This window comes from Sitophilus oryzae, unplaced genomic scaffold (assembly GCF_002938485.1).
Source record: "Sitophilus oryzae breed Bouriz unplaced genomic scaffold, Soryzae_2.0 scaffold_574_pilon_pilon, whole genome shotgun sequence".
Taxonomy (NCBI): domain Eukaryota; kingdom Metazoa; phylum Arthropoda; class Insecta; order Coleoptera; family Curculionidae; genus Sitophilus; species Sitophilus oryzae.
In genome coordinates this window covers 465,449-530,579 of record NW_022147167.1, presented here as the reverse complement: position 1 = coordinate 530,579, position 65,131 = coordinate 465,449, and the positions used below count along the sequence as shown (strand labels likewise).

At 33.3% G+C, this 65,131-nt stretch overlaps 1 protein-coding gene and 1 long non-coding RNA gene across 5 annotated transcripts; one reads left to right on the top strand and one right to left on the bottom strand.

The window, feature by feature from the left end:
* The first annotated feature begins 9,482 nt into the window (after positions 1 to 9,482).
* On the top strand, positions 9,483 to 14,534 carry LOC115887400. 2 transcript variants are annotated; one of them, XR_004051076.1, is made up of 6 exons: positions 9,483 to 10,339; positions 10,440 to 10,592; positions 11,278 to 11,518; positions 11,584 to 11,717; positions 11,782 to 14,275; positions 14,426 to 14,534. XR_004051076.1 is itself a non-coding variant. In XM_030906813.1 (5 exons), exons 1-5 carry the CDS (start codon positions 10,087 to 10,089, stop codon positions 13,389 to 13,391), a joined length of 2,391 nt encoding a protein of 796 aa, XP_030762673.1. In that variant the 5' UTR covers positions 9,483 to 10,086; the 3' UTR covers positions 13,392 to 14,534. The 2 variants fall into 2 exon arrangements, 1 of the variants encoding a protein (XP_030762673.1); XM_030906813.1 differs by having other exon boundaries at positions 11,782 to 14,534.
* Positions 14,535 to 16,021: 1,487 nt separating this feature from the next.
* On the bottom strand, positions 16,022 to 17,284 carry LOC115887401. 3 transcript variants are annotated; one of them, XR_004051077.1, is made up of 4 exons: positions 17,121 to 17,284; positions 16,891 to 17,069; positions 16,332 to 16,712; positions 16,022 to 16,274 (listed from the first exon to the last, which is right to left on the bottom strand). It is a non-coding gene; the product is annotated as an uncharacterized LOC115887401 (long non-coding RNA). The 3 variants fall into 3 exon arrangements; XR_004051078.1 differs by having other exon boundaries at positions 17,130 to 17,284; XR_004051079.1 differs by having other exon boundaries at positions 17,181 to 17,284.
* Between the last annotated feature and the right edge of the window lie 47,847 nt (positions 17,285 to 65,131).

Below are 65,131 nucleotides of genomic sequence, written 5' to 3'. Positions count from 1 at the left end.
ACTTTATTAGGGCTATCTGAAAGTATTTTTAAATTTTCATATTAGCTGATAATTTGTGAGATACTGAGGCCAACTTAATTTTTTTAAATACGGATCTGCATTTTTTATTTTAGGTTTTGAAAGAACTCGGTCTCCTGAGTACAATGATATCCCACACTTTATATTTTTTTTTGTTTTTAGTAGCTTAGCAACAACAAAACTATTTAATTATATTATTTAAAATAATTTCAAGTCCGACTCTGGTTTTTTAAATTATCTAATCTGATTATATATTCATCGCAACAATATTGATCAGCGCTAATTAACATTCAATAAGGAAAATTGAACCAAGTAAAAAATTAGAAAAAAAAACAATATCCAGGTCAGCAATTTAAAAATATTATTTATAACTTTTTTATTGTGAATTTGAAAACTTATTGTACGATCTAGTAATATGCATAATATTAATCGTAGTTATTATAAATAAATCAACTTCTACAAACTAGTTTTTAATGCCCTACATGTTCGAAACGGTTCCCACCCTCCCTATTGCACAAATTTATTCTTCGTTCAATTTTATTTATAGTTTCTTGAAGATATCTTCTTCTTATAAATCCGAATGCATTTTGTACTCTTAATTGTAAATGTTGAAATGTATTGATTTCACTTTTACAAGTGACGTCAAGTAATGCCCCCCTCCCCCAACGCCCCTTGGCTACTAGTCCAGGAACCTCGCTGGCCATTATACTGCTCTACCATTTCCAATTCATCTTTCGGGCAAATTATGTGATTGTTTATATTATTTATTTTATATTATTTTTTATTATTTTATTGCATTTGATTTTCCGTATTTAATGTTTTACGCCACGTCATTGGTAAGTTTGAAATCTTATCAATATAGTAACAAAGAATAGATTAAATATTTAAAAAAATAGAGGCCGGACTTGAAATTAGTTTAAATAAATTGTGTTCAAATGTCCGAAACAAAAAAGTGTGGCATATCATTGTGCTCAGGAGACCAAGTTCATTCAAAACCGAAAATAAAAAATGCGGGTCCGTATTTAAAAAAAATAAGTTGACCTCTGTATCTCACAAAATATTAGCTAATTTGAAAATCTAAAAATACTATCAGATATCCCTAATAAAGAGGCTATGAGAATTGCTAGTTAGTTTTTTGATTTTCTCAAAAGTAAGGATAGGAAAAAATAGAAGTTGTTACAGTTACTGAGATACCAATGCTCGTACGTCTCGAATTTGTAGCAGCCTGTATAAATCCATCATGTGTCGTCTCTTGTTGTTTTTAACAAGAACATTTTAACAGTTTTATAGTAAGTGTGGTTTATTATACAGGGTGGCCCATCGAAAACGTTCCGCAAGGCATAACGGCCAGGGTAATTTTTTTTTCAGAAAATTCAAAAACACGTCAATTTTGTTTGTGAGGGGGACAACTTTTGCCCCAAAAATGATTGCTAAATCTTCAACTCTCTAAGCGGGGGTGTCATCCCCCAATTTTTTTCAAATGGGAAGGGGTCAAGTGGTACTGCAACAGAAAGGGCTTTCTATTCTATACTTTCCCACTTCGTTTTTGAAAATCGGTTGAGTCATTGAAAATATGAAGGATTAGATTGGGAATTTGAAAATTTATTAAACATTTATCAGAGTAAATGATAAGGATAAATTCCTTCGACTAATTTGCTGTTTTTCTTATTATTTCTAGATGCTTACGCATCTTTTCACTTGCCACAAGGTTGAACGATCAGGTGCGGCAGTTGCTAGATAGCTGTTCTTTGACTTGTGCGTTGAAGTTCTTCTCAATATCGTTAAACTTTTTAACAATTATGGTGTACTCACTTGCAGAAAAAGTAGAAATAATCGAACTTTATTTTAAAAATAATGAATGTAGCAATCGGGTTCCGCAGATATTCAATGAATGCCATCCTGAAAAACATTTTTATGACAAAATTGTTCGCGAGTTAGTAGCAAAATTTCGCGAAACTGGTTCAGTTATGAATAAAAAGAGGCAGAGGAAAAATCCTGTAGTAAATGAAGCTATGGAGGTATTCGTATTGGGTCAAATTGCCATAGATAGTACGCTGAGTACAAGAAAATTAGCCAATGAGACCGGCGTGAATCGTACAAGCGTCCAACGGATATTAAAAAAAACACAAGTTCCACCCGTTCAAAATTCTGTTGGTACAAGACCTCAACGAAGACGTTTTAAAATAAAGTAAAATAAAGTTTATTTTTAAAATAGAGTTCGATTATTTCCACTTTTTCTGCAAGTTGAAAAGAACTTCAACGCAAAAGTCACAGAACAGCTATCTAGCAACTACCGCACCTGATCGTTCAACCTTGTGGCAAGTGAAAAAATGCCTAAACATCTAGAAATAATAAGAAAAAACAGCAAATTGGTCGAAGAATTTATCCTGTTTACTCTGATAAATGTTTAAATAAATTTTTCAAATTTCAATCCTTCATATTTTTTCAATGACTCAACCGATTTTCAAAAACGAAGCGGGAAAGTATAGAGAATAGAAAGCCCTTTTCATTGCGGTACCACTTGACCCCCCTTCCCATTTGAAAAAAATTGGGGGATGACACCCCCGCTTAGAGAGTTGAAGATTTAGCAATCATTTTTGGGGCAAAAGTTGTCACCGTCACAAACAAAATTGACGTGTTTTTGGATTTTTTGAAAAAAAAAATACTCTGGCCGTTATGCCTTGCGGAACGTTTTCGATGGGCCACCCTGTATTTTTATTATTCTATGTACCTACACCTAATTGTAGTTAATATGCGAAACTTAATAAAAATAACGTACTGCATTTTATCCTATTTTACTTTAGTAATAGCGTGAAATACGAAGTGTGGCAAAAATAACAATATTGACTTGACTACAATGTCTTTCTAGTGTTTATTACTTTACATTATAGTTATTATTGTTTTATTGTGTATTTAAAACTGTTAACAGTAGGCATTTTTATAGATTTTGTCGTTAACATTAAACATTAATACATTTTTGTACAATCATGTTTTGTTTTTATTTTATGATTTCTGTGAATGTCTATATGAATACCAATTGTACGTAATTTTAAGAATTTCCTATGTCGACTGAAACAAAAAAAAATATAATAAAATACTTAAAAGTACCACATACATTAAAATAATGAATATTTACATAATCTTAATTATTAAAATTGTACTTTGAATGGTTTCAACCAGGTACGCCAATAATATGAAAATTGATTTTCCAGCAAATTGATAAAAAATTATATGGGTTTGTTAAAAAACCTTACTCTAACCCTAAATACCCTAAAAAGAATAAAATTATACATGGTATCATAATTTCTATTGTAGCTGTTAAAACAACGAACTCCACAAGGTGGAGTAACCCCTACTCTGGAGCTTGGTAATGGATGAACTAACAAAACAAATTAACTTTAACGGGAATACACTGATGCATGCAATAGATGACATAGTTATGCTCGCTCGGGAGAAACATGAAGGCACCCTGTGTGATATTATCCAAAGAGGACCGCGTATCACTGAGAGATGGTGCAGGAAAACCGCGGTAGTGCCATTCACCAGGTAGTGAAGTCTGAAAAACTTGAAAGGAATCCATATAGATGGAAAAGAATACTGCGATCACAGGAAGTCAAATAATATCTTGTAATAACCCTGGACAGTAAACTTTCATGGAACAGGCATATTAAGAACATTATCAGCAAAGCCACAAATGCTCTCATGATATGCAGAAGATTGACGGGAAATAGATGGGGTTAAGCTTCTAACATTTTGCGCTGGATGTATGCCATGATAGTAAGACCCATGAGTACCTATGAAGCAGTTGCTAATAAAATACTTAAAAGTACCACATACATTAAAATAATGAATATTTACATAATCTTAATTATTAAAATTGTAATTTGAATGGTTTGAACCAGGTACGCCAATAATATGAAAATTGATTTTCCAGCAAATTGATAAAAAATTATATGGGTTTGTTAAAAAACCTTACCCTAACCCTAAATACCCTAAAAAGAATAAAATTATACATGGTATCATAATATCTATTGTAGCTGTTAAAACAACGAACTTCACAAGGTGGAGTAACCCCTACTCTGGAGCTTGGTAATGGATGAACTAACAAAACAAATTAACTCTAACGGGAATACACTGATGCATGCAATAGATGACATAGTTATGCTCGCTCCGGAGAAACATGAAGGCACCCTGTGTGATATTATCCAAAGAGGACCGCGTATCACTGAGAGATGGTGCAGGAAAACCGCGGTAGTGCCATTCACCAGATAGTGAAGTCTGAAAAACTTGAAAGGAATCCATCTAGATGGAAAAGAATACTGCCATCACAGGAAGTCAAATAATATCTTGTAATAACCCTGGACAGTAAACTTTCATGGAACAGGCATATTAAGAACATTATCAGCAAAGCCACAAAGGCTCTCATGATATGCAGAAGATTGACGGGAAATAGATGGGGCTGCGCTTCTAACATTTTGCGTTGGATGTATGCCATGATAGTCAGACCCATGATTAGCTATGGAGCAGCTGCTTGGCACACAAAACTAGAACAATGTACTTTGCAAAACCTGTGCAAAGGACAGAGACTGGCATGCATTTGCATCACAGGTGCCATAAGCACATGCCCAACAGCAGCAATGGAGGTCATTCTAGACCTAACACCAATGAACATTGTCGTCGGTAAATATACCATTGCGACAATGATGGTCAAGAATGGTCATTGACGGAAATAGTATTGGGAGAATTGTCAGGTCAGGGGCTTGGAACACCCTCAAAAGGAAAATTCCACTTCTCCAACTCCCAGTGGATGACATACCAAGAATTTACAACTTTGAGAAACACCTCACTGTAGTATTGAGTAACAAAAAGGAATGGAAGGAAGAAACGCTTCCTCAGCATGTAAAAGACCATACCATAATGTGGTATACTGATGCTTCCACAACCAAAGCAGGGACAGGGATAGGAGTATTTGGGCCGAAAACTAAATACTCCGATTTGAGAGACAGCATATATCTTATCTGGAGTGCTAGCAGAGAACATATCCCGGCTAGCAGCTTGTGAGTCATTCTAGGGCCTAACACCCGCACACATTGTGTTCGTGAGATTGCTGGGCCGACAATTCTTAGAATGTTACTGACGGAAGCAATTTTCAGATCAGGCTTCCAGCACCATAAAATTCTATTTATTTGAAACTTCCTCTGTAAAGTCCTCCTACTCTGGTGCTCGCTCACCAAGGGTTAGAAGGCAATGAAAAAAGCAAATGATCTGGCCAGAAAAGGAGCAGACACTCCACTAACTGGACCAGAACCGTTCTGTTCTCCAAACGGGAACCAGCTGAAAGCGAACTGAATAATCTGGAAGACTCCATCCGTAACTGAAATGGGTGTCCTCCAACGGTCTAGACACACGAAAAGGTTCCTTAGAACTTATGACCGAGAAAAAATCAAAGGTTTTCCTTGATTTAAGTAAAAACAATCTTCAGTTGATTGTCACGGGGTTTCTAAGGACACTGTCTCCTCAACGAACACCTCAGTAAACTGAAACTGAGAAACAACGGCGAATGCAGATTTTGTGGGGAAAATGGGGAAACACCAGAACACCTTATCACTGAGTGCGCCGAGACGACGACCATTCGTGCCATGAATCTTGGTACGTCTGATGTCGAGGATGGAGAGCTGGCCTCTGTGGAGCCGTCTCAGATACTGGCTTTTCTTAAAGCCCTGAGACTGTATGATGAGTTATAACTCGTTATAACTCAAGAAAGGGGAACACACAATAGATCTATAAGGTCGCGGTGATTAACTTCCCTCCTAAACATTCTACATTCTATAACAAAACCGAAAGGTAAATTTTAACCAAGTCGACTTAGAACATATTCAAACTAAATATAATTTTAAAACTGATCTAATATATCACGTCGACTAAAGAGGGTGCTCTACAACCCCAAATGAAGTCAGAGACTACCAAAATGTACGAAACAATTTGAAACTATTTATTCTTGGGAACGTGGAAAAAAATCGCCGTTATTTGTGCTGTGAGAACTCAAGGTTTTGTGCCGCTTCTATTCATTTATCCGAAACTAAGAAATATCACTCAGTTAAAAAGGAATATTCTACGTTGCTTATTGTTGGGCATCGCACAGGTTCCAAGCGATGCTAGATTTTTGCCTGCTGGATTTCCACTCGAAGTTTCAAATGCAGCACCAGATACACTTCCTCGCGCAAACGTCCGAAATGTAAGCCGATTTTGGGCACTAAATTCCGTCTTTTTGCACTAATCAAGTCCGGTTCCGAAACTTTACAGAGGGTTGATTCGACTGCTAGATTTTTAGCACTTTGTCTAATCCTACCGACTGCGCCAGTTAAGTCAGTTAAGTAAAAAATAAAACTAAATTTATTCTCGGCGAAAGTATATTGCGAATTTACTACAAACTATTTGGTCTTAAATCTACGAAGGATTAACAATTATTATCCTGTCATTCTCTGGAACAATGCTTAAATAAAAAGAACAGTTGTTGCTTATTACGCGGATAGTACAAAGCCATGATTATGGCATTAAGAGGGTACATAACTCACAATATATCAAATCTATTTTAATTTTAAAATAAGGGTGCATCCACATCATCCTAGAAAAAGCGGAACTGCGGATCGGCGTATCGATATTCGGCAATTCTATTGGCTGAAATTTTTCGAAAATTCATCTGTCCAAAAATTCAGCCAATAGAATTGCTGGAGATCGTTACGCCGGTCCAGCGTTCCGCTTTACCTACGATGGTATGAATGCACCCTAAAGTAAAATCGTTTTTAATTTTGTTAATTCATTTTTTTGTTATTTAAAAAAATGCAATACATTGCGTGTGGAGTACACACAATACCACAAGGAGATGGTAGAGGTAGAACATTTTGAATTCCAACCACATTATTTTAACCACCTTATTAATGACTTAAATCATTTGATTTTAAGCCATTTTTTGAAAGCTGACTTAAGACTTAACATTTAAGTCTTTTTCAAAATGATTTGTGATTTAAATCTTTATTCCGAGGGCGGCAGCCAAGCAGTCAAATAATCTTAGACTTATAGGCGGCAGTCAAACAGCAGAATAAAAAAAATGCTCAATACCACTAGCAAATAAAATGTTACTTCTTCGGAACCGGTTTTAATTATTTGTCATGTTACGCGTGCGTAGTGAGGGTTGTAGGCCACATCATCCACATCCACATTGTAATGATGTGGATGCACCCTCAGGATGCATATCATCCTAGAAAATGCGGAACGGCGTATCGGCTAACGACCTTGAATCGATTTCCAGAAATTCTATTGGCTGAAATTTGTCGAAAATTCATCTGTAAAAAATTTCGACCAATAGAATTACTGGAAATCTATTCAAGGTCGTTGCGCTGATACGCCGTTCCGCTTTTTCTAGGATGGTACGGATTTACCCTGAGTCTGTTACCATGTTGTCTTTCAAGTGAATCCCCGACTTCGTTATGTAGCCAGAAAGACGAACTCTTTAGTTTTAGTTTCTACTATTTCTTTAAATAGTCCTTAGCTTATGCCATCGACATATTGATCAAAACACATCACCACTTTTTAATAGACATTATTCGATGACATCTAAACTGTAATGGTAATAATAGGTCAAATTTTATAAAAAAAAATATTTTTGTGTTTGTAGTTATTTTATGTGATTTAAATCATTTTACCGACTTAACTCAAAGATCATCATGATTTAAATAAAAAATATAGACTTAAGTCATAAAAAGGATTTAAATTAGATTATATTGGTTTAAGTCTTCACGAAAATGACTCGACTTGAAATAAATTGATGTAAGTCAAAAACTTAAGACTTAAATCATTTGAACTTTATGTTGAATTTGACTTAAAACTTAAATCATTTTGATTTCAGAAATGACTTAAGACTTATGTCTTTTTAAAACTGACTTGTTGCAGCTCTGATTGTTCGCTGCTTTAAAGCTATCCACAAGCTTGTCCACAAGGATTGTGTGGATTTGCAGTGACTGCTTGATGTGCTCTATGATTTTGTTCCAACTAAGCCTGTATATGCGGTTGATTTTCTTTAAACCAGTCTGGTTGTTTCTTTTTCTTGGATTTTCCCAGTACTGCTTCACTGGTATTATAAATTGCATCCCTCAATTGTGTCCAATCTTGTTCAGCTTCCGAGATTGACGTTATCGGTGGAAGTGCTTCTTTGATGACCCCCCGAAGGGCGTTGGCGGTATTGTTGTTCGCTAGACTCCATACGTTATCATTTTTGAAATTACAAGTCGGTCGTCAGTACTATATTCGGCATCCATTCTGCCTTTTATGAGTCTGACATCTTTTAGATGCGCCCTTCGAACGATTACGTTTGGTTTGAATCCAATTGATGCCAGTGGCGTTATCTGGGATGTTTCCAGGTTCCGTTGACATTGTACTCTGTGCATATTGTTAGTAAGCGTTCACCATTGCTATTTACATTTCCCATTCCATGTTTTCCCAATACGTCAGGCCATATTTCTTGCTGATTGACGACGCGGGCATTAAACTCACCTAGCAAGAGATTCGCTCCTGCTTTGGAATGTGTTGGAGAGCATTTTGTAGAGCTTGGTAAAATGTATCCTTATCCTCAATTTTAGCGTCCAGGGTAAGAGCGTAGGCACTAATGATGTTGACGTAAGTTTTATCTGATATGAGGTACCTTAAGGTTATAAGACGTTCGGAGACTCCTATGGGTACTTCTGTTATACTGGTGGCAATTCGTTTTTGATTGCAATGCCTACGTCATGAATTCTACTGTGTGTTGCAGGTTGACCCTTCCAAAAGAAGGTGTAATGCTCCTCAGTGAAGCTACCTTCATCCCCAAAGAGGGTTCGCTTATTTAGCCGGTGGAGTTACTGTGAGACCAGTGCCATACTTCTCTCTGGTCGATTGGGGTTTGTCCTGTCCAGTAGAGTGCGGACGTTCGACGCCGCAAACGTGACACATTGATGATGCTTAGTTCTCTGATGATACGTTCGAGTAGGCACTCCCTCCCGGAGATCTGATCGAGGGAGTATTTTACCTCATGACGATGATTTTGTCCTACTTAAATGTTCCATCTTTGGAGTGTGAGCTGCGTAAAAAGGTTCAAATGAGGCGGTTACGCAACCGTACAGTTTGGCTGCAACTGTAGTATGGGATGACTATGGCACAGTGAGGACTGAGACGATAGTTCACTTGTGCTACATTCTTGATCGGCTAGGAATAGTCTACTACTCCACTTCCCTAGAAAGATAACAGGTCTGGGGTTGTATAAGGTCAAACCGCCTAACTCGGAAGTCTCACAGCCTCGTTTGTGTAAACAGGGTGCACCACGTGAAGGTGAGGTTGACTTTTGGGTAAGCTAGGCTATATACAGGGTATCCCAGGCTGAGCGTTCATTAGAAGTTTCTAGAGAATACAATATTTAGATTGGAGATTTTTTGCACATTACTGTTTTACAATGAGATCTATCGATTAAAAATATTTTCAATATGGCGGCACTTCCGGTAATACCGGAAGTTGTCAGCAACTCTCTTATTTTAAATTGGTATCCTCATTTTTTATTACATATTTAAATTCTCTGTAAAATTTAATGAATTTTGATACCAAACACTCTATACCTAACATTAACCGTTTTTTAGAAAAAAAAATATTTAAAATTTTTGGGAGAAAAAAACTGCCTGTCAAAAAAATCTGTATAACCTAAACGACTAATTTATATAGTTGTCGTAGTCACATAGTGTATTCTGTTTTTTCGTGAAGATCCTAGTAACTTCATGAAGCGTCGCGTCGGTTGGGTTAGCACAAGCATCTCAAAACAGAAGAGATTCCATCGATGTTGCCATATTGCAATATTACATGTCAATCTGCGTCAATTGTCATTACTGTCATTAGTTTTGGAGGTTATATTTTAGAAGATTTGCCGCCTATTTTGATTCGTTGAAGACCGATAAAGGACGATTTGTCTATGAGGGCGATTATTTACTTTATCAGCTTTGACAATTAAAATTTTAATTTCTCTTTGATTTAGATTGTTGTTACTTATTGATGAATTGTAAAATCATGAATACTTGCAACAAGTGTTTGAAAACATTTTCCAATATAGGAAATTTGAATAAACATTTAAAGATGGTGCATAAAGATAATGCTATTTTAGTATATGAAAAGGATGAAAAATCCTTTCAGTGCTTAGAAGGGTGTAATATTTCTTTTAGGTCTAATAAGGATTTAATAACTCATTTATGTACAGTACATAATTTAAAAATGGAAACTGAAGAGTTACATTTCCCTAATATTGAAGGTACGTAGTACGTATTTTAGTAGATACCTATTTGGTAATATTAAAATTAAGATGGATATGTAATTTTCAATTTTACTAATTTTATCCTATTTATTTTTAGAATTCCATATATTTTTAAATAACCTTCATATTTCCCAGAACGTTGAATATGTCCAAACTTGTGGAAAGCAAGAGAAAAAAATTATTGTTATGAATGAGAATGGGTTGTGTGAAGAGGTTATTGAAATTATATATTTGAAATGTAATCGTAGTGGTAAGATATCTTTCTTCGCAGCATAGCAACTGCTATAATTAAAGTTTCAAAGCAAAGTTATATAATTTTCATACAAGCTGTTTGGCAATACCACAAAATTGGTCAGCCGAAATTTACTTATAATTAAAGATCATTTATAATAAGGACATATACAATATTTTGCTGATAAGTCAGTCATAACTTTATGTACCATTTCTTGTTACATAAGTCTATATGGATGAGGACACAACCAAGAAATCTACAGTTTACATTATAGTATGTATTAAAAAAAAATATGAATGGGTGGTGCAAGCAGAGATAAATCTATATCGCTTATATTGGGTACCTGTTGTGGTTTAAGGTTGATAGGTTACAGGAATATACGTCTATATCTACAGTCTCTTCAATGAGTCAGTATTGCTTACGTTGGGTGCTTATTGTGGCTTAAGGTTGATATATTATGAGAATATATGTGTATCTAAAGTCTGTCCAATGAGTCAGGGTAGATTTCGACAGCTGACATTAAGGACACACTAGATATAAATATAAACATAAATTCATATGTATTTTTAATTACTGGTGTTTGGAAATCAGATTATGTACTTTATATGTAGTATTGGTGTGGTGTGGAGTCTATTTAGCTTTTACTGAAATATATTAATCTAATCAAAAATTATGTCAGATAATTGATATAAAATATTTATAGGAAATTATATAAAACCATCAGTGCCTCGTCAAAGAGCAATTAAGCTAACAGGGTCATGTAAACTGAATAGAAGTTGCACAAGTGAAATCAAGGTTGTTTCTAATAAGAGCACATTGAAGGTTTCTGCTACGTTTTTAAAATCACATTATGGACATGATTCTGAAATACAACATTTAAGATTACCCAAGACTGAAAAGGCTGATATTGCTCAGAAACTTGCAAGTGGCATTAGTATAAGTCAGTAAGTACACAGAAATGCCTACGATATAATAAGGTTTCTATTAATCACATTATTATGTTTTTTAGAATTCTTAGTATGAATAGGGATAACTTTAATCCTGAAAACCTTAACAGAACTAATTTATTAAGACGTAGTGATATACATAATATTAAACGTTCATTCAATATTGAAATATATGAGGGTGTAAGACATACAGAAGGTTTGTATATATTTTCCAAAGCCTACCTATATAAAAATAGCTAATTATTATTATTTATTATTAGATGCTGTTAGTGTAGATATGTTTGTTCAGGAATGTTCAAACCTGGAAAGCAATCCTATAATATTTTATAAACCACAGGGAGTTGAAAATGAAGGTGTTTTAAAAAAGGAGGATTTTTGCATCATTATAATGAACAGAGTGCAACAAGACATATTGAAAATGTTTGCGGAAAACATAGTTGCAATAGACAGTACTCATGGAATGAATGCTTACGATTTTGAACTAACAACACTTTTAGTGGTGGATGAGTGGGGTGAAGGATTTCCTGGAGCATGTATGTTAACAAACCGTAAAGATACATTAGTTTTTCAATTGCTGTTTAAAAATATTAGAGATAATATTGGTATTTTAAAACCAAAGGTTTTTATGTCTGATATTACACATGTCTTTTATAATGCTTGGAAACAAGAAATGGGTGAAGTGCCATCACAACTATATTGTGCATGGCACGTAGATCGTGCATGGCGTTCTAATTTAAGTAAAGTAAATTCACCAGAACTTAAAACTTTAGTCTATCAGTCGTTAAAAGTATTACAGACAACAAATTCTAAAGAAGAATTTCATGAATTATTAACAAAGAGTATAAATGATTGGGGTAAGAATGAAGCAACTGTTAATTTTGGACAATATTTTGCAGGAAATTATTTATCAAATTATATGCAATGGGCATATTGCTATCGCTTAAATTGTGGAATTAATACTAATATGCGTTTAGAAAATATGCACAAAGTGTTAAAACATATATATTTAGACGGCAAAAAGGTAAAAAGATTAGATAAATGTTTAAATGCTTTAAATTTGTTTATTAGAGATAAAGCACTCGAAAGAGTAATCAAGAAAATTAAAGGCAAAAATTCAATCCATTTAAAAACAATTAAATCAAGACATGATATTGCAGTAAAAAGTAATTGTGAAGTTAGAGATATTATAGATGAAAATGATAGTGCTACCTATAAATGGTCTGTATCTAGTTGTTCAGAGTTAGACAGTAATTATATAGTTTGTAAAAATGAAGTTGAAAATTGTTGCAGCCTAATATGCTCACAGTGTGATATATGTATTCATTCCTATAGTTGCACTTGCCCAGATTTTCTAATACAACATACTATTTGCAAGCATATTCATGTGATAATAATTAAAAAAAATAATTTGCTTCAACATAAAAGTACTGAAAATCCTGGAGCATCTCTAACAGAATATATAAATAGTCTTAAAGGGGAGCAGTCCTATCAAAGCAATGATACATTAATGCAAATAATATCCTCTGAAACGTTAAAACTACAGAATAACCTGTTAAAAAATCCAAACAGAACTCTCTTAAAACATGTTGCAAGTTGCTTGAAAAAAGAAAATAGTTTTATTGAGGCCACTACTTCAAATAATATAAATTTTACCAAGCTACCTAAATCTGAAGCAGAACCAGCTAATAAGAAAATTGAAAAACAAATTAGGTTCTTTTCCACAAAGAAAAAGCGTACATTGAAAAAGACTAAAATTTCCAAGCCAGATAAAGATGAAACCAAATTTATTAAGAATTTTATTCATGGAAAATGTGAATTTATTTCTAATGATCAAGCTATAGACCACGATTATTGTAGAAGTGTGAATTAATTTAATTTCTTTTAGCTTCACTTTTTTAAACATACATATAAAGTATAGCACAAATATGTAACCATATAATAATATAATATATACCGTGCTTTTTTATTTTAACTATGAACATAGGTCTTGACATTGCAATGTTATTTTGCAACGTCATGAGATTTTGAAGTAAGTACTCTTTTAAGTGTATACTTAATTCAGTATGTAATATTAAGTATCCAAAAAGATACCCCATAATTGATATATAAATGTTAAAAGGATCATTCAGCAATTGAGAAACTGATTCACAATCTTTCAGTTTTGTTAATATTTTAATTTCATACATGCCCCGCTCATCTCTAGAAATTGTGATAGTAAAGGAGAGTATATCTAATAAAATTAAGTTTCTGTTATACATTTATACTCAGTTTCAGGTTCAGATTCATGGATCGTTATATATAACCACAAAATGATTAATCTAAAAAATGGAGAGTATATCTGTCTAATAAATCATATTTTTTTTATATTATACCAAGTTTTAGATTCAAGTTAATGAAATTTCAGCCACAAAGTGATGTATTTATATCTAATAAAAGTGGAGAATATTATTTAATTTTTGCTAACACATTTTTGGTATAGAATTATATCATACTTCAAGATTTATGGAATGTAGATACAAAATAAGTGTATATTTTAAAAAAGGAAGTATTTCTATCTAATAAATCACTTTTTTGTAATACAAAATTTATACCAAATTTCAGATGTGGGTCAGAAAATGATGGGTCATTAATATAAAATGGAGAGTATATCTATAAAATATGCATTTTTTTACTATGTAGTATATATTATACCAAATTTGAGGTTTAGAATAATTAGTTATCACAGATATCCATTTTTATATATGCCTATCCCAGGTATATATTTATTTACCCAATAAATATACCTAATATAACCATTGTTGCACATAGCTATATTTATATGTTGGAAACTTGTTCGGTTGAAAAGCTGAGCAATATATAAAAGCAGAATAATTATATAATTAATTAGATATGTGAATTTTTTAGGTACAATTTGCATACTATTGGCTACGTTCTAGACTTATTTAGAATCAAAGAATACTTCAAGATATATGTACATATAATACACATATAATATTTTGATTGCTGATAAAAATTATACTAGTTACGTCTTTATATTTTTTGTCATATTTTTTTAAGTAAATAAAATATTTTTTACAATGCATTTTAGTGTTTAAAATAATAAAAATATTATTAAGTATTCTGATTGTTTCTCTTTATAATTTTAATTTTGTTCGTGATAGCAATTACATAATGGTTAAAATACTTAGTTGGAAATATTATTTATTTCATAGAACAATCTGTTTCTAAATAGTTCGTTAGTTTAGTTTCTTTTTTTGTTACGAAGCCGTAATCTGAGTATCGAACGACGATTACTATATAAGTGTATCTACGAAATCATCAAATCTGTTTTAAATTTCCCGCTTTAGTATAGTCAGAAAGTGCTCTAGAGGGCGCCAATAATTTTCAAAGTAAAGTTCGTAAATCTGGCAACGTCGATGGAATCGTTTCTCTTTTGAGATGCTTGTGGGTTAGCAGGCTAGTTATGTTGTTAGGTTAGTTTTTTTCATTAAGTGACTAGGCTCTTCATGAAAATACGGAATACACTTATGAGACTACGACATAGTGATTACCACAGCCACTGTCAAATAAAGAGAAGACACGTGGCAATTTATTTCAAAAATTATATTGTTCGAATGTCATATAATATTAAATTAAATTAAAAAATTTCCATAAATAATTTTTTTTTCAAATGGAAACCCAATTTTTTTTATTTTACTAGTGAAAAGGTTTTTTAATTCAATACTTTTTGATTATGCATTTCCCTATACCTAAAATAAATCGTTTTCAAGTTATTTAAGATTTAGTTTTAAAGCATATTTTTTTCTTGATTTTATCTAGCTTCCTGTGACATTAAATGTCAAATCATCAAACAATTTTCCTTCTGCCAAAACACTACCTATTTAAATTTCGTATATTATAAATACTGCTGGTAAAACTTTATAAAGAGTATTTATAAAAATATATATCGTATATTAGTGATAGCTAATGGCAATATGACATGGCCAGATATAGATTTACATCGCGTGACGTTTAGAGTAATAAGCAACTGGTTAAAAAACTAAAAAATAAAGCCTTTAAAACTAAAAATAACTTAAAAAACAATTTATTTTAGGTATAGGAACATGTATAATAAAAAAGTAAATTAAAAAACCTTTTCATTAGTGAAATAAAAAAATTGGGTTTCCGTTTCAAAAAAAGGATTTATGGTAATTTTCTAATCGCTCAATTCCATGACAGCTGCAGCCAATATTATATGACATTCAAACAATTTAATTTTTGAAATAGAGAGCCACATGTCTTCTCTTTATTCTACAGTGGCTGTGGAAATTGGCAATCACTAAATTTGTCATAAAATTGATCTTGTTGTAAAACAGTGATGTGCAAAAAATCTCCAATCTAAATATTTTAGTTCTCTAGCAACTTCTAATGCCCACTCAGCCTGGGACACTCTGTATATCCCTTCAATACCCCTTGCACCCCCAATTTAACATATAATAAATTTACAAAAGAACATTTTCGAGTAATAATATAAAATGAAAATGGATACTCATCTAACTACTTTAACAATTTATTTACATCTGGTGACCAATGGACTTTTATTCCTTTCTCCAAATGAAGCAATTTTTTTATTTGGCCTGGTGTAAAAACTATACCTAATGCATTTTCATACTTCTGAAGAGTATACTTCATTACCCTAACCTGTTCTTGTAGCTCTTTATTTTGTTTCTCTAACATTTTAATTTTGTCTCTAAACTGATCAAGTTCATTTGACCTAAAAAGTATATTTTGTTTCATTTAAACTGCTTTAAATATACAAAGTTAATCTTACTCAGTATTATTAATTCTGCTGGGGGTTTTCACAGTAAGACTAGTCTCTTTTGTTTTGGTTAATTCCAGATGCAGATTTGGTTACCAGATGCTTGGTTTTCTTTATTAGTTGAAGATTACAAATAAGGTTCTTCATATGAAGTTAAAGGCTGAGTCTCAAATAATTCCTTTAATATCTCCGTCACTGTGTTATATTGCCTTCTTTTAGTAATTCTACCAGATCTTGCAGTAGTCCTAGGTTTATGAGATGAAGAAGGAAGATTTAATACTGGCACAGCGTCAAGTTTTAAGTAGCTACCAGTTTTTGGACTGTATCGTAGCAACCTTTATTTTATTGGAATTTCAAAGCACTCAGCATCAAAATGTATGGAGTAGACACAAGCTAAAATAAATGAACTCTATATATGTGTCACACACATTGTATTCTATTTAGAATTATTCACAATGATACTCAATAATTATTATAAACAAAAAATTGAGTAGGATAAGGATATCCCTAAATATAACTTGTTTTTTGTTTGTGTAGTCCTCAAATTAAGTGATTCAAAATGTAAGCTCACCATTTTTTAGATTTATTTTATCGTCTCGCCGGCAGGCAATTATCCACGTTTCCGATTTGTTTGTTGTCCAATCGTTTTCCGATTTGTGTTGTTGCAAGTAGCCCAAAGTAGCCACCCCACACCCAGGCATTTCTTATTTTTTTTAAGCTTTTAAAATAAATTAATACCTAGCCTAGCACCTAAAATCAATCGAACTAAATACTAGAAAATTAATTACGGAAAATACTAACAAAACTCACTATATAAAAACAGGTAAATTAAGCAAAAAAACCACGATAATAAATAATAACCTTGATCAATAACCAGATAAAGTCCAGATCACAGTCCAGATCATGTCCAGATCCAGATAAAAACAAAAACCGTTCCCCTATTCCCCTCAAATGCAGAATGCAGCTGTCACGCAGCTGTCAACTGTCGGCTGTCGGATTTTGATTCGCAGGTGACGTCACGGTATATATAGGGATGGCTACGATATATCGATATATTGGATATATCGATATATTTTCTAAAATATATCGATATATTTATATCAATATTTTGTTTCGATATGTCAATAAATATATCGAAAGAAATTGTCGGGAAGCCCCGTTCTCAGAACATCGGTATTGAAAAAAAAACAACGCTTTATTGTACAAAAAGCCAAAACAGCTTCATCGACAAAGCAAAACAAAAAAAGCACAAAAACAAATATACAATTTATACAAAAAATGTCATACAATACAAATCAATTCAAAAAAAAAATTACGTCATAAAATTACAAATGAAACATATATGGACATTGAAGAACCTGGGCATTATCTAGAAGAGTTTTACACAAGGAAAACTGTAAATGGGTTGGAAATCATGTTATAACATAAAATCAAAGAGTTATAAAATGTGAAATACTAGACCTTTAACCAGTGTGTGAGATGATCAAAATATTAAAATTAAAATTCTAAATTGTTCATGATTAAACATCAACAAAATGTCGTTTACCGCATATAAGGCTCTCTCCAGGTAGGAAGGTATGAAAGTTTTCAGAGCTTTGAGAAATGCAGGAAAGAATGAAAGTGACTTGATATTCCAAGGCAAATGATTGTACATTTTTTTTTTTTTTTTTTTTTTTTTTTTGTATAATATTGAACTTTTGAGCGTGGGGTAGGTATAAAGATCTTGCTCCGCATTTCTAAGTGGATAGTTATGAGATGGGCTTTCGGAAACAGCAGATATTTATTTGCTTGCGGATTAAGCAGTCGGATTCAAAAATGAATAGGAAGGAAGGAGTCAATTATTTTAGAAATTTTTAAGAAATTCTGGCAGTGGATTCTACTGTTTGGGTCAATAGGTATCGAACTGCTCTCTTTTGGAGTTTGAAAATACGATCAAATTTTTTTTGTTGCGCAGCAAGTACCTTAGAATGGAAGGGCATAGCAAAGATGTGACTCAAAAGGTATAATAGACCATTTTAGAGGTTGATGGGTTAAGTTCCTTAGACACTGATCTTAACGCAAAACAGGCAGAGCTTAGTTTTTTTGAAATGAAGGCCTGATGTGCAGAGTCCCATTTTAAAGGGGAGTTGTCTACAACAGGTCCTAAGAATTTCACATAGTCCACGATATCAATAGTGGTGTTATTAAGTACAAAGGTTGTATAGTACTTTATACTTAATAAAACTTTGGATTTTGAAGGTTGAGGCATAGGAGATTAGAATCACACCAAGATTTAATGAATTGCGTAAAGTCCACTGGATATAAGGTATCATATATAGTTTTTCCTTAACGCCTATAGGCCGTTCCAATTGAAACTAGTATCGTCCGCAATAAGAGGCAGATTTTACCGATAATGTCTAGATTTGCAATGTCGTTGATAAATACCAGAAATAAAATAGGGTCAAATACTGAACCCTGAGGGACACCACATTCTATGGGCTTACAAGAAGACATAGACGTATCCAGTCCCTCACAAACTGCCTTCTGTTGCCAAGATACGACTTAAGCCATTCGAGCAGCACTCCCCTAGATCCATAGTTTTGCAATTTTTAATTAAGATATTGCAGTTTACACAGTCGAAAGCCTTATAGAAATCACAGAAAATTGTAGCTGTAAAGTGATGGTTATTCAGACTAGAGTATACATTATTAAAAGGTCGAACATAGCATCATTTGTGCAACTGTTGCTTAGAAATCCAAATTGGTGGGTAGAAATTACTTTATATTTAAGGAGAAAGATAGAAGCCTTTTTTTAGCCAATCTTTCAATGATCTTAGATAGCGTTGAGTGCAATTGGGCGATAGTTCCAAGCTTGATCTTTATCTCCTCCTTGCAGAGGAATAGTGTGTGCTGTCTTAAAAGCAGCTTGGAAAAACTCCTTTTTGGAATGACTCATTAATTAAAGCAGTATGATAGATTAATGTGCATTCAGGAAGTTCAGAGAACATTTTGTGAGTAAGCCCATCAGTCCCAGATGAGAATTTATTTTCAATACTTTTAATTGTACTGCGGAGCTCATCTAATGCTATGGGCGTGAAGAAGAAACTGTGTAAATTCTCTCTCTAGGGAGATATGAAAGTGAATCATGAGAAGGAGTTATGGTGTTCACTAAATTTTTTAGCCACATTAACAGAGTAAGTGTTTAAATCTTCAGGTGAATTAAAGAGTGTGCCAGACGAAGAAGTCTTGTTAAGTCATTTACAATAGCCCCAAAGTCTCTTTAGCAACATAACCGGATTTGGCTAGCCTCCCATTATAATAAATGTCCTGAGCTTTTATAGTCTTACGATAAACCCCTTCCTATAAAAGTTTACATGGTATAGAAAGAAAACAGCAATGCACATGGCAGATGATGATGATTATGTGTAACGTTGTTTATATCAATTTGCATGTGCAAACATATTGTGTTATTAAAAGTGATTATCAATTTCTATTTAGAATATGGATGTGTGACAATGCTCGTATCTAATTCGAGTTATCGCAATAAACGAAACCGCCGGCACATTTAGGTGGTGATGATGTCTGTCGTCGTAGGTCGCCTTTTTTGTTATCGCTTATCCCCGTCTGCTATTGTTTTGGCGATTTTTTCGCCTATCCGACCGTCACAATCGAACCGACGAATAAATAATGCATTGCGAACCGCGCTATTTATAGGTTAGTCACAATGGGTGGCGTGGTGCATAGTTCATTGTTTGGCGACTAGAAAAATGACCGAAACGTGATCGGCGGCGTTACGGTTACGAAACTCGAATATTCGATTATTATTGTGGCGTTTCTTCGTTCGCCTTTTTTTGTTCTTCGGTTATCGCTTAGAATTATCCCGAAATCATCCTACAACTATTTCGAAACAAAATGATTTATATACGGGCAATGGAGATCCTTTGTTTCCGGATCAATAAATCGATTTGGAATAATGTAAAGGTTTGTTATTTTTTATCAATTATTTTTTTATCTAATAGCTACTTTTACATGATTGCCGAATCTCCGTAGGTGTACACAAAATCCAAGTCTATAAAAATGTCTAGGATTGCATTTGGAAGCCATTTACAGACTTAGCAATAATGTACTAAGCATGAACATATTATATACCATACGATCGAAAAAAAAACGACTATATAATTGGCTTAAGGATTAAGACAGCTGTCATTTTCTTCTTCACTTTATTTTTGTAATAGAAAAGGAACCTCGTCCTATTACAATTACTGTGTTAGTGTGTTTGACTTGGTGTGACCACTTGGCAATTCTATCTGTATCCAGCCTTTCTACGTGGTTTTTCTAACAGCGGCGCTTTGCCCATCTGACAACATTCTGTACTCCCAATACTCTTAGTGTTTCTACGCTCTACGTTGCGTATTCTTTTGTACATTATTGTGTTTTCGTTTATTGTCCGTAATATTTTCATCTCTATTATTTTCACTCTCCTATTTGTTTCTTATCTTTCTGCTCTTGTTTCAGCAGGGTAAGTCACTATAAGGTAAAGGTCTTATAAATCCGTTGCTTGCTCTGTGTCATGTATATATTTCTACATATCTTAGGCTTTTTTGTACGTATCTTGAGGCTTTTTTAATCTGATTGTCCATTTCAGTCGTTATACTGTAACGTTTTTAGTTCGTTACATGTCTTTTGTATATGATATATGATGTCTGGCGTATCGTCACCGGATTCCGTATCGCTCAGGCCTGATAATTTGAAACGCTTGACGTAGTTTTAACGTCCTCTAGTCGGCAACCCTGTTTTTGTTTCACTGCTTCTGTGGAGGGCTGTCAACATCGTTTCAGGGCGTCTCTCTGCGCTTTAACCTTACTTCTTGGTTTGCCGGTTGTCGCCGTCGCCATCAGTGACCCGGCTTAGAGAAATTGCAATTATTTAAATCTTGCATAATCTGAATCCTAAAATACCTAATGAATGGAAGTTAGTCTATATCACTTCTATATATAAAAAAGGGAACAGAAAAGACCCGAATAACTACAGAGGTCTTAGTGTGAATTGCACCTTCAGCAGACTTCTTACAAAAATAATTAGAAATAAATTAGAAATATCTGCTTACAACAAAATCAGTGAAGAGCAGAGTGGCTTTACTGCAGGGCGTTCATGTATAGATAATCTATTTACTATCCAACAACTGATCGAAAAACGGAATTCACGTGAAGAAGATACACATCTAGCTTTTGTAGACCTTCAAAAAGCTTACGACTCCATCCCCAGAGTTAAACTATGGTATATACTGGAACAACTTGATGTGGATGAATGTCGCATAAATTTAATTAAGGTGCTATACAACAACAACACAGCTCATGTTAAGAGCGGTAACCGACTGTCTGAAGTAATTTTTACGACCAAAGGCCTTCGACAGGGATGTCCTCTGTCGCCTCTTTTATTTAATCTGTATTTGGAAGTGGTTCTTAGGGATTGGAAGAAGAGGTGTGGGGGAATGGGCATCCCTGTAGGAGATGACTGTTTGGTTACATTGAATTTTCCCGATGATCAGGTGGTCATAGCTCAAGCTGCTTACGACCTTGAATTCATGATGAGCAGATTAAATTCGGCATACACGGAATGGGGCCTTACTGTGAACATTGATAAAACGGAATATCTAGTGACCAATTCAGATGATAAATTTGACATTTTTATTACTGACAATGTAAAGCTCAGACAGGTTGAATGGTTTAAATATTTGGGGGCACGTATAACCAAAAAGGGACTGGACAAAACAGAAGTATCGGCTAGAATAGAACAAGGGCGGAAGATTATAGGAGCACTGAATGGCATCTGGTGGGACAAAAACATAAGACCAAACACAAAAGTACATATTGGAAGAGCCCTAGTGGAGTCGGTAGTAACTTATGGGTGTGAAGTTTGGACCTTAAACGCTGAACAAAAGCGAGCTTTGAATGCACTCGAAATGGACTATTTGAGACGCAGTGCGGGAGTACCTAAACTGGACAGAGTTAGGAACGTGGAAATCAGAGCCAAAATGGATGCCACAGAGACAATAGTGGATAGAGTCGAACAGAGGGGCCTTAAGTGGTTTGGACACTTGCTACGCATGGAACACCAAGATGGCCCTACCGTATCTACAGCTGGTCATCTCCTGGAAAAGGAAAAGAGGACGGCCTAGAAGATCTTGGAATGAGGGCCATCAGAAGGGCAATGGAGGACCGTAACTTGGAAGAGGAAGATGTTCTTGATCGTAACAGGTGGCGGTTAGGCGGGGATGCGACGTTAGTTGCGACAACCCTGGAGTATATATATATAATCGGAATCAGCTGCTATTTCAAAGCACCAGGTAAAGATGAGATATTATCTTTTTAGATTCGATATTATTACTGAATATTTTTAGGGTAACGTTTTGGATTAGCCCAACTCAACTCGTATTTGTATTTTGCTGACACGTTGGTGTTCTTTTGCTGTTGTCCTCCAGAATGCCAAATGGAAAAAAGGACAGTTGCCTTGTTTATTATTAAGCCCTCGAAAGTAATTCGAGGGAGGTTTATTACAAGAGTATATTGTTTTTTACACCTCGGTAGGTTTTAAACAAGAGTTTCATATTTTTAGGGTCCGAGGTACAGACATTATCCTATGTCGGGGTAGTAGTTCCTGTGTTCCTGTTACTGTGTAACTATCCCTACATGGACGAGTGCCTCATGTAGGGATAGTTTATCTTATGTATAGAATGCCTCAGTATGGATGTAGCGTAAGCGCCATGCTGCTTTGCTCCTGTTTTTAAGCCTAGCCAGTAGTTACGGCTATATTGGTTCATGGTGTCCTCAGTCTGACCCCTTTCATTGTGTTGGCCATTAGGGAAGCCGAGAGGGAGTACAGAGATACAAGTGCCAACTCACGCTGTACTGTTTGAAGCAGGATTGCCTAAAGAATGAACAGCTAAGTTTAGATTTAAGTTCTGGATTTTATGTTTTACATCTCAGTCTTGAATAATATCGTACAGAATTTACGTCTAGTGGTTAACCTTTTTATGTCAGTTTAGTATTTAAAACATGATTTAGATCTTAGGTTTCATTACGAACATATCTTGTAATAGTGCTACTTTCTGTATATATCTATTGCGTGATTTTAAAGATGAATTACCGGACATAGGTTCTAAAATCTACGGATTGCAACATCTCGGATTCTACATCGGATTCGACATCGGGCTGTCTCCCTGTCTTATATCAGATAAGAATTATAGCTATCTTGTCGCTGTCGTATACAAAATTATATGGGGAATTCATCGATCGTCATCGATCGTCATCGATCGTCATTCGATTTTACGTTATTAATGTTATTAATAAATTTTTGTGTATCAACATGCAAATGCAAGCACTTATACCTCAAGCGCCTTTTGATTTATGTATTTAAAAACGGACAATCGACTAGAACGTCGACAAGACTTTAAAAATACAATGCAAGCCAAGCTAACAAACCCTGTTACACGTTAGTGATAGTCGACGTTATCCTGAAACTTGGAAGTTTCATGCTACATTTACATGCTTGCTATGCGGCAAGCGTTCACAAGCTCTAAGACTATACGAGTAGCTAGGATTGCATTTGGAAGTCATTTACGAGCATATGAATATTGTGAATGTGCCAGTGTGCTCCAAACAGATAAGTATGGATATATACGAACAAAAAAATGCTTCAGAGTTAGTGATTTGGTTTGGTACGATAAAAAATGGTGGCTTTTTTTTATCGACGTTAACTGAAACTTGGCAAGCATGTAAACACACCATAAAAAATTATATTGTTTCCTGCTACCTTAACATGCCTGATAAGGCTTTTAAGGATTTTTTTTATATATGTTTGGAACAATTATTTATCTTTATTCATGAAGCAATTTAATTTTTGAAGTTCTAGGTATAGCATAAATTGTTAAGATTATTTCAAATATGAAGTGAAATTATGTGGTTGTTTCAGGAATTTTCATGAAGAAATTATGAAGAAAATATTCCTTAAGAAAGAGTCAATTTCACTAGTCTGAAAAAGTAGCAAAATAAGCGTTAAGCATTTAACGTTTTATGTAAAACTGGCTAGATATTTTTACACAAATGAAGAAGGAAATTAAAGATAAAGGATTATACTATATCGGTATTGTAGCACATTTTTGAACAATTTCTTTACCTTTAAGATTTTGATGGTCAAACATCAACAAAATATTCCTTATGTTTGGACTAAAATTTTCTCGAAAATAAAGAAACAATTTAAAATTCCGTTACCATCGGAAATAGATTGAAATTTTTCTGATTACAGTGATATATAATTTATATGGTTTTTGTAACAAATTGAATTGCTATTGTAAATACTGAAGTTCTGCAAACCTTAATCAAATTTTTTTTTTTGGATATTTTACAATATGTATGGAATTTTGAATGCGGTTAGGATTGGGTTAAGCCTTAGGCAAGAATTTCTAAAATATAATATTATTTCCTTCGGCCACACACCCACTTTACCCGACCCCTGAGAGCGACCCTACTGTTCTGGTAATAGATTCTTAACACAAAATGTGAAAATAGTACAAAATTAACATGTGCCCAGTTTCCTTGAACATACTCTATGAAAAGCAATCTTATATAAGAGAGTTTTTGGAAAATAATTGATTTGCACGCTAATTTGATGTGGAGAGGCCGAGGATTTTTTTCCTTGCATGATACGCACGGTTAAGCTTACCAGGCGCTTAATAACGTTAATTTATTTCTCTTTTTCGATAGTTATCCGTCGAATGTAACAAAATTATTGCAAAATGACTAGTAAAAAACCGCTAATTGATAGATTTTGTGCAAATAATTAAGCCGTTAATGTAAATGAAGCGATATAAATCTTCAGCTACCAGTTGACATAAAAATATTGAACGGCTCAGCTATAAATCTTCCGTCGACACTGACACGCACCTCGGCCGATTGTTAGATGGAAAAACGAATGAAAATTATGTATATTTTCGTTGAAAAGCAAACAAACGCCCGCCGAATTAAATTAGCATTTTAGATTCTCTGATCTATTGAATTTATTTTGTACCTTCATAAAAGATAATTCAATAGCATATTAAATATTGAATCCATAAGCAGATGGTATGAGATATGAAGAAGTTATCTAAGAATAAAATGACCTCGACAGAAAAGTTGCATGTTCACTAAATGTTTAAATGATATGGTACATAATTATTTTGAGTTTATGATATATTGTATATTTAAGATATTTAAAAAAAAAAAAACTGTATTTCGGAAACTTCGGTCGCATATTCCTCAGATAAAAGTAAAAAAGTTCGTATAAATGTATGTCTAAAATGCTTAGTTTTTTGAGATACAGGGGGTGTAGAAGTTTCATTTTTATTTCGATTTTTTTCCAAATAATTTCTGAAGTAACGTCAATATTTGGATGAAAATTGGCGTCTGGCAGTTTTTTGCCATGGAAATTTGATTTTGATGTCAATTTGACTCCTACTAGTAGAGAGCGCCACCTACATGTGTTTAACTGGTTTGAAAAGTAATAATTTTTTCGTCCGTACCTGTATAAAACTACTGAGTAAAAAATATACATTTACGATGTTTTTTACGTGGAAAAGGTCTCCTGGTAAAAAGCGCTACGAGTCATGGTTTTTTCAGATGTTGTAATCTAAATTATCAATACTGTCATCATTGACATAAAATTAAACATGTTAACTACCCAAGTAGCATTTTCGGACACATTTTATTAAAGGTCACGAATTTATAAAGAGGTTTATAAGGACCTTAACATTCCGCAAGTGTTTAGAAATATACTTAATGGTGTTAAAAGTTTTGTAACACCTCAAAAAATATCAAAATACTTGAGAGGATTTTATAATATTGCATCCAAAATGTTTTCGTTACCTTATTTATAAAACCTTTGGTATTGGTTATAAGTTTTAAAAAGGGTTTATAGCGTTCTTAAAAACCTTATTATGAAACTTTTACTCTTGGGGTTTTATAGCTTACTTCCTAAAACCCTTATAAATCTAAGGCACCTAATAAACATTCTGCAGCTACTACAAAACTAAAAAGAATTTTATAAAACTTATAGGTTCAGTAGCAACTCCTTTCATGTGTAGAGTAGGGGGCGCTATATTTTAAGGTTAGGTTATGTTTATGTTCTGTTTTGCTTTTTGCAAATCAAAGATGGAAGAAAGAAAGAAAAAGTGGAAAAAATTAAATACGGTAACTTGCAGTTTTTTATAGAAAGTGCGTTAAAACCCGCGAAAATATTTTGGGAAGCACACCACCCACAACTACTAAAAATTACCAAAAGCGAACCTCAAAAATATATTTGCCCAATACTTCGACTGAATCGACTGCCACCGATGAAGGAAGGGGCAAAGGACCTTTACAAGAATGTATTGATATCGGGGAAATTTGGTCAAAGACGGACAGATTTTCCATCTTCTGTGGTTTGGACAATTTTGAAGTGCATTGAAGGGCTTGTTTTTTAATTATTTTGATTAAAAAATGTTTTGCAAAAGCCAAAGCGCCCGAAACAAAAAGTGAGGTTATAGTCAATGGTCAAGTTTCTATAAATACCTTTTTTTTTTTTTTTTTTAAATTTATCAAAAAAGCACCTAAGGTTTTATTGGAAGAGCAAAATTCCCATGACACCTAGGGAAGTGTTTTTAAAGTGTTGATGATTATTTAAAGGCCCATATAAAACTAGAGGTTTTTAAAAGGCGAAATGGCGAACATGACGTCCTTTATAAGGCGGCCATTTTATGTTTGTGTTGTTGTACTTACGCAAAAAAGAATAATATTGCATTTTAAGCAATATTACCGAAGCTTTAAGACATATTTTTTCAAAAGCATGGAGTTAAGAAATGTTGCGCAATTTATTTGCAACAAAAACAAATCATGAGACGTAAATTTAATTTTTTGGTTTTACAAAATAAATTATATTTAGTTCTAAACTAGATTTAGTTTTAAGAAGGGTAAAATGTTAATATTACTAGATAAATCTATTTTCCATTAAAATTTAGTCCTCATAGAATTCTTACAGAGTATTTAAGTTGTTATGATAATTATTATAACAAGCCATTATCATCAAAGTGAAAATCCATTGCTGTCAACTTTAAACTACAAGAAGAATAATAATGACAAGGACTTGAAATAGAATATATTGCAAACAAACGTTGTAGAAAGAGATGAACTTAAAAGGGGCGTTTTTATTTTGGTGTTTATAAACACTATAAAGCACAAGAATATCTAAACTATAACAGAAAATATACTCAATAGAAATGAAAGAGCTAAAATTGCACAAATAGAATGCTAGATGGCGCGACAATATCATAATCAGAATATAATTAGAAATTTTTTGAACTTTCGCTTTTGGATCGACGACACGTCGACGGCCTTGAAGCTCTGGCTAAATATGCACATTTGCCAGATTCAAAAAGACGTGAATTGGCATCCCATTCTTTATTGTATATAATTCGGTATGTGTTTCTTTCTTCTTTTTCTTGTCAAATACACTTATATTAATTATTCCTTTGGCTATTAAAATAGTTTGAAGTATATTATTACAAAACATATACATTTTTAATATACACTATACACTTATAATGTTAACTAAGAAAATACCTTTAATTACCTTTAAAATTAATAATATACAGGGCGATTGATAGTGATATTTATTAATGCTGGAACGTTAGTAATGAGGAAGCAAGTTTAATAATAATGGAAATTATTAAATGCAGTACAAAAAATGTTAACTGATTAAAAAATACTATAATAACAAATTTCTTCCGTTTGCCACTTTATTTATATAGACCTAGGTAGATTTTAAAAAGAGACACAGGTACAGTAATAATATATTAGTTCGGCATAAAGTTGCTGTCACGACATCGAACAATGACCAAAATTCGTAAAATAAATTAAAATTATTAATTAAACAAATCTTTATAAAGAAACGCAAGTATGCCAAATTTGGGCCCAATCGAACTCAAGGAAATGATATCATAATAGTGTGCTATATTATGGTACCACTCGATATACTTTAAGGTACCATACTTAATATTGCAATGTCACCGAAGATCCGTAGTATACCAAATTTAAGAACAATCGAACTCCATGTATCGTAATATGGAACTATATTAAGGTACCACTTTATATACATCATAGTTCAATCATATTACAATGTAACCGAAGATACGTAGTATACAAAGTTTAAGCGCAATCGAACGCCAGGAAATGGTATCTTAATATGGTACTATATTAAGGCACCACTTTATATGCATCATAGGTACCATCATATTACAATGTCACCGAAAATACGAAGTATCCCAAGTTTAAGCCCAATCGAACGCCATGTACGTAATATAGTACTCTATTGGTACCAGTTGATATGCTTCATGTTACTATAATAATACTGTCATCAAGAATATACACAAAGTATATATCAAATATGAGCTCAATCGAACGCGAGGAAATGGTATTGAAATATATTAGTATAAAAAACTATATTAGGTACCACTTTATGCATCATAGTACCATGATATTACAATGTAACCGAAGATACGTAGTATAACAGATTTAAGTTCAATCGAACGCCAGGAAGTAGTATCCTAATATGGTACTATATTATGGTACCTCTTATTATGCCCCATGGTACCATAATATTACAATATCACCGAAGATTCGTAGTATCCCAAATTTAAGCCCAATCGAACGCTATGTACATAATATGGTACTATATTATGGTACCAGATGATATGCATCATAGTACCATCATATTACAATGTCACCGAAAATACGTAGTATACCAAGTTTAAGCCCTATTGTCGCCATGTACCTAATATTGCTATCTCATCAAATATGGTACTATAGAAGATACCACTTTATATGCTCCACTTTATATACTCCACTTTATATGCTCCATGGTACCATGGTATTACAATGTCACTGAAGCTATAGTATACCAAGTTTAAGCCCGATCGAACGCCATGTATCGTAATATAGTACTATATTATGGTATCACTTATGCTTCTGAAAAAAACGGCGTCCAGTTGGCTGGAAAAGGACGATCGCTGACATTTCCCATATAAATTTACATATAAAATGACAATGATATTCATTTCATAGCTATCGCTAACGCCGTTTTCCGATTATACAATATGAACTTGGTATGAACACAATCGAACGTCAGGAAGTGGTATCATAATAGTAAGAACAATACTTATTATATTGTCGCCGAGTTACAATGAAAATTCAGGATTCAATTATATAATCAAACGTCAGGAAGTGATTTTAATTTAGCTCATAAGATCTATTTTAATATGTTTAAATGATGTAGCAAATTTGGAGGTAGGCTTTATCAGGAGGTATTACATTATGAATTACACAATGGCAACACTGCACAAAATTCTTTTTAAATTTTGTTTTGTAAAAAAAAAAAAACTGTTTTTCTTTTTAAATTTATTGCCCCTCTATTATGTAGTAGCGAAACTGCCACATCAAAATATCTGATTTGGAGACAGACTTTAAAAGCCTGTCTCCTTTTGCTACATACAGTTTTATACATGTAACGAGGCTTCTGTTGCGTAGCTAGATATTCTGTGCTATAAGGAATATAAAGGTTTTAAAGCAGTAACGAAAATGTATTCCTTGCCGCTATAAAACTTATTTATGGTTTATAAAGGTAAAGACAACCTCTTAGTTACCAATTAATGGAAAGTAAAGGTCACGTTCAAGGTTTTATAAGGTACTAAAATGGTCACCGTTACCTTTATAAGATTCTCCATTTAAGTGCTATAGGGATGTTATAAGGGAAACGAAAACGAAATAGTTATTAGAATCATAAATTTGAAATGTTTTTGTGCCAAAAGTTCAACAGAAACTGTTTTATCATTTTTGCAAAAAAATTATGATTAATTTAAAAAAAATAAAAATTAATTATTATTTCAGTGAAATAACTATCTTCTCAACGTCTTTATTTTTCGTCAATAATGACATATATTGACTATTTCCATTTTATATATCTTAAGACAGTTGGTCGTAGCGATTTTTTACAAAAATATTTTTTCGTAAAATTTTTTTTTTTTTTTTTTTTTTTTTTAATCATTAGTTTTTATACAGGTACCGGACAAAAGTTATTTCGCTTCAAAACAGTTAAAACACATTTAGGTGGCGCCCTCTACTAGTAGGATTCATATTGACATCAAAAATCAAATTTCTCATGTCAAAAAACTCCCAGACGCCAATTTTTTCATCCAAATATTGACGTTACTTCAGAAGTATTTGGAAAAAATCGAAATAAAGAAAATGAAACTTCTACACCCTGTATTTCCAAAACTAAGCATTTTAGGACATACATTTATACGAACTTTTACTTATTTTTATCTGAGAGAATATGCGACCGAAGTTTCCGAAATACGGTTCGGACCACCTGTATAAGCTGGGCCTGTTCCACTGCGACCTTTTCACTATTGTGGTCATACAATAATCTCTAGTTGGAACTCGCTGGTCATATCCTTTTCAAAAAGTCCAATAACATGGAGAGTTATCCTTCCTTTGTCAATGGTTTATGGAAAGGAAGGTTACAATTAGGGACGGGCTACAAGCTGACGCCCTCGACGCTTCGAACCGATGCGATGCCTCTAAATGGACCTCATCATGATTTTTCTTAATTATGGATCGATTGGAGCAGAAGCTCGGCACGTGGATAGGGGTACCCGAATGGAGTCTTCAGACGGACAGACGACGGACAGACAGACGAGGGGCTGTCTTCTTTTCATCATTCTGAAAAAAAAATAAAAATGCTTTTTTAAAAAAAAATGGGAATTTTTTTGGTTAAAAAACATAATATCTTCATAACATGGTACTCTGTTTTTTTTTTTCTCAGGAAAAATTTCGACAGACGATGACAGACTATGAATGGATTTTACTCCGGGTGCGTCTCAAAAGTAGCTCACCCCTTAAACTTCTTATTTTTCAGATAAAAAAACGAGATTTGGTATGTTAAAAACACTAATTCATAATGAAGGGAGCCTTGGAAAAAATAGATTTGATTGTCTAATTTTTAGTGTCTTGTACTGGCCAGTTAGAAAATGCTCAAATCGTATTTTTAATCATATCTCAATTTTTTCAAATATATAGACGAGGTGGCTCATTGCCCGGAAAAAGCCTTTGTTACGAATAATTTGTTGCACACTTGGTATTTCGAGTCAAATTTTCGTTACGAACCTGGAATATAATTTCAAATAAACCATATCCGAACATGTCAAAGAGATTGACATATGATATGTCATTCGCCACAGAGAGCGTTATTTTCTATCTAATGAAGTAAAAAAAATACGGAGAGTGTCATTTAAAAGTTGTAGTCATTTTCCGGTGAAACAGGAAGTGACCGACAACAATCGAATACATCAATCAATCTAGTATGTTATATATTAACATATCAAATCTCGTTTTTTAACTGTAAAAATAAAAAGTTAGGGTGAGCCACTTTTGAGACGCACCCGGTATATTAATCCGTCAGGCGTCATCTTTTGTTTTTAACCAGTTCAATTGGTTTATTTCAAAAATGACGAATCATATTTCAATGTTATTGGTTAACGGAACGATGAACGACAAACGGACGCCGATGCGCATGAACTCGACTTAAGATTTTGAGAGTTGTCAAACCTTTGTCAAACTCTTGCCAAATTATAAGGTTATAACTTGGTTTTCAAATTATGTCAAATAGAAATGATAAATATTTTGCATTTTGCGTTTTGGACTGTGTTATTACGTGTGTTTCGTGTTTTTAAAATTAAGTGGAGGAAAACTCAAAGGGGAAATAAGTGTTGACCCAGACCATAGTTTACAGTTAATATTCGGTGCCCAGGAGCAGTTTGCCAGGGTATAGCCAGAGAAGTTGTATTAGCCACAAATAAATTTGTATACTATCTCGTATATTATGATACCAAAAACTGGAGTATCTGTAAAATAGCAGCACACGATAGGAAGATAATAATCATATTGAATAATTATATTGATAAGAAATAGCAACAATAAATGGCAACAAGGATTTTGAGCTTGAAACACGGTTTGAAAGCAGGAAATCTTTTTATATATTTTTTGGTATGTGGTGTTTTTTAAAAATACACCGTTGCTTGTTTTGTATTAACCATATCCACTGTAATTGTTTTAATAAAATAACTCGATTAGATTTTTCTATTTTATACTGTTTTTTACAATATTTTTGGTAATCACTTGACAGGCTTGTCAGTAAAATTTAAATATAATGAAATTAATAATAAAAAAAAAAAAAAAAAAAAAAAAAATAAATTTTGAAATAAAATGATAGACACATCTATCACTGTCAAGGATCTGGTCGTTGGACATCATCATAACACAGTAAAATATATCGGTCATTTTCGACTTATTTGAAAACTATTATTTTCATATAATTGGCATTTTATTACATTTACTATGACTAAAATACTATATCGGGTGGTGCATCGTCGTCGTTGGAAACATTGGAAATCGCTAGCAAATTTTTGAACTGTCCAGATATTTGCTCCCCTGTTAATTTTACAGCGAAATGGTAAATAGCTTTTCAAAGGTCTGTTCGTGGGGTGTCTCACTTGGGTAAATGTACATGTACTGCCAAAATATCATGTTACTGGCAAGCGACTGCCAATGACTACAAAGAAGACTGCCTATGACTGCCATTGTCTATGTTTCCATGTTTCATGTTCCAATTCCATACTTCCATGCCTGGTAAGTATATTAAACTTGTCGTTTAAACTATACCTTGTTACTGCTGTATCTATTGGTATTGAGGATATTCAAAACATGATATTTTGAAACTTTAATAAACAAAATTAACATTATTTTAACAAAATTATATTTTTAAATAACGTACTCTAGAATTCTAGTAGTAGTACTAAGGAAATTATTGAATGTAACAATATATTTTACTATTTCTGTGCAAGCACAGATAATCGAAAACGTTATACAAAATCGCTAATAGTTTCCTTGTATACTCTAGTCAATTATGTCCTATATCATGTTTCTTCTGTAATATAATGATAATTACACCTTTATTAGCTAAATCGCAAACAAGTAATTCAAAAACAACTAGCATGACAGGAGATTGGTATAGAAACAATTTTAATTGAAAACAGAGGCAATTTCTTCTTGGAATTATCAATTTAGTTGTCGATTTGCTCATATACAATATACAATAGAATATATTTCGAATTCATAGTACATTACAGTTGAGGGTTGGAACCTTTGGTGTTACACAGCAAAATAAAAACACTAAATCACCACAATACACCAAAACACTTTTACTTTTACACTGGACGCGCGTTTCGCTAACCATGTTAGCATCATCAGCAGATGATTATAAACTCTAAAAAAGTTTAAAAACAATTTATAATCATCTGCTGATGATGCTAACATGGTTAGCGAAACGCGCGTCCAGTGTAAAAGTAAAAGTGTTTTGGTGTATTGTGGTGATTTAGTGTTTTTATTTTGCTTCATAGTACAGTTCGAGGATCCTCCTTCTTAATCGCAATAAAGAGAATATCTTTCTGTCAAATTTTCGAAAAAAAAGCATGTTTTAGTGGGTTGTATTTCTTAGAATACTTAATGTAGTCTCTAAAGAGACTAGATTACTTTAAAATCTATAATTTCACCCTGTATCCCATAAACTAAGAAGAGTATCAAACTTTCAATTATTCCATTGCAAACTTAATTGCCCCTAGAATAAAATCCCCTAAAGCTAAATTTCTGTAGTTATTTAGGAAAGCATTCCTCTTACTTGACCTACAGATGGTTAATTAGATGGTTACATAGTCAACTTAGTAAAATTTCACATTCTTCCAGAACTGATATATTGAGTTAAATATGTTGAATAAATATTTATGAAAAATTAGTTTTGTTTAAAAAAAGACAAATTGCTGGAGCCACGGCCGGGGTCTGTCACTGCTGTATAAACCAAAAATTTGTCAATCTTTTTTTGATTTTAGACCCACTCTTTAAGTTTTGAGTCATTAGAGAGGAACTGCTACTACTCGGAAACTGCTCACGGTAACTACCAACTCTAGAAAAGCATCGGAAATAATATGTTTACTTTCGGTATTCGACGACATATTTTTGCTATACCTACTATCACATTGAACTTGGCAATATGCTGTTGTCAACTGTCTAATCTTTGTAGTCACATATCCGAGAGACCCCAATATGCATTTATCCTGCGTTGTCACGTTGTAAGCTAAAATATAGTTACCAGGATCCCCTAGAACTTACACTGGTAGTTAAAGGTTGATATTAATTTTATTGCAACTTGACATAATCCAAATTCGTTTCTTATTAACAAATATCAAAAATCAACAAGAAATAAAAAAAAACATTAAGCTTGGTTTACCTGAATTTTAAAAAGAAACTCTTGGAAATTAGAGCAGTTCAGAAAATTCTGCAATAAATAATGGATCTGAAGTTTCATTTTTTGATAAATATTAAAACTTATCCAAGCTTATGAAACAATAGTATTCTTATTACAGATAAAGTGTTAAAATCTAAAATACTCGACAAATGAGACATATTCAAAGACAGAAATTCAACTAGTTTTGTGTTGTTAAAAGTGTTTTAAGGCCTTATGAAAAAATCAATAGCCATATAAAGTGTATTCAACGTCAAGATGCCCCAAATGCAAACAAACACATAAGGCATGCACGTTAACATTAACTCTACAGTACATAGGTTGCCTTTTAAATTTTCACAAAAGGTGAAACAGAAACGAACAAGTTCGAAACAAAGTGTTTTATTGCTTTTCGAAATATTCGCCCTTGAGGTCTATATATTTTTGCATGCGCTCAAACCAATTCTGGAAATATTTTTTCCACTATGAAGCTTCTATCGTAGAAACATGGTTTTGAAAGTCTTCAACAGCTTCTTGATGTGATGAAAATCGCTATCCACGCATCTTTTGTTTAACAGTGGGGAACAAGAAAGAAAAAGTTATTGGGCAATAAATCGGGTGAATACGGGCAATGAGGCATTCATTTTTTTATTAAATTTTTCCTTCAAATATTCAGTTGTTTGATGTGCTTTTTGGGAGCTGGCATTGTTGTGCAGAATGATACGACGTTTTTTATTCCTTATCTTTGTTTCATCAAAGACCTTTGGCAAACATATTATTGTATATCATTCGGCATTAACAGTTCTTCGACCTCTAATGAAATGGTTGCGACGTGTCCAGTACAACCGAAAAAACAAGCGATTGTAAAAACTTAAGAGGCAACCTATGTAATATTATATTGTATTACTGTAATAATACCGTACTAATCTCTATGCTAGCTAATATTATATTCCTGTAGTATTACTATTCATGTGCATGCCTCATATATTTATTTGAGTATGTTATATCTGGGCGTTGAATAATCTGTAGATAAAATAATTTTGTAGATAGATTTATTATTTTGTAGATATAAATATGTTTACAAAGATATTTTTACTATACTACTTTAAATTGTGGAATATTAGACAACATATAAATATCACTTTAATTAATTCCACTTGACAAATTGCGATCTCGTTTAGAGCGTGCTCCTTAAAAATCAATCTTTTGGGATGGTAAGGCTACGGTAAGGCTGAGACTGCGACGATGACAACGAACATACGCGAACAACGGGCAACAATCGACGTTACACATACAACGTGACCTGGAGGACCTCGGCCCGTCCTGTCAAATCCGTGCGCTAATTGCTACACAAAGCCTAACAAGCAGCCGGCACGTTTTCGCAACTTTGTGTGTCCTTTTGCCCGGAGAAGACAGGCGAAATCTTTGGTTGGAACTAGAAGAGTGTGGTGCAGTCGATAGTCAACGCAAATTAGATAATAACACTGCTTTTTTGCCGACAGAAGTAAATAATTAAGCAAGCCCAGTCTCAGTTTTCGAAATAATGGGGGAATTCTTTCAAAATTCAACTAAAACTCACCAGCAGATTGTGCCTTTTTAGGTACTTGTTTAGAAGCTCCAATATAGGTCACTCTTCAAGAATTATCCTTGTAAATGTTTAAAAATTATATGCATTCCCATTTCTTCTTCCGGTCCCATATGCAAGCTTGCACGTTGGAGATCATTTGTTCACTCTCTTCAATTGATTGTACGGATATTGTTACCACATAAACTCCCGCTCCAATACCTGATGTTCCGGAGACAAAAGTGCTCTTTTCTTCCTGGTCCTCCTTGACCCTGAATTTTGCCTTGCAGGACCTCTTAAAATGTGCTCCAAATATGACATTTCCCGGATCTTTACTATATTAAGCAGTTGTCTTTGGACACCAGCTTTCGCACAGAACTTCTTCGATTGAAATGATATCGATATACGGAATCTTAAATTAATCGCTTCGATGCGATTTAGTGACTTTACTTTGATTCATGTTTCCGCACCATACAACAGGACAGACCATACATAGCATATAATCAGTTTTAGTCGGAGGTCTAATGGTAAGCGTTGTTGTAAGAGGATATTCGGAAGCCTTCGAAACGTTGTTTTGGCATTGCAATATATAAGAAGTTTGAATAGAAAAAAAAGATATAATCCTTAATATTTGGTACACTTGGTACCTTAATATTTGGTACACTTATTTTACCTTAATATTTGGTACCTTAATATTTGGTACTAATCCTTATATTTGGTACACTTTGGTACCTTGTTGGTACATTCATATACAAATAAAATCAGAAGAGACCGCTTCGATTAATTTTAGTTTTCTACCTTTTTCTCTACTGGAAAGTCAGTTATCGGTAGAGAGACTAGACAGATAACTTTTAATCCATAAGTTCAAATAAACCAGAAATTCAAATTTGAAGTTTGTGAAACATCTAGAAGTACCTTAGAATTTTGATAGTCTGTCAGTGAATCGATGTCGAAATTAAATAAATTTGACTAGCGATAATTGGTAATCTAGCAAGCTATGGTATGTCCTCATGTGTAGTGAAAATTTGATTCTCAAAAATTTTCGAATATAAGGTATTCGATTCAAAAATTATCCGCTTCTCCCTTCACTAACTAAAGCCTAAGGTCTTAAGATTTCTCACCATTTATAATGAAATCAAATCTTTGAATACCGTATCCTAGTCTAAGGATGAGGTATTCAAAAATCGATTTTCAGGATAAAATATTATAAATCATTATGTATTCTTTCTTTTATATTGTTAATTAGAAGTATAGGTCTTATTTTATAATAAATTAATCTCGTTTAACTAACTGTTTCAAGTCAGTTTACACACTATCTAGTTTGACTGGTCTAATATAGAAATTGACCCAATGAGACGAACCAAATAAATAAAAGAAAAAAAGAGAAAGAACAACCATTTCTATGATTGTATTTCGATGTAATTCTTTCGGAAACCGACCTTGACGGGCCACTGACAATAAATTGCTAGTTGTTATTTTAATATTCGAGTATTTTAATAATGCTTATTGTTGTATTTATTACTCAACTGCATTATTGAAAATCCAATTTTGTTTGATGTTGTATTTCCTGTTCGATATATTTCCTATACTAAATATATTTTTTCAGATGTTTTATTGCTTCTATTTTCATTCTACTATTATTCTCGTAGTTATCTGTCATTTGGTTTTTTTCCTCTAATATTTCATTGCTTCTATTAACGAGGTATAAGTCGGAATCGTATTGAAAAGATCAACTGATAATATATGATCTATAAATATAATAAAATTAAAGTATCTTATGACTCACATGACCATTTGCATAATCACAAAGCCTAAATAGGCATTTGATTTTATTTATGCAGGTTTGTTCGATTTAACACCCAATAAATTTATTTATCGCTGGATCTTTTATTTATATTAATTATTTTCTGATTATTACTTCTAGTTATAATAAATATTACTAATATTTATATCAATATTTGTTTCTCTCTTGAGAAATCTCCTAGTAGGTTCGATTCATTATGGTGGCTATTAACAATATCTACAAAATTGTTCTTCACTGATAATAAATAACTAACCATGGCAATACCGCAAATACTGCAACTATTCGTAAATTTTACCATATTTACTTAATAAACGAAATATCTCGTTTTTTTTTATTTAAAACATTAATTTGTAACTTATATTATGTTGAAGTTCAGAAAACGATATAATAGCAAAACAAATCAATAATTATTTCAAGTATCGCCAGTCACACAGTATTTCTGAGGTTGCAATAAAGTGGCACCATGCTTTATGTTTTGATGGACACATAATATAACAAGTAGTGCGTTTTAGTGTTGGGGGTTCCTGTAAATCTGTCTGCAAAGGAATTTCTAAAATATCACTCATCAGAAATTTAAGTGGGCGTTCTAAAATTGAGATACTTAGTGCGTCAACTGCATCAACAACAAGTCTTCTGATTCTGTTTCGTGTGATATAAAGATATACTCAATATATTCTTCTCCGACTTCGCAAATATAAATAGACCAGCATGGTTTCTTTTTCTTCACTAGATTGAAAGTATTCCTTGCTGCTGCTAAATATTTCTCTACAAACTGGCAATTTGGTTTTATGTTCCGATTGCGTATTTTAGTGTTGTCTCCTATGAATACAAACACACGTTGGTAACATTCGAACATGTTGTAGAATAACTGATGACAAACATCACAAGTACAGGGTGGGTCAAATTCGACGCTTTTAAATGGAAACACCCTTTTCTATAGGAGATAGACGAAAACTAATATCGGTGTCTGGAGCTCAATTTTCATCAAAAACATGATGGTGAAAACCGCATATCAATATCTGTTACCGTTTCGGAGTTACGGGGTGTTTTTCAAAAATGTGCATACCTTCCACGGTTGGGGTTTAGCCCTCCGTGCCTTTCGGAGTCGAGGAGCTTGTCTCCGCCTGAAGTACCCTTGAGGTGGAGGCTGGAGGATCTGTCTACATTTTCTCTTTATCTCTGAAGTTCTGAATGAAGCTTTTTAAACATTATTTCCCAAAAGGATTTTTTAGTAGCTTTTTATTAAAATTTTATTAATTGTTGTTCGACATGGCACCTGAATTTGGAGTGCAATATTTTGCTGGTGCTGTATTTTATCAAGTTTCTGGTAAGAAGAACCCTTAAGCTTCATTCAAAACCTCGCACTAATTTATTCCACTAATTTTGAGGTTCTGAATGAAGCCTAAGACGGACACTGATGACAAACATCATGAGTACATGCGAGAGTTAGCCTACGCTCTGTATAGCAATGGCACTATAAGAAGATACAGTCACAGTCCAATTATTAATAAAATATTTACTATATTACTCTTACAATAATCAAAGAAGTTTTTTAATATATATGTATATACTCCTGGTGTAAATTTAAAAATCTATTTTCCATTTTAATAACAAATTACACAATCTTAAACAGTTATGCATCTGCGAAGATTAAATAATTTAACAGTTATTTTTCAACATTTAAATGAGCACCTATTCATAATCTGCTAGCAATTTTTATGATTTATCTATTCTACTGACCTTTGAATGAAAGTTGAATCGGTAAATTATTATTTGCAATAGTCTAAATTTGTTGCAAATTATTTGAAATATATATTCCTTTTTATCATAATTCGTTTATTCAAGACTCCTTTAATTAATAAAAGATTGATGAGAATTGCTAATTATTTACTATACAGTATGAGCAAAATAGTATACAATTCAATAATAAGAAAGCAAAAACAACAAAAATAAAAATTCTTTTATAGGTATTGAATATGCCGTATGATCGAAAAAAATCATTTAGTTGGTTTGGAAATGATGATTATTGACATTTATCATAATATTTTACATATGAAATAACAGCGATCTTCATTTTTAAGCCAACTCTGACGCCGTTTTTGTTTAATCATATATTATTATATATTAAATTGTTAGAAAATCCGTATTAACGTAGTCTACCCAAAATCCGCAAATCTACGGATTAATCAGTACTCAATTAATTTGGAAATTTAATAACAATATTGAGGGTTATTTCTTGCCACAGTATATTGTAGTAAATTTACCATGTGTTCGTTAATTTTATAACTCATTTGTAAAATAGCTGTACTTATGGCTAATTTGTAGCATGTATGTAAATATGTTATAATATATCTCTATATCAATATATATCATCAATATTCTTTATGAATTTATTTAAAAAATGTGTATCTCATAGTAAATTTAACCTACTTATTCATTGTAAATGCATCTTTTGAAATCGCCAACTTCTTGTAATATTACTATAGCGTAACAACAAATTAAAACATTTTATTATAGTGAATTTACAGTTACTTCTGTAAATTCACGAAGCGTTGTCCAGGATCACGATTAATTTATCTCTTAAATTTGTTGCTTCCTATCTTGTCGAAGATTTTTGAAGTTCATACTCAGCTATTGATAGCAAAACCTCAGATATTTCATGGTATGACGTGTATAAAGCTTTACTAGCATCTGCTCGTGCACTCTAGTGGGCGACTGATAAATTTTTAATAGAAAAATTGGACTCAAGCAAAGACCTTTGTTTTGATACCGAAAAAAAGTTGTATAATTCCTGTTTCACGTCAAAAAATGATGTCGCAGTTACACAAAAGTCAACTGAGGATGTACTGAATTCACTGGATTTAGTAGGAGAATTCTAGTAGAGGATTCACTGAATCTAGTAGGATTCAGTGAATGGGCTGCACATGGAACAAACGTCGCCAATGGTATGATTTCTTTAATTTTTGCTTGTAATCCTGTATAGCAGCCAGACATGTAATAACTTATGTTATGTTATGTTTTAACTTAACTAACCTCTTACCTCACGTTCTTGGCCAGTTACTGTGTTGTCATCAGTCCTCGCATGACGATCAACAGCTAAGTCTTCTGCTCGTGGAGCAACAAAAAACTATCTAGTTTTGGTATTTTCTGAATTAGGCTAAGTTGTTTGTCAGCTTTGTCTTTAGCCCTTTTCGTATATTCCGCACCACTCAGTTTCTTTCTTATATTTTTGTCACTTATCCTGGAAACCAGAGTGAAAACACTGAAAACGACAATCGAATCGGCTGGTTTCAAGTTCTGGGAATTCCCGAATAACATCAAACAAAAACGCCGTGAAGTTAGCTCGGAAATCTTAAAGATGTTTTTATAAATACAAATTAATATGAATTAAAGTAAAATAAAGTAATCAATTACAAGGTTAATTATAGTATTATTATAATATTCAATTATTAATTTAGGTACTATTAAATTGTTAGAACTTTAGGATTTAAGAAGATGTTCAAATATTCCTCCATCCACTGCTAGACAATAACTCAGGCGATCATAAAATTCTCTTCTTACATTCGCTAGTTGGTAAACTGAAATTCTATTGCGTTCGGCAGAAATAGCATTTTTTAACTCGTCTAGATTTGGGTATTTTTTATCCTTGTATATCCTGTTTTTTAAATGGCCCCAGAGAAAGGAATAATTTGGCGAAATATCAGGAGACCTTGCTGGCCAATTTACTGTATGATTTAGGCCAATAACGTTTCGGTTAAAACTATTGTCTAAATATTCCCGAACAGCCAGGGTACTATGTGCCGGGCAGCCATCCATTTGGTACCAAACTTCCTGATTTTCCCTAGCGGCATCATGTAAAGCAGGTAAAATATGATTTTCGAGTAGTTCCAAATAATATTCTGCATTTAAATTTCGCGTAAGAAATAATGGCCCGATAATATTGTGTCCGAATATCCCTGCCCAAACATTTACTTTCTGTGGATATTGCATCCTTGTTTCGACAAACCTGTGTTGAGCAGCAAACATGTCCGACACCTTTTGATAACTATTTCCTTTATTTATTTATTCTTTTTTTTTTATTTTTTTAACATTTAATCATCAATACTTTTTCTTCGGTAGTGTAATTCATGGCTAATATTTTCGATGTAGGTATGAGTTTTTAATAATAATAATAAAGCACTAAATAGATAAATTTCTGAAATGACAACTTCATTTGACAGTTATCTTTTACCTTGACTGGTGCTCATAAGTAAATACTGGGCCATAAGAAGGAGAAATAGTTAAAAAGAAATAGGCGATAACTCGTACACGGGCTAATCAAAAATATCTAAAGTTATTCTTTTGAATGTGGATTTTATTGCTCTTCAATAGGCTAAATAGAATTATTCTCTAAAATAATTAGGGAAGTTAATAACTGACCCCATTAAAATTTACATGGGATTTCCTATGTCCCGCTCGACGATGCAACACCCGGCTATGACATCCAATATCAACACAGTTTTAATTTAAAATAAAGAATTTTAATGGCTTAATTAATAATTTAATGAATCGCTTAGTGAAATGATAAGAAGACAACCTATCGTTCTCAGGCTAATTATAACTAACAAACAGTGACAAATTAGATTGAAAAAATCTAGCCGTTAATTTATAAATTATGTTAATCTGTTTCAACTATCATGCTTAAGGCTTTACCATTAAGGCGTCTAGACGCATCTCATAAATAAATTAGTACACACCGAATTTTGGGGACACTGCAAAAGTTACATTGTTACGAAATCAAGTTTGCTAATAAAGTTGCATAAAGTCGCTTAAAATACACTTTTTGATCAATTTCCGTGTGGATGTGGTAATGATGATGAATGGGCTATTAGAAATTTCTGCAAATTGGTTTTAGAAACAGATATAATGAGTCGTTATGATGAAACGATTATGAAACGTATGAATAAATAATTTTCTCTGCATTTTGGGTGTAACCAAGTGTATATTTCTCGAAAACCAGCGAATTTTATCAAATTCGCTCACAAAACCTCATTCGACACGGAGTACTGTAGCTAAATGATTCAATTTTTAGAAATTCTGAGTGATGGGATGGTTGGAGGTCTTCTAAAGCTACACTATAAAATTATTTTCAAAAGGTATAGAGCTCGGTGTCTCAAATAAATTAAAAATATCAAAGTTGTATTTCTTTGATTTTGTGAAAATGAGTGTATTTTTAATGCTTCATTTCTGTAGGCGTATTTAAATTTTTAAAACAAAATATTGTACTGAAGTTTTTCTATTTACTAAATTTTGTGTTGCAATAATAAAAATTATACTACCTTATACCGAGTGTCTAAAAATTTATATTAAATAATTACTAGTTTTAAACGGCACTAACTTGTTTAACTGAAATGAAACACTCTGTATATTTTACGTGAGTCAGACGTACAATTTAATTGTCTATCAAATTGTATTATACCATTTTTTACCTATCTCTTCAAGTTTTCGTAGAAAATGCATTTTCTTATAATTTAAACTTAATTTATCAATATACTCATGAAATTTTGACATTCTAGATTATTTTTAAAGACGTAACAAATTTTCAAAGAGTACAGATACTAATAAACACAAAATTTAGTAAATAGAAAATCTTTAGTATAATATTTGGTTTTAGAAACTTAGAGACTCCTAGAGAAATGAACTTTAAAATTTTTACTGTATTTTCACAAAATCGTAAATATTTCAAAAACGGTGCGAATCAAAGTGCAATAAAAGTTAATCAAATTTACCTTTATTTTAATAGTAGAAACTAAAAATGAGATAATATACAGGGTATTCCGATTAAAAAAATATAACTTTAACATTTTTTATTTATTTGGAACACTTAGTTCCACTTACTTTAGTAGTCATCCAACGATCTTATTCACAATTTCTAAAAATCTAATCGTATGGCTACAATACTCTGTGTGGAATGAGACCTATATAATACATTATGATCGAAAAAAAAAGGCATTAAAGACGACTGGAGAGTAACAGTCGATGGTAATTTGGACGAGATCAAGCTCTGACATCATTTAATAAAAAACTGACATAAAAATGACATATATAACCAGTATATCAAATACAACAAATATCGTCGAAAAAAATATTTTTTCTCGAATTTTAAACTACACCATTTAAAGTCATTTTAACTCAGTATAAAGATAAATTACAACTTTTAAAAATAAATAAGAGTACGGGTTAATTAAATGACGCCTAGGACTTGACCTCGCCAAAATTATCATAGATCGTCATTCACAGCCGTCTTTCACGCTGATTATTTCACAGCCGTCTTTCACAGCCGTCTTTCACAGCCGTCTTTCACGCTTTTTATTTATGCAATATAGTATAGTAGCAGAAACAAATAATATTTTTTTTACATATTCTTAAATAGGTGCTCAATAGCTAAAGGGTTTTTGGCACTGCCTACTTTCGAAAAACAAGGCTGAGTAATTTGATACCGCAATAGAAAAATAAAAAAGTTATTTTTTTTGTAAAATACCAATAGTAGTTACCAATAGTAGAACTAATTATGCTTAATGTTTTATGGAGGTATATCTCCCACATTGTCAGAAGGAAAAAGAATAATGAAAAACTATTTAGATAGCCAGTAGAGAGCTGGCGTGCCATTGGCGCCAGCTACTGAAACTCGCTACTGGCGCCAGCCACTGGAACTCTCTACTGGCGCCAGCTATTGGAACTATGTAAAAGAGGCTAAAATCAACTTAGGAGTGATGAATGATTTTTTTTTTCAAATTTTAGCCTTTCTTGCTTGATGAATATTATTTACATAAATACTTTCCAAATAGAGATAAATCCTTTTGTCTTTCTAAGAGCTTCTATAATTATTAGTGTATATTTAAAAATAGTCAAAACCAAACCAAGCCAAAAATATTCTACGCAAAAACCTGATACCAGACCTAACTTAATCTGCAGATTAGCCGTTTCTAATTAGTCGTTTTTTTTTCTTGGGATTAAACGAATTTTTTTCAACACGATTCAAGGCGATCAACCACCACATTATCCATTACTAAACTCATTTCATCAACGGCATTTTTATTGCCTTTTTTTCTTTATGGTTGCTATTTTGGTTGTAATTAACTGTAAAAGGATGTTGTGAATTATAGATGAAAAATGATTATATAATTGATATTAATATTCAAATCAATTTCTTTTTTAAAGGTGTATCAAGTAAAGATGACAAATCGATTTGTGCTATTTGTATTATTATTGCTACGTCCGCGATAACATTGACCGATTCCGATGATTGTGGATATACCAAAGACATTATAAATATAGACCGAACATCTCATTCATAAATACTCGTTGGTAGTGTATCAAACATTCCAATGTGTCAAACAAGGACAGAAGAGACAGAGAAGTCTAAAATTTCCGACCCTGGCAACTAGGCTCATTTGGATTGTTCTAATGGCCAGTGGCGTATGGTTTTTGGAACGAATTTAATTAGTAAAGTAAAAGTAAAGTAATTAGTAAAATGTTTATATACTACATTAACACTTTTTCGTCAGGTGAGTTTTGTTATAAGGTCTAATATAATAATATGATTAATATCCCACATATACTTATGTTGAAATGTTAGTAGGTAGTTTTCGAAAATCGCTCCAACGTCGATTTTCAATTTAAACTTTCAGTTAATTCTATATAAACTTTCAGTTACTATTGAATATTTACAGGGTGACTCAGGCTTCCGAAACAGTTCTATATTAGGTTTGTGGTTGGTGACTTTTCTTTCAATTTTTTTTTCAGAATATGGAGGCAATGGTAAAGCACATTTTAGACATTTTTGTATAGGTGGCCGGAACATATTTTCAAACTAAAGTTGTAGATTTGCCATTAAATTTCCATTCCAGAAATACCTAGGGTTGCCACCTGTCCTTTTTTGAAAAGGACAATCCTTTTTTGGACTAACTTGTCCTTTTGACTTTTTTTGACTTAAAAAGTCATTTTTATTTACGTATTTTCCCTGAGAAAATTACCTACAGCAAACAGAAATATTATTTTCGTCCAAATTTAATTAGAGATGTTAGAAAACTTATAAATAATTTTTTCTTGTTTAAAATAGGCAACATTATTTAGAACTTCCCATTTAATCTCAAATGATAATATAGGTTTTAGTTTTACCTTTTTTGATCTTAAAAAGAACTTTTTAAAATTAGTAATTAGTAACGATTTAGTTAGTTCGCAATCGATAGCTTCCTGTAAAGTACTGTGTAATAGATGTTTAATCTTGTATTATTAATAACTTCCTATACCCAAAATCAATATTAAATGAGAAAATTGTGTTTTTTTGAAAATATAAGACAAGATTTGACTCTTTCGGTCTTCTTCTTGTATTATGATGGCTCTGATACGAGGCAATTACCTTTTAGTCTCTCAATAGAAGGCATTTATCATTAAAAGTATCAAATCTGTGTGCTACAGTATGGGATTTTTGTCGCATAATAATGAATATTACGTTTATTTACAAATCAATTACTTTAGTAGCTTCATCAGACAATCAAATTTTAGAAAAATGTCTGAATCTTCATGAACTGTATTAAGCATATGTATTGTGGTTTGAATCACCCTGTATGTTGACAAACATATTTTGAAAATGTGCGACAAACCAAAAACGTAATAGGTAAAAAGCTTTTTTGGAGGCCTGGGTCACTCTGTATATAGGTATGTATAAAACTAGTAGCCTAAAAATTATTTACAGTTCGTCCCATTCTAAAAAAAAGGTAAACACACCGTACAAATAACTCTAGGAAGAGGTATTTGTACGGTGGTAAAAAATTGTTTAAACGAGGCCGAAGGGGCAGATATAATAATGCAATAAAATGTAGAAAAGGGCGGGTAAACACCTACGTATTTGTTGAGCAAAATTCCTTTAGAATATCGTATATTAATGACCAAAATATGACGCAATTTTAAGCAAAAAATGTCACTTTCTGGCTTATAATAAAGTTTCAAATGCAACGTTTATATTCAAATTTGTTATGATCTACAACAGTTAAGTAGTAATTGAGTCGAATTATAATTCAATTACCGGCTAGTACGTTCCTGTTTTAATAGCTCAAAATTCAACAAATATAATTAGAAATTATTTTAATTGTGAGAGGCTCCCTTGTGGGACGCCTATGTACGGCGATTACGGCGCAGCGGAAACAATACCTACCTGTGAAAAGACAAATTCGGGTAATTTGAGATTATTTTTCCACACATTTGACACTGTCGTACCATATTGAAAATTCGCAGATTCAAAAGTACGTTAAACAAAACCAAAAACTACTGAAAAACACTGAAAAGTTCACTTCGGACTTGATTCCGACTTCAAACACACCGTAAGCTAAACGTAGTACGCTATAACGGACCAAGGGCCGTCGCGAGGGGTGGTGGGACGGACGGCTCATTTCATTCTGGAAGATTAGTAGCGACGTTGCCAATAGTTCTAGACGTTTCAGCACATTAAACAGTAAACATATCCTTTAATAGTAACGCATATATCCTCTGGTTAATAACATATTATTACGCATGCTTCTTTAAAAATAAACTATTAATTTAATTAAAAAATTGAGATTTATTGATATCCGGTGAAGGTTTTAAAGTCACCTTTTCTGCAAATCAAATTAAGTAGATAGGCGCAAATTTGAGATGTGGCAATGTCGCCTTCTCTATCTCAGTTGGTTTTTACAGTACGTAGTCAACCTCCGATTGTTTGATCGGGTTAAAATGTAAAATGTGATATCTGTTCTTCCTAAATCTATGGGATATACATTGTGGACATAGACTACAAGATATGTATTTTGGGGCTTTTCAGTCACGGAAAAGCTCATGAAAGAAAACGCCTTGCGTAACCATCTTCTGATGCGTATCAAATACTCGTCAGCGAGTAATGGCAGTAGTAGTAGTAATGTATTTTTGAATCAAAGTAAGTATATTGGACACAATTTACCTCTATACATAAGTGCTTCGTTTGTCCGTTGGAGAGCATCAAACTTTAAAAAAGTAAACACATTTTTCAAGATATTTTAAGAACCCTTATTCCGATTTGAATAAGAAATGGGGTGACTGTGTTTTCCTAAGTGCTTTAACATTTGACTTTCGCGTCATTCGTAATGATTTCGTACGGCTTTCGTAATCATATCGAGTCAAATTAATTGTCGTTATATTTATGGCCATGGCACTCTAAATTAAAATTTAAAATGTTATTTTTGAAGTGAAACTTCTTTACGCGCGATAGGAATAAAAATTCAAGGCCGCGACACACTAGCTAGCGTTACGCGAAGGGTCGCCAAGCGTCGCAAAAATGATATCGATCTTGGAGCGTCGTAACTCGTGCCCTATGTGAACTAGGGGGCTGAAACTCCGAATGTAGATATGGCCCATCAGCCCCATCGTTTCATGATATTTTGACGACGTTTCGTGCACCATGAAACCCCATCATCAATGAATCAAATCAAAAAATTGTCCGATTTAAATAAAATTTGGTATGTCGAGAGATTGGACCAAGGCCAACTTGATGTTTGACGTTTCTTACGTCAAAACTAATTGTCCCAGCGTAAAATGACGTAAGAAACGTCAAAAGTTGATGTCGTCCGATTGCGACCAAATTTGGAAGGTAGACAATGTGTAATCTTGTGTGCAATCTTCATCAGGGTGGTACTAACGATTCCATATTGAAGAAAAATGTGGGACGATTGCGGCATAATTGGAGACGGCCTAAAGATGGCGCCCCCGACGTTTCGAACCGATGCCTCTAAATCTAAATGGACGAAATTATCAGAAATTTTCGTAATTATGAGTCGATTGGAACCAAACAGACGGACAGACAGACAGACAGACAAAAGCAAGAAGAAGTTTCACTTAAAATATGTGTACATGGTGCACACCCATTTTTTTAATTGAAAATATCAAAAGTTAACATATGCTGTCATTCTATTCAAAATGTTATTTTCTATCAAAGAAGTCAAAAAATATCATTATGTGATTACGTAGTATTAAGCTGTCATTTAAATATCAAAACTTGTAGTTATTTCTGGTGAAACAGGAAGTGATCGAAAAAAATTGGATACGTAAATCAATCCTAATTTCTGTCATATATTAACATACCAAATCGTTTTTATCTGAAAAAATGAAAAGGTTATAAGGGTGAGCCACTTTTGAGACGCACCCGGTATACAGATATTATGATGATGAATGATTAAACCAAAATAATTCAAAAAGCATTTCAAAATTACAAATATAATATGCTATATATACAGGGTGTTTCAAAACAAATGCGAAAAACTTCAGGGGGTGATTCCTTGTTCAAAATAAAGGGTAGTTTGCTTCATAAACGTTGGGTCAAAAGTCAACCATTAGAGAGATATCGCGGTACAAAATGGCGGAAAAATAATGTTCTTATTTTTTATCTTGTAAACGAAAAGAGATAGACTAATGAAATTTTATAGAAGCATTACTGTTATGAAAACACGCTTTCTGGTAATTTTTTCACTTTTTTAAAATGAGTGGAAGGGGTTGAAATAAACTACCCCTATCATTCTTGTTAACGAAATTTAAAGAAAAATCTTATCAAACACATGCAAAAAAATTAATTTGGATAGTTTAGTTTGTTTAGAAACTTTTTTATCTCTTATATTTTTTTTTATAAAACTCACCGATTTGAAATTAAAAAATAAAATGTAAAGCATTACATGTCAGGACTAAAAATATTTTTAGATTAAGAATCTAGTGATAATAATGATAATAATAATAATCTAGATAATAACGTATTGCAGTAGGGTAATATCAAATAAAACAATATTAGAAACATCCTAAAAAGTGACGGTGGCCGACTAGATTTTTTCGTAAAAAAATTACATCTGCCCACTAGATTCTTTATCTAAAAATGTTTTTTGTCCTGACATGTAATGCTTTACATTTTTAATTTCAAATCGGTGAGTTTTATCAAAAAAACACAAGAGATAAAAAAGTTTCTAAATAAACTAAACTATCACAATTAATTTTTTTTGCATATGTTTGATAAGATTTTTCTTTAAATTTCATTAACAAGAATGATAGGGGTAGTTTATTTCAACCCCTTCCACTCATTTTAAAAAGTGAAAAATTACCAGAAAGTGTGTTTTCATAACAGTAATGCTTCCGTAAAATTTCATTAGTCTATCTCTTTTCGTTTTCAAGATAAAAATAAAAACATTATTTTTCCATCTTTGTACCGCGATATCTCCCTAATGGTTGACTTTTGACCCAACATTTATAAAGCAAACTACCCTTTATTTTGAACAAGGAATCACCCCCTGAAGTTTTTCGCATTTGTTTTGAAACACCCTGTATATGTTTGAAGTCGTTAAGGGTGTTTCATTACTAAAAAGAACAGGAAGTTACAGCCTGGTACAGCTTCTTCATCCTGAAAATAGAGCCCAATAAATTCTACTCTATATACTCTATGTATATCTATTTTGACCGATGTAGGTGATAGACATCTGAAACATCTTGTCAACTCTTATTACTAAGGGCAACGTCCTAGCTACGTTGAAACACCGGTTCCCATTAGAATACCGAAGTTAAGCGACGTAAGGCGATACTAGTGGATGGACGGGTGACCAGTTCGAAACTCTGTATCGTGCTGTTGTCCAAAAAGAGGCAAAAATGTAAAATCTATTGACACACACTGCTCATTCACTCCGGTTTGAGGCCGGATGAGATCGGACATCTCGTGAGTAAGAGTCGATTTAGACACTTACCAAGTCGGTAGGCCATTGACCATGATATGACCGAGGACCGCGGTTCGGATTCTGCGTAAACAAAGTAGGCCCCGTCCAGATTAGCCCTGGCAGCAAAAAGGAGACGTTAACTGAAATCTTTATTTTACTTATTGCTAAATTAGTTCGGCTGGCGGATTAGACGATGTACGAATTGTTATATTACATCACAGTAATAGGGATAGAGATGGATTAATCATAACTGTATGTGCGTTTTATGAAAAAACAAATCTATTAAATTTTGCAAATAAATCAATAGTTTATTATGAAAGAAAATTTCTTTATGCTTTTCCCACAAACATTTCACTTATAAATATCAACCATTGAATAAATAAACGGTTATATATACGAATGCATACATATGTAAATTTGTAATTTATATCACTTCCTCATATTTCTTAGTGTTTTATTGTAAAATAATTCGCTTTGATTTATAGACCTCAATAAATTTTGTTACAAAAAACACAGTTATTTAAAAATTTATATAAATATGGGAAGGCCGATGGGACAAAAACAAACTTATTCAAAGATGACCTTATAACTTGAAACTGAGTGTATCCATAAAAGACATGACACGCTGCCAATCTGAATTCTGCGAAGATATTAATGGTTCATTCAAAATTTACAATTTAAAACATCATAACTTAATCGATATAGTACAGATATTATAGAAATTAATAGCCTATAGCGTTGCGGCAATAAATATTATTTCTTATATATCAATTAAAAAACGCACAGTGAATTAATAATATACGTTTATGAGAAATTCGTGATGGACAATTCTATTTGTTAACTATGAATGTATTTTATGAAAATTAGGATTTGTAGCCTTATTTTCCTGATATTTTATGTTATTAGTTTTAACATTAATTGGACTTATTTGCTTTCTGATTCTTGGAGAAGGTGGAATCATATAGATAAAGTAAACATTTTCAGAGTAAAATAAAACTTTTGATTTGAACATAAGAATTATGCTTTTTTCATTTATACATCTTTGTGGAGGTTTCCTATCTTGGAAAAGTCTTTTTGGTCATGGAAATAGAAAAAAAAATATTTTATTTAAATGCCACTTGCATGGTTAAAAAAATTACTTGAAAGTTAAAGTTATTCAGACAGCAACTCAATAGTTTTATCACTCCATTAAGAGGTTGGTTAGTTGGTTGGTTGAAGTGCATTAGCGTAACTAGCAATTCATTCTAGGGGGGCCTGGTGATGAGCCAGGGGGGGCCTAGGACTTTTGGTTTTAAAAAAATGAAGAATAATTTAAAAAACACGTTTTTTGAATAAAACGTTTACATGATTTTCTCTATCAGTAAATTTCATAGACTTGCTTATAAAACCGTATTCCCGTAGATTACTTAAATACCTACAAATTTTATAAAAAAATAAAAACTAACACATTTTTTGAACTCAACAAAATAATATTAACTAAACAAAACTAGAAAAACGTCATTTTTAGTACATCACAAGCAAATAAAAATTAATACGTAGCCGAGAGTCATAAGTAAGATTCTTTGGAGGGGCGCCCAGCAGTACCTAGGGGGGGCCCGGCACCCCCTGGCACCCCTGTGGTTACGTTAATGTTGAAGTGGCGAGTGCGACCGCTTGTCGCACTCCAATTAGCACAATTGCCATTGGATTTAAAAATTAAAATTTTTAAAAATTAAAAAAGAATGGCATTGCCATTCTTTTTTAATTTTTTGTTTGTATCTGCAATAAATCTTACCTATATGTTTTTAATATATGCAATTACACGTCTCATAATATTTCGTACATTATAAAAATTATACAGATCATACAATGAATAGTTCTGGCTTATAACGAAACCCATGCAGGAGCAAGCAACGGGATGTCAATGTTGTCGGGAACTAACGTGAACTAAAGACCTAGTTCAAGGAACTATTCCACTGGAGGAACTAGAATTCCCACCTCTAAAAGGTAGATAATCTGGACGGGGCGTACTTTGCTATCCGATACGGAATCCGAGCCGTGATCCTCGGCCATATCATGGTCAATGGTCTACCGACTTGGCGAGTATCTAAATCGACTCTTACTCCCGTGATATCCGGCCTCGAATCGGCGTGAATGAGTAGTGTGTGGCAATAGATTTTACACACACATTTGATCTATCGTATTGTTTCGACGTTGCCATGTTTGAAAGAATTATAATTGTAACGAAAGCCAATTTATTTGATTCTGATTGCCGCAAATTTCAATTATTTTTACCTATCTAATTTAGCACATAATTAACACAATTTATTCTAATCGCATTCCTTTCTAGAAAAGCTTAATTGCTTTAGATACCGAAACCGCATTCTTTCCTCTCTGTGGCAAAAGAGCGCTTCAATCATGTGCCCGAAAACGGAAACTCGTCTATCTTCCCATAGTGCAGCTAGCATCGGCTGCTCATCTACGTACTAAGTCGGATTCTTTTCACATCAGCCATGGTTTTAGTGAAATCTGAAACGCATAAATTTTGCAATCAAATAAATTATTTACAATAATATACTTTAAGAATTAAAGAACTGTTTTATTAGAGAAAATAGAACTATTTATAATTTATATATGTTCTAATAATTAAGGTATAAGTTAATTTAAGACTATTTAAGAGAATTAAATCCAAACTAATGCTTATAAATAATTTATTATTATGAATAGAAAAGTATCTTCAAAAATAAAATATATTAAAAGATTGCAAATGAAATAGATAATATTAACACATTAAAATCATAAATTTGCGATACTTGGATCATGTGATCAGTGTGAAATATACATGAAAAAAACTCGCAAGATGGAAGAACGGTTGTCATCTCGGCGCACTCAGTGATGAGGTGTTCTGGTGTTTCCCCATTTTCCCACAGAATCTGCATTCGCCGTTGTTTTTCAGCTTCAATCTATTGAGGTATTCGTTAAGGAGGCAGTATTCTGTTAAAAACCGTGACAATGCGAAGATTGTTCTTATTTAAACTACGATACTACGAGATAATTAAGAGCAGCTACTTTCAAAATATTTTGATATTATGTTTGGCAAATAATTTGAAAAGAAAAACAACCTTTTCTCATTTACATATTCGCTACCAACTTACAAAACTTCTTAAAGCCTTTAGTTTTATTGTTGCATTTTTTTATATTATTGTCTAAAAATATCATATTTAAAACAATTGTATACAATATATTAGGAAGCACAGCACTATAACCAATCAGCGTTTCAGGCTACGTCAATTTTTCGAAGAGAATTGATTGAGACATATCCATAACTTATTAATTAACTTTAGCCATTAACCAATTAGTTTATGACAGCACTAAAAGAAGTCAAACGTGTAACGCAAATACGGGATTCGAAATACATGGCGGTCTTAAATAAGGAGATGCTCCATAACATCGGACTAGACAAATCACAGAAATCGACATAGAGCTGCTTATGAAGGCTCCGAAGCTGCTGCCAGTAGATGCGTATGATATTGACCTAACAGCAGACTCTCTTCTGATAGTGAAATAAATTCACTATATCGGGATTCGAAATACATGGCGGTCTTAAATAAGGAGATGCTCCATAACATCGGACTAGACAAATCACAGAAATTGACATAGAGCTGCTTATGAAGGCTCCGAAGCTGCTGCCAGTAGATGCGTATGATATTGACCTAACAGCAGACTCTCTTCTGATAGTGAAATAAATTCACTATATCGGGATTCGAAATACATGGCGGTCTTAAATAAGGAGATGCTCCATAACATCGGACTAGACAAATCACAGAAATCGACATAGAGCTGCTTATGAAGGCTCCGAAGCTGCTGCCAGTAGATGCGTATGATATTGACCTAACAGCACACTCTCTTCTGATAGTGAAATAAATTCACTATATCGGGATTCGAAATACATGGCGGCCTTAAATAAGGAGATGCTCCATAACATCGGACTAGACAAATCACAGAAATCGACATAGAGCTGCTTATGAAGGCTCCGGAAGCTGCTGCCAGTAGATGCGTATGATATTGACCTAACAGCAGACTCTCTTCTGATAGTGAAATAAATTCACTATATCGGGATTCGAAATACATGGCGGCCTTAAATAAGGAGATGCTCCATAACATCGGACTAGACAAATCACAGAAATCGACATAGAGCTGCTTATGAAGGCTCCGAAGCTGCTGCCAGTAGATGCGTATGATATTGACCTAACAGCAGACTCTCTTCTGATAGTGAAATAAATTCACTATATCGGGATTCGAAATACATGGCGGTCTTAAATAAAGAGATGCTCCATAACATCGGACTAGACAAATCCACAGAAATCGACATAGAGCTGCTTATGAAGGCTCCGAAGCTGCTGCCAGTAGATGCGTATGATATTGACCTAACAGCAGACTCTCTTCTGATAGTGAAATAAATTCACTATATCGGGATTCGAAATACATGGCGGTCTTAAATAAGGAGATGCTCCATAACATCGGACTAGACAAATCACAGAAATCGACATAGAGCTGCTTATGAAGGTTCCGAAGCTGCTGCCAGTAGATGCGTATGATATTGACCTAACAGCAGACTCTCTTCTGATAGTGAAATAAATTCACTATATCGGGATTCGAAATACATGGCGGTCTTAAATAAGGAGATGCTCCATAACATCGGACTAGACAAATCACAGAAATCGACATAGAGCTGCTTATGAAGGCTCCGAAGCTGCTGCCAGTAGATGCGTATGATATTGACCTAACAGCAGACTCTCTTCTGATAGTGAAATAAATTCACTATATCGGGATTCGAAATACATGGCGGTCTTAAATAAGGAGATGCTCCATAACATCGGACTAGACAAATCACAGAAATCGACATAGAGCTGCTTATGAAGGCTCCGAAGCTGCTGCCAGTAGATGCGTATGATATTGACCTAACAGCAGACTCTCTTCTGATAGTGAAATAAATTCACTATATCGGGATTCGAAATACATGGCGGTCTTAAATAAGGAGATGCTCCATAACATCGGACTAGACAAATCACAGAAATCGACATAGAGCTGCTTATGAAGGCTCCGAAGCTGCTGCCAGTAGATGCGTATGATATTGACCTAACAGCAGACTCTCTTCTGATAGTGAAATAAATTCACTATATCGGGATTCGAAATACATGGCGGTCTTAAATAAGGAGATGCTCCATAACATCGGACTAGACAAATCACAGAAATCGACATAGAGCTGCTTATGAAGGTTCCGAAGCTGCTGCCAGTAGATGCGTATGATATTGACCTAACAGCAGACTCTCTTCTGATAGTGAAATAAATTCACTATATCGGGATTCGAAATACATGGCGGTCTTAAATAAGGAGATGCTCCATAACATCGGACTAGACAAATCACAGAAATCGACATAGAGCTGCTTATGAAGGCTCCGAAGCTGCTGCCAGTAGATGCGTATGATATTGACCTAACAGCAGACTCTCTTCTGATAGTGAAATAAATTCACTATATCGGGATTCGAAATACATGGCGGTCTTAAATAAGGAGATGCTCCATAACATCGGACTAGACAAATCACAGAAATCGACATAGAGCTGCTTATGAAGGCTCCGAAGCTGCTGCCAGTAGATGCGTATGATATTGACCTAACAGCAGACTCTCTTCTGATAGTGAAATAAATTCACTATATCGGGATTCGAAATACATGGCGGTCTTAAATAAGGAGATGCTCCATAACATCGGACTAGACAAATCACAGAAATCGACATAGAGCTGCTTATGAAGGCTCCGAAGCTGCTGCCAGTAGATGCGTATGATATTGACCTAACAGCAGACTCTCTTCTGATAGTGAAATAAATTCACTATATCGGGATTCGAAATACATGGCGGTCTTAAATAAGGAGATGCTCCATAACATCGGACTAGACAAATCACAGAAATCGACATAGAGCTGCTTATGAAGGCTCCGAAGCTGCTGCCAGTAGATGCGTATGATATTGACCTAACAGCAGACTCTCTTCTGATAGTGAAATAAATTCACTATATCGGGATTCGAAATACATGGCGGCCTTAAATAAGGAGATGCTCCATAACATCGGACTAGACAAATCACAGAAATCGACATAGAGCTGCTTATGAAGGCTCCGAAGCTGCTGCCAGTAGATGCGTATGATATTGACCTAACAGCAGACTCTCTTCTGATAGTGAAATAAATTCACTATATCGGGATTCGAAATACATGGCGGTCTTAAATAAGGAGATGCTCCATAACATCGGACTAGACAAATCACAGAAATCGACATAGAGCTGCTTATGAAGGCTCCGAAGCTGCTGCCAGTAGATGCGTATGATATTGACCTAACAGCAGACTCTCTTCTGATAGTGAAATAAATTCACAACCAAATCTAAAAAACTACTATGAAGATATGGGATGCAAAGAGGAAAATAAACTAAGTATATGAACATGGACAGACGAGGACGCAGAAATAGAGTAGAGCATAAAGTAGATTCCAGATTGTATGGGAGGGGAAAGTTAATTACCGCGACTTTATAGATCTATTGTGTTCACCTTTCTTGAGTTTTCATTCATCCTACAGTCTCAGAGCTTTGACAAAGGCCAATATCTGGAGACGTATTTACAGAGGTTAGTTCTGCATTTCCGATATCACTCGTACCAAAGTTTCTGATACGAACGCTTGTCGCCTCGGCGCCCAGTGATGAGGTGTCCTGGTGTTGCCCTATTTTCACCACAGCATCTACATTCGCCATTGTTTCTTAGCTTCAATCTACCGAGGTGTTCCTTGAGCAGGCAGTGTCCTGTTAAAAACTACTAAAAACGTAATAATCCGAAGATTGTTCTTATTTAAATCAAGAAAAATCTTTGATTTTTCCGATCGCAAGTCCTGAGATTTTTCTTCGAGTGACTGTTGGATGATTCCTATTCCAGGTTACGGATGGAGTTTACCAGGTTCTTGAGTTCTACTTTAAGTTGGGTTCCACTTGAGAAGCAGAACGGTTCTGGTCCAGTTAGTGGAGTATATTTCTTTTCTAGCTAGATCGTTTGCTTTTTCATTACTTTCTATCCGTTGGTGAACTGGAACTCAGAGTAGGAGGACTTTATTTTCATTGCCTAGTTCGTTGAGCTTCTCTAGGCCGATCTTCGACTTGGTGGTTACTGAATTGATCGCTCTTAAGGTTGCTTGACTGTCGTATAAGATGGCTATTTCTTGTCTCCGCACCTTCCATCTAATATAGGTTTTACGCATCTTTCAGAAGTGTAGATTTTTTTGTCTGGGCATAAAATAACAATAAACACTTACAATATAGAAAGGGTAGAATGCTTTCAATATCTAGGAGTCTTATTTACTTTGTATACCGTTGCCAAAGAAGAACTAAAAAAAGTTAAAATCCATACTACATATCAAGAACCTCCAGAAGTCAAAATCTACAAGGTGGTAAGAGGCTATATGCTATATTCTCATCTACGGTTACGAAACCAGGACTAAGACACCGAATATTAACTAAAAACACAAAAGAAAACGAACGAAAGCTTAGATAATTTGAAAGGAAATACGCTGAAAAATCTTCGGTTTATAAAACCACCGTATCTAATACCAACGAATACATCTCATAATCAGAAATAATGCTGAAATTAAGGAATTATATAGTGAGGATCATTCAGAAAATTAAGCACCGACGCGTGGGATGGTCCGGACATTTCGATAGAATAAACGGCGAAACACTGGTGGGACTTGTATAGGAGAAGTGAGTAGCAGAAATATACTACCAATGTGATTGAAAACATTAGTTAATTAACAATAACCTAATGGGGATCAAAGGTCACATAGAGCCCCGCATGGAGCTATTTGATGATGATAATGATAATGGAAATTTTAATGCCCTACAGAAAACGAAAATTTCAGTAACACAATCATATTTATTTGATTATTTTCTTCTAAAAGATAGGTTGAAGAATTTCTTTAGTTCTGTATAATGCGATATATCCTTGACATTATTATTTTGTTAGAATTTCTTACGGGAGAGAAGCAATGGGCGGTGGGTAAATTCCTTGTAAATTCCCAACTGGTACGTAAATAAAATTTGGGTATATGTATACATGGTATTATACCGGGTGTTTACTATGCGGTCGTGCGGTCTCTGGTGCATTCTTTGGCTAACTGGTGATTTTATGATCTTTTATTCTTAGATGTTTAAAAGTATATACCTTAAATTAACCAAGCCAGTTTACTTGGGTATATACCGTATTTGTCCAAATTCAATATACCTTGCTCGTATATTGGGTATATACCGGGTACAAGATCTTGGATATTGTTACAATATACAGAAGTCTTCTTCGTTTAATCGGTAGAATGTAGAATGCTTAGGAGGGGGTTTAATTACCGCGATCTTTCGAGTTATAACTCATCATACAGTCTGAAGGCTTTGACAAAAGCCAGTATCTAAGACGGTTCCACAGAGGGCAGCTTTCCATCTCCGACATCAGCCGTACCAAAGTTTAAAGTACGAACGGTTGTTGTCTCGGCGCACTTACTGATGAGGTGTTCTGGTGTTACTCCATATTCTCCACAGAACCTGCACTCGCCGTTATTTCTCAGCTCCAATCTACTGTGGTGTTCGTTAAGGATTTAAGGTTGTTTCTCACTATACCTTCCATATCAGCCAGATTCCATATTTCTTCCGTTCATATTTCCCTCGAATAACAGACAAATGGGAACTTTCATATTTAATTCAGAGAAAGATACTAAAAAGTCAAATAAGTTAGCTACATACTAGCTAAAAAATCATCAAAACTGGCCCACTAGAACAAAATATATTAAATTGTAAATTACGTCAATATTTTACGTTGTCCATTTTTCGTCCCCGCGAGTGTATTTTTATATTCATATTAAATAATATATTGTAACTACCTGTTTCCATACATTTAATAATTTTGTACTGCCAGTTTTCGAGGCAATCAATTTATTTGTGCATCCGTTAAAAGAGCGGCGTTTCCCATTAATTAACGCCAATTAATTATTTCACGTCGTTCGAAAACTAGTGCGCGCTCGTCTAAGCCGCTTACCAATTAGACAGAAGCCGCTATCGGAACGATAATGGCCGAACGGAATCCCGAAGGACACCGCCATTAGGCTGTTTCCATGGGAACTCTTAAAGCGGAATTGGTCGCGTGAAATTCCCTTTGGGGCAGGGCTAAGGGTAGAAGTTGTTTCAGATGGTGGACAGTAGATTTAATTAGATATATAGGGACTGCTATAGTAGCAGATGGTAGGATGTCTCTGGCTAAATCTGGACGAAACAATTCCAGGGAAATAAATTACCCAAACTGGATATTTTTTCACATTTATATTTTATGCTAAGATCATGAGATATCTGTATATCTAATTAAAAATGTTTTTAATATGGGGCAGAAACGAGGGTATTTGACAACGACTTTCTTATTTTAAATAGATATTCCCATAAATTCTCTATAATTTTTCATGAATTTGGATGTCAATCACTCTATACTTAATATATTAACTGTTTTCATTTTTTTATATTTTTGTTTCAAAAAACTAGGGTTTTTCTTTCTTTGCTATTTGTTTTACTGGCTTAGTAATTTCTTCGTTTTTTCTTCAGCATTCTTTTGTTCTTATATGCAGGGACTACTTTTTGCAATTTTAAGTACTTTTTGTTGGTTAGATAAATTTTTCCCAGTTGAAAGAGGCATATGTAATAAAAATGCGAATATTTGCGAAACCGCTAAAAATTTTAAAATACTTTAAATACAAAAAATGTCCATTTTTTAATTCTCCATCTAAAAAAGAAGTAATATGCAAAACGAAGAAAAAATATTTTATATTATAGAAACCAAAACACCATGTTTGGTTTAGGACTACGATATTCATAGCAAAGTAAGTACAGAACAACTATATACCTAGTAATATACTAAGTTTGATTTTCTTGGGATTTAGGTTCGGGAAAACGCTAATTAGGTTTTCATTTGGTTTAAAATTTTTATTTTGAAAAAGTTTTAAAACACAAACGTTTCGGCTAACATTATAGCCTTCATCAGTGTCCTGTCATAACAAAAACAGTGTCGAATAATTAATATCCAAAACTACATTTTAAAATTATCACAGCATACATAACATTAATGTTCAATACAATTAATCAAACAATATACATTTCTCAATTGCTTTAAAAACATAATACTTTTAAAAATAATTATTCTTAACACCGAAATTTATTAATATTGTCTATGGTTGAAATCGGGCTGGTACATAGTAATATATACACTAGAATATAATATTAAGATTTCTTCAAATGCTTTCGAGAAATTCATTCCCATCATCAGGACAGTTTGAATGAGTTAATTAACAAAAACCACATCATTTGCACAATAAGGCCTTACAAACTAAAATAACTACTATCCCTAGACATTGGAATCACAAGGAATTTTCTTCAAAACACATACACATCTAAAAACAGTATTTTTAAACAATTACTCAGAAAGAAACTGCTACATTGTTGTTTCGAGCTCGATCAAACTGTAACTTACGAGTTACTGTTTAACTGAAATTTACGGAATTATTGACTGCGTCCTCACTAAAATTAGCAGTTTTTCCTTAACTTAGACCTGCTGTTTTGTAAATATCTAGTATAGTTTTGATTTCAGGGCATTTCTTATATTTTTAATATTTAAAAAAAGGCTAAAAACTAGTGGAAAGAAAAGACATTCTAATAAATGACACAAAACTGGGAATAGTAGAAGAATACATATATTTTGGAGAACTAATACACAGCTCGGGATTTCCACTACCAGAAGTCAACAGAAGAATTAAGTTAGCGTGGAGTACTTATGGATAAAACTTAATCAATCACCACCAGTCATGACCTACGAATGTGAAACCTGGACACTTAAAACGGACGTCATAAGGAAACTGCAGGTCTCAATGGAACGAAATATGCTGGGAATAACTAAGAGAGACCGTAAAAGAATAGAGTGGATACGACAAAAGACCCGGGTAATAGATCCCTCAAATGAAAATGGACAGAAAACCTGGCAAGAAGGATGGACAACAAATGAACCTCAAAAATTACAGCATGGTACTCACGAGGAATTAAGAGACCTAGAAGAAGACCCGACCTGAGATGGGACCATGATATTAGGAAATTAACAGGGATCTTGGGCTCGCATAGCCAACAATTGACAACAATGGGCTCAACTACAAAGAGAGTATGTGAGGGAGGCTACACCATAATTGGAAATGGTTGAATCATCTGAAAATGATGATGATGATTATATATATATTCCTGTAACTATCAAAAAATATTTAATAATATTTTAGGATTATGTAAAGTGAGTGGAAGGAGCTAAAAGAGGGCCGACGCACTATTGACGGACCCTGTATTATCGTGAATACTCATCCCTTGGTTATTTATTCTTGTAAATTCATCTACGGCTATGTCGAGCATTTATTGTCTTTAATTTTTTATTTACCAAATTACGATTTTTCAGATTGTTACATCACTTCCCATTATCAGTTATCAATCTACTTGATAACGGATAACAATCCAAATAACTTGATAGAACGATCCGAAACCTCGTAGTTCTGTAGATCGAAAAATAAAGTCATTTCAAATTCAGAAAGATAGTTTTATTATTATTATATGAGACATAGTCTTCAACCTTTAAACATTATTATATTCTGTTTGTAGTTCTAATTCTTTTGAAAGGCATTTCAAAAATTAATTAAACAAAATTTTACATAAATTATGTATTTTTTCGTCAATTTATAATAAAAAATAATATTCACAATTTTGAAAAGGAAATAACATAAAAATTTAATTGCCCGAAGTTTAAACAAAAAAAATTGTTAACTAACATATAAATTTATTGGCTTCAGTTAAAAGAAAGTAAACTTTAACTTTCTGGAGAAAGAAATATAGACGTGTTCGTTTACATATCAATTTCAAAACGGTGATATATCTCTTTGCTTTCGATATTTAACATACACCCTGTCGATAATAAAGCATCTGCTAATTACAGCAACCCGATGAGCAAACAGTTTCCTGCTGAGACAAACAGAAACGAAGTCCACAGGAATTGAGTTACGGTATAAGTTAACGCGCACCGTAACATAATTAGCTTTTTAAGGCCTCTCGTAAGGAATTACGGCGGGAACGCCGTAAATTTATGTGTGACGATCGGTGTTTTGTAATGAAGAAATTCCTCGAAAGTTTACTCAATGTGCAGGCACTTAATGCCGTTTGAATAGCGAAAATAAATCAAAAATCTATAAACTTACAGGAACGTATATACAGCGTGTTGATTTTATAAAATGTTACAAAACAATATCTGGATATTTCTTGTTAACAACAATATTTGTTTTTTAAATAATGTCTTTTCTTTTGTAGCTTTTCTGTCCTTGTCTAGGCGGCCATACTTGTCATCAGGAAATGACAGTAACGACAGTTTCCAATTTTTCTCTTCCACTGTCACCCCCCTGGTGAGCTTTACTAGTGGGATACGTACTGCCTTACTACAAAAGTTCATATTTTTACAGAACACTTAGTAAAATGTTATTCTGAAAACATATGAAGTAGAATTCATAACCTGGAAATCCCGGTATCGAAAATATCGCGAATTCCCGGTTCTTTTGAGACATAAAAGAACCGGAACTCGAAATTATTAATTCGCGGTTCTTTCGATACTTTCGGGACTCGATGATAATAATTTAAAACATATTTTTTGTTACGTGCGAAAGACTTTTGATACTTTTTCTAGCGGTCGAAATCAAACTCTTCTAAATAAAGAGTGATGCTATCTCTTAATGTTCTTACTTCTGAAGTTTCTATAATGATTATTAGCAATTATTGAAGTTTAAATATGTTATTTTTTTATTATTTAGTATAATATTGCTGAATGTATTAGTTATATTTTTTTTGTGTTATGTTTTTATAGGCATTTGCATCTTTAACTGAAAATGTAAAGATTTTTTTCCAAATTTTTTTTATAAAGATTTTTTTCCAAAAGATTTTTTTCCAAAATATAAGTTGGTTTCGAGGTTGGTTAATGTTATTTGGTGTAATTTTTAAGCTACTTATATGTTTTCTTTTATTTTTTTCGCTTGTGTTCATTATTTGTGTTCATGTTTACTTTCTCGTGATTTAATAATTTGATATTATTTTTATTTGAAACTCAATTTTTTATCGGTTTTACTTTTGAGAACCATCCCTTGCTTGCTAACTGACGAACTCCACCAAGAACGGTAAACTAATAGGATTGCTCATCCTCATAAGACGTAAGTTCGCCTCTTCTCGCGCTTCAGCTGACAGTTGTGACGTCATTGTAGTCCTTGTCAGAGCCTTGTCATGCTAGTGTGTATTATTAGTTGCCTATGGTAAACTTATAAAAATAACAGCTGAGAAATTTTGAGTTAATTATTTTGTCAATTTTAAATGTGAAAAAGGTGTCTTTAAAGTTTTTAGAGCTATAGAGTGTATAAATACGTTCAGTTTGTGTTGTGGATTGTGACCATTCTTCGGCGGCTGATTCCTCGGAGGTGGACTTTTTCTAGGACCGTCTCTCTCGAGATGGTCATGGAAATGATCACTATTCGTTTATAAAAGATTTTTCAACCAGCCCCTCACCAAAAAAAAAGTGGATTGTGACAAAGTGCTTACTAAGTGCCCACGATTTTGTTTATTAATTATTTTAAAGCAAAATATGGAAGCTCTAAAAAGGTTAATTTTCTATACTGCATACATATAAGGTGTTTAAATAAATAAACTAAATAATGAACGTTTTGCATTCGGCAACCAATAATGCACGTGTATGTATTATTGGTTGCCGGATAAGGACTAATAACCATGACAAGGACTACAATGACGTCAAAAAGCGAGTAGTTTTCGCATGCACCTGGCGGACACTTTTGGCTGAATGAGCAGTCCTATTAGGTTAACTGTTCTTGGAACTCCACAATCATTGAACGAAAATATTTAGTAAGGTTCCGGAAACTCTAATTAATACTATCAGTTAGGGTTCAGATCTTTTTGGCCATGACAGAACCGGGCCTCGGTAACAATAATTAAAAAATTATTATTTTGTATTGTGTGAGAAAGTCCTTTGATACTTTCTAGTGGCCGAAATCAAACTCTTCTAAATAAGTAATGATGGTATTTCTTATTGTTCTTGCTTCTTTCCTCTTTTGGAGTTTCTATAATATTTATTATGTTATGTTTTAATAAATATTTGCATTTTTAATTCAATATTTTAGGGCTTTTGTATCAAATTCAGTTAAGTTGGTTTATGTTGTTTGATATG

Coding starts and splice junctions, on each gene's coding strand:
- LOC115887400 (XM_030906813.1), top strand. CDS start 10,087: ATGAATTGTAAAATCATGAATACTTGCAACAAGTGTTTGAAAACATTT. Junction 10,593..11,277: donor TTTGAAATGTAATCGTAGTG/GTAAGATATCTT, acceptor AAATATTTATAG/GAAATTATATAAAACCATCA. Junction 11,519..11,583: donor AGTGGCATTAGTATAAGTCA/GTAAGTACACAG, acceptor TATGTTTTTTAG/AATTCTTAGTATGAATAGGG.